At 45.1% G+C, this 72,089-nt stretch overlaps 1 protein-coding gene across 1 annotated transcript; it reads left to right on the forward strand.

The window, feature by feature from the left end:
• The first annotated feature begins 28,179 nt into the window (after window positions 1-28,179).
• On the forward strand, window positions 28,180-49,745 carry PPP1R3F (protein phosphatase 1 regulatory subunit 3F). The gene is made up of 4 exons (XM_029607531.1): window positions 28,180-29,055; window positions 29,359-29,405; window positions 29,828-29,892; window positions 45,282-49,745. Exons 1-4 carry the CDS (start codon window positions 28,286-28,288, stop codon window positions 45,516-45,518), a joined length of 1,119 nt encoding a protein of 372 aa, XP_029463391.1. The 5' UTR covers window positions 28,180-28,285; the 3' UTR covers window positions 45,519-49,745.
• Window positions 49,746-72,089: the final 22,344 nt, after the last annotated feature.

Consider the following 72,089-nt stretch of genomic DNA (forward strand, 5'->3'; position numbering starts at 1 on the left):
TAAAGACTTAGCTCCCCTGGCGCCCTGGGCCAGGTTGTCCTGGGTAAGCTTTTGCCCACCCTGGACCCTGCTAGAGCACTATCTCTGAGAGGAAGAAGGGCTTTTGTTCTGCCAAAATCTATTATCCCTAAAACGCAACTGAGCCAGAAAAAAATCTCTTTCCCCCTTTCGGCTTGCCCTCTGGCAATTTATGACTTTTGGATTCGCCTAGATGTTTTACCAGCTGCTCTAGCTCCTTCCCTAACAAGAACTTTTCCTTAAATGGCAGGGTCCCTAACTGAGACTTAAACCAAATATCCGCAGACCAGTTTCTCAACCATAGCAGCCATCTAGCTGAAACTGCAGATATCATAATCCTGGAAGATATGCTAATCAAGTCATATAATTCATCTGCCATATAGGCCATTGTCGCTTCCAAGCGCTCCGCCTGCTTAGTGGAGAATGCTAAGGTAGTCTTCTTCGCCTGCAAATGCTTGTTCTCTGCATAAAACTGCTACACATAGCCACCCAGATGCCCAAAGCTGAAAACTCAAATATTCAATGCTGTGGACCCTGCTACTAGAATGGTTGTCTTCTTGGTCACCACCGAGACCGACGGACGCATCCACCTTTGGAAGCATCAACGACTCAAGTGTCTCTTCTGGTAACGGATACAATTTAGCCATTGCCCTTCCGACCTTCAGATCAGTCTCTTGCGTGCCCACTCTCTGACCACCAATTTCTTCACCAACCTTTGGAAAGGAAAGGCTTTTGCCGGACCACTCAACCCATCCATGACAGAATCCATGTTCAGAATCCTGGTCAGATTCTTCCTGTGGCAATTTGATCCTCAACTCCTTGAGCACATGTGGAATCAAGGCCCACAATTCATCTTTGTGAAATAGCCAGACATGTTAGGATCATCCCCCTCGGCCACTGGCACCTCTTCTTGATCAGGCATCTCTGGAGTGGACTCTGCTCCCAGGGAATCAGCAGCCAGACCCTCCAAATCCTTGGAGTCCTCTGCCTCCTCCATGGGACTGAGTGGCTGGCCTGCCAAGCCAAGAACCTGCTTGATACTCCCATACCCTTTCCTCTCGGCTACCTTGAGCCTTTTTGTAAGCAGTGGGCAACCTTGTGGCTGACTCTGGGACCGAGGGCACTTCTCTTCCCCTGCCTTTCTGGTCATGTACGCCTTATGCGTAAGGAGGACAAAGTCCTCTGAAAAAGAGAGGGAACCCTCTGAATCCTCCTCCAGGAAAGGCTCCTCTTCTTGACAGGCTTCCTGCACACCCACAAGATTCTGAATGGCTGGAGATAAGGGCAAAGGGGAATTCCCCCCTCCTCAGGAGCCTCTCTCATTGCTGCCACCAAGGCCAAGATGGTCGCCATTCCCGCGCTGACAGAGAAAGAATCTGAGGCTCCCTCCAACACTTGCATCGATCTCCTTGCTGCTGACCCTGAGCATATGCTTAGGAATTGCCCTCTCTCCGTGTTGGAAATTATTTTAAGCAGTTAGCTAGCTTGCGTGAAGAATATTGTACCGCAATAGAAAGTAATGAAACAGAGAAGTAATTGGTATTATTAGTGTAATTATTTGATGTAAGACCTATAAGTTCTGAGAATAAATATGCCATTTTTCTTAGCTTACTTGCGACAAAAAACAAGTCATGATCAGATATATTAAAGAGCAGTTAATCAAAAGGCTAACTGCAGATATCAGAGGAAAACAGGACAGTAGCCACTTGGCCACACTTAACTGCTTGCTGATGTGATATGAACGGACAGTTGGGGCCTCAAGAACACATGGAAGTAGCCCAGAGAAGAAACTAGAGCAAGGTTCAGATGAATTAACTTAAAAAGAGCAACATGAGACAAGCTGTTTGAAATCAGATAAAGAACAGCTCAGAAGAATAGCTTTGGACATTAAGAGTGGTTAACGAAGTGCCTGATGAGCTGTTGCTGGTTTCCCGGCACGCCGTGTTCCTGTTCTTCCAAAGATATATCAGACTCACATTGGGGAACTGTGAGGGGAAATAATTTTGTGTATATATTCTTTAATGTAAACTCTAATCTTGTATGCTTTTGTTGCTTGTTCTCAGACTTATAAGTAAAACCTCTATTCTTATAAATAAGGGTGTTATGTAATCTATGTCAAAACAATCACCAATTTTCCTACCCACTATACCCTCGGGGATGCAGCAGGAGCATAATCAATCTTTATTGAGCCATGCATGTGGATCTCCACAAGCCTGGCAGCCTTTTGTGCGACTCTTCCCCAGCACCATTACTACACGCTGTCCTAGCCGACACACACTGCGGCAGCCTGCCTTGCCAGGATCCCCCCAGCTACTAGCTAATACCACCTTGCCTGCTGTATGGACCCCGCTCACAAAGAGATGCAGACAGAGCCCCAAACCCTTGCAGCCACTGGAAACCTCCATTTAACTTTTTCATTCTCTCTCTCTTTTTTTTTTTTTTTTTTTTTTTTTTTTAACAAACTTTACTGCTCAAATAAAGAAAATGAAAAATACTTCCCTGAAGGCTGCATAGATGACTGATGGGCTCTTGGGCTCTGGGGGGAAGGAGAGAATGGGACCACCAGCTGTCCTAATCCCCCTTACTTTCCGGGCATGAGCCTTCGCCAAGAGTAACCAACCCTTGCTCACCCGCCTCAACCCAGGGGATGGTCCCACCAAATATCTCCCCCTGGAAGGACTCCTAAATCTTCTCCTGGTGTTCTTTTTTTTTTTTATACTCCAGACTGCAGGTTTTACACCTCCACCATCTGCTGGAGACAGAGAAATACTGAGGGACGGCAGGTGGCACTCTAGATTAAGTAGCAGTGTCAGTAAAGCTTTTCTTCTCTGTCTCCATCTGCTGGCAGGGAGGCAAAACCCAGGAATCTGGACTGATCTGGGGTATGAACAGGAACTAGGAGTAATCACCTCAGATAACCTGGAGGTTGTCAATATACTAAAGAAGCAAGGAAGTCTCACAGATATGCTTGGGTGCATAATGTTTGACGGTGATTTCTAGGGGAGTCACTGTTGCAGTCAGACAGAGAGGGTACTCTGCAGCTGCTGTGACAAGTTGAATGGTGCATTCAGACCCTGGGAGAGTTCTGCTATGCTAGAAGAGTGGGACATTACCATGGAGATCTGCAATGGGAACTCGGCCTTGATAGAGGATCCAGAGCACAGCTGGAGGCCAGTTAGCTAGCAAAAGGAAATTATCTGACAACCTAAATCAATTTCCCTTGAGCGGTAAAGCGAAGGACTTTGGAAACTGTGTTCTTTTGTTTCCAGCTTATGCAGCTATCTTGATAGTCTCTGTAAATAAAATTCATTTTTGGAATGGGACGGAAACCTCTGAACAATGCTTATTTGGGATGTAGGTGCAACCCAAGAATCCTATGGGGTTGGTATGGCTGTAATCAATAACTAAAGTTAACTGGACAGCACTAAGTCAGACATAAATCAGATATTCATGATGTAGAGGCAGAGAAAAATGCTATCTTTGAAGTTTAAAAATATTACATTTGAAGTGAATGGCTCTAGCTAGTTTGCATCTTTGCTAGTTAGCCTACAATATCTGCCCTTGCAAATCTAATTTATGGTAATCTTTTTACTACAGAGACTCAACTGTGTTTTGTTCAAAACATTTGAACATTAACTACTGCTGAATAAATAGGGACCTTTGTTTTCAGTTTTTATTTTATCTTGGAAATTTCAATGTTTTGACAAAAAATCAGCAGAAAAATGATTTTGTTATAGCAAACAGGAGAAAAATCAATGGAAAAGTTATTTTTCCAATGATGTATTTTTTTGTTCTAACATTGAAATTCCCAGGGAAAATAAAATAAAAACTGAAAACAAGGATGCCTATGAATAAAGCAAGCACTAGGAAATAGCCAGCTACTGTATGAAAATATATTGAGTTTCATTAGTTACAGCTGACCTGTTCCTTCACCAGAGGTCTCAGAAAGAGCCAAACTTTGGTTCAGTGTATCAGGCCTCGAATTGGCCTTAGAGAGAGGCACTGCTACAGAGGTCAAATTGTCCTTGTACAGGTCAGTAGGGAGATCACATCAGAGAAGAGCCACTAAAACGATCCATGACCCTACAACAAAGAAAGGCTTAAAGAATTCAAAGCGTAATCACTAGAGGAAAGAAGAAAAAGGACAATTGAGATAGAAGTAGGCTTCAATAAAGTCCCAAAGTGAGTATTTTCCCCAGAAAAAGAAATTCAAGGGCAAAAGAACATAGTATGTAGTTGGAGGGAGGGAGGGAAACTTAAAGAGGAAATATGAGGAAACAAGTGTATACCCAGCTCATTTTCACTGAAAGCATTTCTTCCCTGGAGAGTTGGTAGTTTTCCTTGTTCATTTATGTGGTTAGTTGGAAATTTTCTAAGCTAACAAGGAGGTAATTTTGTAACTGCCCACTAACATGGGCATGGAGAAGAATATATATATATGTACACGTCTGAAAAAAGCAAAAGTTGTGTGCATTAACTGCAAACCCTGCTCACAAGAATCCCTCTTCACCAGGTGGGTAAAAGGACACGCATACAGGCCCTACTCATGCCCTTAATACTGGCATATCAGACAAGGCAGTTTTGTAAAAAGCTAAAGCATTGCTTCACCTATGGAAATGCTCTGAAAATTGCCCTCTGATAGTGCAGCATGTAGTGGGCCAGCGCTGAGAATTTCTACTCAGCAATACGCTCTCCAGATTAAGCCTGCCAACTGTCCAGTTTTCAACCAATCAGTATGGTTTTTTTGATAACTTTATAAAGTTATAAACGTCTTCTAAAGTAAATGTGACTAATCCCTTTTCTTGAAATTTACTGGCAGATAGGGCCACACTCGGGTGCTGTTGAGACCCAGAGAAACTCAGCCCAGCACCGATGGGCCTTCAGGCTGCTAGGAAGTAAGTGCTTCTAGACCCCTTAGGATCAGTAACAACAGCCAATAAAATAAAGCTCTTCACTGAACAAGTTGTTCCAGTTCAGTAGAAGTTTACTCATGCCAACTGAAAAAAGTAATTGAAAGAAAAATACTTGGCTCCAAAATAACAGTCCAGCACAACAGATAAAAATGCAAAGTCGTGAGGTCCCTTTGGTTTCACTTGCTTCCAAGGCTTTCCTAGTTAGACATATGGGATTTCTGTTGCTCCTACAGACTTTTTCCTGAACATGTGATCTTCGCAGCACCTAAGGATGACTCTCCTTTCCTCACATTAGGGAGGCAGAACTCCTTGAGTTACATTCTGTGCTAGACCCCCAACTGCATGATTCTGAGTCACTGGAATAAGGGGCCCTTTGTCCTTATCCTCAGAGTCAGAAAGCCATGCCTTCTACAGAGCTGCCTTGCTCTCTCTCACTTTTTTCTGAGACTCCTTCTTTCCATTCCCTTAAATCTCTAGGGATCCTACTTTAAATGCTAAGAGAACTTGTACAACACCTCCGAAGTGGGATGGCTTATGCAAATACCACTGACCTCCTACATACCATCTGGGGTAAGGAATAAGGCGATCCTTACAGAAATATCTAAAATTAAATTACTAAAAACCCTTAATAACTAACTATTTTATTTCCATGAATGATATTTTGGGAGCATGTGTTTTTTGTTTCTATGTTACCAGTTGCTTAAACCTGATAGAACATGTCTGGGCTGTACATATGTGGGAATGGTGTTTGTTTGTCCAGGAAGTGTTGTATATAAATTTATCAGTGTTTATTACAATAAGAACAAAAAAACCCAGGAAAAATCAGTATAAAAAATGGCTCAGTATTTTTATGGTAAATATATATTTTTTGCTCGTTGTAATAAAAATTGATAAAATTGCCAAGGAAAAATAAAAATTCAAAAGGTCTTTATGTATCCAACATATGCACCTTCTCTTTTATGTGGCATGGCTTTTCATCCACTAACAGATTTTAACGTGCACAATGGAACAGTGTGCATTAAAACCCATCTGTGTGCCTGAAACACAACTGATCGCAAATGTAAGGTAACTCCCCCCCCCTCAAAAAAAAAAAGAATGTACAACTATCAGATTTGACTATGCTGTCTCCCTATTAAATAAATATTTCAACAAAGTTGAAATGTTTGTATGGATTAAGAATCTTGATTACGTGACCAGCACCTACTATCAAAAGGATTTGTTCAATACTTTGGGGTTGATTTTAAAAGGTGCACGGGGTCCCCGGCACGTGCAAATGGCTGCGTCGATTTTATAACATGCGCACGTCTCTGCAAGCATGTTATAAAATACGATATCCACATGCACCTGTGCACGCCGATTATATAATCGGTGTGTGCATGCGCAAGCAGGTGTCAGTCATGCGCGCAACGGGGGGGTTTTAATAAATACGTGGAATGATACAAGTAGGACTTTCCCAGTTCCCTCCCAGTCTGCTTCAATTAAGCAGCAAACTGGGAGGGAACTTCCGTAACCCTAACCTTATCCTTCCTCCCTCTTCCCCTCTCCTCCCCGACCCCTAAACTATCATTAACTATCCCCTATTTTTTTTTTTTGCTACTTACTGCTCCTTTGGAGCAGAAGTAATCTCCGTCAGCATGCACCTCGGCATGTAACAGGGGTTACGCGTGTGGCCAGGCCCTTTGTAAAATGCACGCACGCACCCCTCCTTTTTTACGCGCGGGCGACCCTTTTAAAATCGGACCTTTTAATTCTACTCCTCACATTTTTGCTTTGATCAATTTGTATATCACTATCAGGTTGTGATATCCACTTGGGAACTCTGCTATAGAATTTATTAAATTATAATTTGAACTCATTTTATCTTCTTCAGAAAAATTAGTATTTGAGTTCACTGGTGGGATTTTGCCCCTTTAGAAAAGCTTATATATGTCTATAGATAGCTAAACAAAGAGAGGCCAATTTCTGGACTACACTTACAACAGTGGGCATCAAGAGATGATAGGGTTTGGCCAAGTTCCTGGAGGAAAAGTCCATAACCATTATTAAGGTCGAGTTGCAGAAATCCACTGCTTATTCTTGGGATCCTGCCAGGTACTTGTGACCTGGCTTGGCTACTGTTGGAAAAAGGATACTGGACTTGATGGACCTTTGGTTTGACCCAGTTTTACGTTCTTATGTTAGGACTGAAAAGATTTCCATAGAGGTTCTACCCGAGCTTATTCACTCCAATCAAATGGGGCTTATTAAAGGAAGGAGCTCTACGAAAAATATGAGGAGACTGTTTAAAATACTGCTCCGAGTGGGCCAGAAACAGGTGTTGGGGGCGGTGATCTCTATGGACACAGATAAAGCATTCGATAGTCTCATGGCCATATATGTTTCTGACCTTAGAACAGTTTGGACTTCTACAAGATTTTCTATTGTGGATATGTGCCTTATATACTAACCTCACTGTAAGAGTTGTGGCCAATGGAGTGATGTCAACTAGCTTTGATATAGGGAAGGAAACCAGGCAGGGGTGCCCTCTATGCCCCCTACTTTTTGACTTAGCAGTGGAGCCGCTGGCGCAGGCAATTAGGCGATCCCTGGAGATTGCGGGCGTGACCTGTCAGAGTGTGACACATAAAATGTTGTTATATGCGGATGATGCTTTGGTGTACGTGACTCATCTGACTCATTTCCTACCAGCGCTAATGGCGCTCATTGAAAGGTTTGGTGAACTCTCAGATTATCTAATAAATCTCCACAAATCTGAATTAATGTTATTAGGCCAGAATACAGGGCGGTCCCTGAGGTGGCTCTCTTTAAGAGAGCTGTGACAGGTTTCCAGTATTTAGGTATTTGGATATCGTTGAAGTATTCAAGCTATATAGGGATAATTATGCTCCCATTATCAAAAAAATAGAGGCAGATTTGCATCGGTGGTCTACGCTCTCGATTTTTTTTATTGGGGGGGGGGGTTAATTTGATTAAGATGGTGATACTTCCCAGGTTGATTTACCCTTTTATGTATCTCCCATGTGGGTGCTGCAGAATTTAAAAAGGGAGGTCTCTAGTTTCGTTTGGCAGGGGAAACTGCCAAGGTTGATGTATACTGGTTTGTTAAGCCCAGGGACTCGGGTGGCCCTGGGCTTCATAAGAACATAAGAAATTGCCATGCTGGGTCAGACTAAGGGTCCATCAAGCCCAGCATCCTGTTTCCAACAGAGGCCAAACCTGGCAATTACCCAAACACTAAGAAGAACCCATGCTACTGATGCAATTAATAGCAGTGGTTATTCTCTAAGTAAACTTGATTAATACCAGTTAATGGACTTCTCCTCCAAGAACTTATCCAAACCTTTTTTGAACCAAGCTACACTAACTGCACTAACCACATCCTCTGGCAATAAATTCCAGAGCTTAATTGTGCGTTGAGTGAAAAAGAATTTTGTCCGATTAGTCTTAAATGTGCTACTTGCTAACTTCATGGAATGTCCCCTAGTCCTTCTATTATTTGAAAGTGTAAATAACTGATTCACATTTACTCATTCAAGACCTCTCATGATCTTAAAGACCTCTATCATATCCCCCCTCAGCCGTCTCTTCTCCAAGCTGAACAGCCCTAACCTCTTCAGTCTTTCCTCATAGGGGAGCTGTTCCATCCCCTTTATCATTTTGGTTGCCCTTCTCTGTACCTTCTCCATCGCAACTATATCTTTTTTATGATACGGCGACCAGAATTGTACAAAGTATTCAAGGTGCGGTCTCACCATGGAGCGATATAGAGGCATTATGACATTTTCTGATTTATTAACCATTCCCTCCCTAATAATTCCTAACATTCTATTTGCTTTTTTGACTGCTGCAGCACACTGAGCTGACGATTTTAAAGCATTATCCACTATGATGCCTAGATCTTTTTCCTGGGTGGTAGCTCCTAATATGGAACCTAAAATCATGTTTCTACTGTTTCGGTTCTAGCCGTGAGCCCCGCAACCAGACCCTTACCTCCGAGTTCCTGGACCTGTTCCCGCTTTGGTGGCCTAGTTCGCGGCCTGTTCGGCGGCGTCCCCGTGAGGGCCGCGCCGCCGGGAAGCCTCTCATGGATGCCCTGCCTCTAGGCGCGCGTGCGCGCCACTTGGGCGCTTTTCTAGGCCGCTTCCCGCCACTGGTGACTCCGCCCAGTTCCTGATGTCAGACGCCGCGGCCTTGATAAGCCGGCTGCGGACACTCAGTCTTTGCCTTGCAACGGGCTTACCTACCGGATCCCTGTTGCTTCGTACCTCGGAGTGAGCTGCCTTGGAACTCGCTCCGTTCCTGCTTGCCTGCTACAGTTCCTGCTTGGTTCCTGCTGGCTTGCTACTGTTCCTGCCTGGTTCCAGAACCCGAGTCCTGCTACAGTTCCTGTCTACTGTTCTAGTCTGGTTCCATTTTCTAGTCCTGTTCATCAACCTGCCCATGCCAATCTCAAGATCATCAACCCGCCTAAGTCCCAGCGGCTGGGCTCCTACGGGCTCCTCCCGGGGGGGGGGGGGGGGGGCTCGGCTTCCAAGGGTAAAGCCACCTAAGTCCCAGCGGCTGGGCTCCTACGGGCTTCTCCCGGGGGAGTACCAGCTTCCAGGGTGAAGAGCACCTCTACGTCCAGCTTGAACATCTGCCTCCCGGCCTGCCCGGTATCAGAGACTTTGAATACCTTTCCCAGTCTCCTGCAGGTTGGCCCAAGGGTCCACTAAACTGAGACTCCATAACAGATTGCAAGGCCATGGACTCGGCGGATGCGCCTGGTCCCTCGGACCTGCCTGGGATGGCCCAGCAGATGCTACAGCACTAGAGCTGCATCGATACCCTGGCAGCCACGGTGAAATGGCTGTCCTCTCGCCTGGAGTCCTTGCCTCCTGCTGGCGTGGTCCCCGAGGGACACAGCTCTTCTGTGACTCAGCTACCAGCACTCTCTCATTACACTGGAGATTTAAGGACCTGCCGCGGCTTTCTGAACCAATGTTTCATATGGTTCTCCCTGTTGCCCCGGCAGTTCCCCTCGGATGCGGTGAAAGTAGCCTATATCCTGTCCCTGCTTGATGGGAAAGCCTTAATATGGGCCTCTCCCCTTTGTGAACTCAATGATCCTTCGCTAATGGACTTACAACAGTTCATCTCGAACTTCCGACAGGCTTTTGATGAGCCAGCCCGAGTAGCTACGGCTACATCTGAACTGCTACAGCTCTGTCAGGGGGTGCGCTCCTTGGCAGACTATGCTATGGGATTCCGGACTTTAGCCCAAGAAGTAGGTTGGCAGGATGGTAGTGTTAAGGCCATCTTCTTGGAGGGCCTTTCTGGCCGCATAAAGGATGAGATTGCAGCCCGAGATCTGCCAGAAGACCTCAACGCCTTGATAGAGATGGCTGCCCACATTGACCGCCGCCAACAATAACGGGCCAAGGAGCAGCACTCCTCCCGCCACAGTCCTGCCTCTGGGTTGGCAGGATCCACGTCTTCTCCGAAGACATCTCGTTCAGACGCTCCCACCTGCGAACCCATGCAGCTGGGACGGGCCCCGCTCTCTGCTGAAGAGAGGCAACGTCGCCGTTCATTGAAATTGTGCTTGTATTGTGGCCAGAAGAGCCATTTCTTGGCACGCTGCAGGAGCGTGCGGAAAACACCAAAGCCTAGGAGGTCGGGAGGAGCTCCTCCTAGGCTGTGCTACAGCTCCTCAATGTACCGTGCCTGTTACCCTGGAATACCCTGGAGGATCCGTTGAGACTATTGCGTTCCTGGATTCTGGAGCCGGGGGTAATTTCATCCTGCAGGACTTAGTCTCCCAGTTGCGAATTCCTACGCATAGACAGGAGGTCCCGTTACGAATTACCTCCATCCAGGGGACGCTTCTTCCAGGAACTATCGTGATGTCCACGGCACCCATTACTGTTCGCACCTGGGCGATCCATTCAGAGGAGATAACCTTCCTAGTGTTGGATAAGGCTGTCCACCCTGTGGTGCTAGGGTTGCCGTGGCTACAGAAGCACTCGCCCACGATTCAGTGGGATACTCTACAGATTGTCAAGTGGAGTCCCTTCTGCCTAGCCAACTGCATGAAGGTGCCTAAGGCTCCAGGACTTCCGTTGATGCACTCTGCCCTAGGTCTTCCGGCACCTTATGAGGACTTCACGGATGTTTTTTCCAAGTCCAAGGCGGAGATCCTTCCGCAGCATCGCCCGTATGACTGCGCTATAGACCTGCTACCTGGAACTATGCCCCCCCCCCCCCCCCCCCGAGGAAGGGTATATACCTTATCGTTACCTGAGACCCGGGCCATGTCTGACTATATTTCAGAGAATCTGGCCAAGGGGTTTATTCGCCCGTCCAAGTCACCTGCAGGGGCAGGCTTCTTCTTTGTCAGCAAGAAGGACGGCTCGCTGAGGCCGTGTATAGACTATCGAGGCCTAAACTCTATTACCAAGTGGGATCGTTACCCGCTCCCGCTAATTCCGGAGCTCCTCGATAGGCTCCAGGGAGCGAAGATTTTCACAAAGTTGGACCTACGAGGTGCTTACAACTTAGTCAGAATTCGTCCCGGAGACGAGTGGAAAACCACTTTTAATACCAGAGACGGGCATTACGAGTATCTTGTGATGCCTTTCGGCTTATGTAATGCTCTGGTGGTGTTCCAGCACCTTATGAATGAGGTGTTACGGGATCTTCTGAACACCTGCGTAATTGTCTATCTCGACGATGTGCTAGTCTACTCCCAGGACCTGCCTTCACACCGTCAGCATGTCCGTCAAGTGCTCCAAATACTCAGGGAGTATAGTCTGTACGTGAAACTTGAAAAATGTAGTTTCGAGAAGACGTCCCTGCCGTTCCTGGGCTACATAATCTCTGCAACAGGCTTCCAAATGGATCCAGAGAAAGTGGCGGCAATTAAGAATTGGCCCAGGCCGAGGGGTCTCAAAGCGTTGCAACGCTTCCTCGGCTTTTCCAATTTCTACTGTCACTTTATTCCTAACTACTCCAGTATAGTGGCCCCGTTGACTGCCCTCACCTGAAAGGGAGCCAACGTGGTGGATTGGCCTGTTCCCACTTGCCAAGCCTTCGAGGACCTCAAGGAAACGTTCTTTGTCATCCTGACCCCAGCCGGCCCTTTGTGGTGGAAGTCGATGCCTCCAATGTGGCCGTGGGGGCCGTGCTGAGCTAGTACTCCGATTCTGGGCAATTGATACCCTGCTCATATTTCTCAAAGAAATTCTCGCCGGCAGAAAGCAACTACTGTGTTGGTGATAAAGAGTTGCTAGCCGTGAAACTTGCCCTGGAGGAATGGAGACAGTGGTTGGAGGGGGCCAACCATCCGGTTACGATTTACACCGACCACAAAAACTTAACATTTTTGAAGCAAGCCCAACGCCTGAACCCAAGGCAAGCCCGGTGGTTGCTGTTTTTTGATCAGTTTGACTTTACTCTATGCTACCGACCCGGCTCTAAGAATATTCGAGCCGATGCGCTCTCGCGCTGCACTGAGGTCGAAGAGACTTCTGACACTCCCCAGAACATCTTGGATCCCGTGAAAGTGAGCCTCGCAGCAACCTCGGTGTCCGCTCAAGGAAAGACCGTTGTTCCACGTCGCTCCCGGAGAACAGTCCTCACTTGGGCCCATGACTCCCTCACTGGGGGCCATTCTGGCTGAAAAGTGACCTTAGACTGGTACTTGGGCGCTTTTCTAGGCCGCTTCCCGCCATTGGTGACTCTGCGCAGTTCCTGACGTCAGACGTCGCGGCCTTGATAAGCTGGCCGCGGACACTCAAGTCTTTGCCTTGCAATGGGCTTACCTAGCGGATCCCTGTTGCTTCGTACCCCGGAGTGAGCTGCCTTGGAACTCGCTCCATTCCTGCTTGCCTGCTACAGTACCTGCTTGGTTTCTGCTGGCTTGCTACTGTTCCTGCCTGCTTCCAGTACCCGAGTCTTGCTACAGTTCCTGCCTGCTTCCAGAACCCGAGTCCTGCTACAGTTCCTGTCTACTGTTCTAGTCTGGTTCCAGTTTCCAGTCCTGTTCATCAACCTGCCCGCACCAGTCTCAAGATCATCAACCCGCCTAAGTCCCAGCGGCCGGGCTCCTAGGGGCTCCTCCCGGGGGGGGGGGGGGGGGGCTTGGCTTCCAAGGGTGAAGCCACCTAAGTCCCAGCAGTTGGGCTCCTACGGGCTTCTCCTGGGGGAGTACCAGCTTCCAGGGTGAAGAGCTCCTCTACGTCCAGCCTGAACATCTGCCTCCCGGCCTGCCCGGTATCAGAGACTTTAAATACCTTTCCCAGTCTCCTGCAGGTCGGCCCAAGGGTCCACTAAATTGAGACTCCATAACAACTACAGCAAGAGAGGTACTTCTGGGCATGCAGACTTTCTTGTCTTAGGGTATGGCTGGGGACCGATGCAATACAGGCCTGGCTTTTGTTGGAAGAAGAGGGGGCGAGGGGGTGTAGCCTGGCATCTTTGTAACATGTGCTGAACACATCCAGCTCTTATAGATGGGCAGTTTGGGGGAATCCCATAATTGTACACACACTCAGAATATGGAGAGCAGTCACTTGTGCACTCTATCCACAGAGATTCAAACGATCATTCCTCACCTCTTTGATCCGTAACCCACATTTATCCCTACATACATTTTCCCCTGACATTGATGTGTGGATGTCTGGGGATGAGGGAATATGCTTTCTGGGACAACTGGCCAAGAAGGGCAGTGTTCAATCATTTACAGACTTGGAAGATTAATATGGCATTCCATCCACTACTAGGTGGTTATTATTTTGTTTGCACAAAGTGGTATCCGGCATTATTAGGGTTAGGGGATCCCTTGATGTTGAGGAAACAAAGAGAGTGAAAGGGCCTCTGAGCTGTAGTCAGAAACCAGAACATTTTATAGCTACATTGTATAAGTCCATTTGGGCTACATTGTGTGTAAAAGGTACTATACCAGGACTTATTTAGCTATGGAATAATGATCTGGGGGTAGAGTGGGATGATAGGGAATGGAAGTCTAACTGGAAGAGATCTAGACAAACTACTATTTGTTATAAAGGGTAGGAGTTGCAATATAAATTGTTAAATAGATTGTATCGAGGGGACCTTTCCGCTCCTTTACCGGGACTTGGAGGCTTCTAAAATCTAGCCACAGACATCTGCCTGGACACCCTGTCCATTCTAGGACCCGAGGACCTTAAATCATGGCATGCTGCGGTGAGAGAAGGGGACCTTTCCGCTGCTTCACGGGGACCTGGAAGCTTCTAAAATCTAGCCACGGGAATCTGCCTGGACACCCTACCCATACTAGGACCCGAGGACCTTAAATTGTGGCATGCTGCGGCATGCTGCCACCGGCGTGCCTAAGCTGAGAGCCAAAGGGGTGCGCCCCTTTTACCGTTTTTTTCTTCCACTTCTGCTATGAGAAAAAGGAAAGGGAAAACTTTTTTCAGCAGTCACCACTCCTACTTCAGTCCAGGGGCCCATGGACTTGCATGTACTTAAGGCTAATTCACCACTGCGAGACTCGAGTACAGAATTAGCAGGGATATCTTTATCCCCAGAAGTGTGTTCTCCTCCTCCTAAACCTCAATCTTCACCAGCTATGCCCACTGAATGACTTTAATATTTCTTTAAATACCTCTCATCGTCTTAATGATATGACCACTTCGGAAGCTCAAGGGGACTTGGGCCCTAGGCCTAACTCCAGTAAATTAATGACTGAGATTGTAGAAAATCTGGATAATTCACCCTCTGAAGCTATATCACCTTTACCAACAGCTATCTTGCCTGTTCCTGAGCCAATTTTTAAAAAATTTGTCAAAGGAAGGGTCAGCTCTTACTACTCATGAGTAACTAGTAGAAGTCTCTTTTAGAGATATTTGGAGAGTGATTTCTAGGATTGATAATTGTTTAACAAATTCTGTAAATCAACTCTTCTCTTTATACTGAAAAGGCATCTCTTAAGCTTTTAGAGTTGGAAAGAAGATCCTCTAAATTAGAATCTGAAGTTAAATTACCATCTGGAGCTATATTTAATCTGCAATCAACTTCAATTACAGGCATTAAAGATAATTTAATTATCCATCAGAAATATGAAATTTTGGAGAACCATTTGTGTTCAAAAAATTTACGCTTATTGAATTTCCCTATAACTCGCCTCCTTTCTGGGGCTGTTATTAAAAAATATGCAAATGAGGGGGGCGCTCTTCTGCTGGCGACGGGAATGGCCGCATGAGAATGGAGCTCTCCCTCCCGGAACTTTAATAAGCTGAAAATTGTTGCTTGCCGAAACATCTAAGAGCCGCTATTACAGTCGAGATGGCGTCGAAGAGGAAAACTGCAGATTTAAAGCAGTTTTTGTTTAGCAAACTGCCGCCGGAGCTGGCTGATGAAGGTGCAGACAGGCCTGAGCAGGCCGCAATGGGCTGCGCCGTGGAAAATTTACAAGACGGCGCCAGCGATCCCTTACCAGATGGAACCGAAACTCCGCTGGTCACCCCACAACTAAGAGACGAGATATGGGGTTGGTTTCTGGAAATCAGGTCAGACCTTAAATTGCACAAAAAAGAACTATTAGCTTCTATAACTGAATTGAGGGAAGATCTTATAACGCTGGGTCACCGAGTCGACAATATCGATGTGTGCACTGATAACCACGCGGCAGCGTTGAATAAATTAAATGCACAACACAGCTCGATGGAAAATTAAGTTTCCAACCTTCAAGATAAACTTGAAGACCTAGAAAATAGGTCTTGAAGGTGTAATATCCGAATCAGGGGAGTACCTGATTCTACCGATTATCCAAATGCGCAGGAGGTGGCTGAGAAGGTCTGTAAAGCTATACTCAGGAAGGAAACTCTCCAAATGGAGATGTGACTGCATCATCAAGGGACATTAAAATAGAAAGGGCATATCGAGCTCTGGGTCCAAGGACGGACGCCAGACCATGGGACATTATTATCTGTTTCCATAGCTATGTGCAAAAGGTGCAAATACTGGAAGCCGCTGAAAAGAAAAACACTTGGTCATGGGAGGGCCACGCCTTATGCACTGAATTCAAAACATCATATTCAATTCAATAAAGAATAGCTGTTACTGTGCAGTCTTATATCCTATATGCAGATGGCGGGCTTTACTTCGTTAGCCCTAATTGCCAATCATGTAAATGTGCAGTCACATATACAGTTGTTTATTGTATCAGGGCCACGCCTTAAGCATCTACCACAATTTGGCATCCTCCATGCTGAGGCGGCGGTTTGAATTACATGAGGCAACATCCTTCATGAGAGCTGAGAACATTCGCTATAGATGGAGCTTCCCATTTGGCCTCCAATTCATGGTAAATGGAATGACTCACCGAGTAAAAACACTGTCTGAGGCAGCAGAGGCCCTGGACAAGGCTGGATTTAGGCCAAACATTGCTACTGTTAAGCCACTGACTAAACCCACAGAGAATTGATGATCATCCACGCTGGCAAAGAGTTGGCAAAGAAGGGAGGCGTTTGAGGAGACACTCTGAGGACTCAAGATCCGCCCTGTCAGAATAGGGCTGAAGGATGGAGGACTACTCCTGACGCTTTCATGTGAGCTATCCCTCAAGGACTTATTTGAACATATCGGGAGACAGGGTTGGGTTCCTACTGCTATCTTATTTCAATAGCTAAGTTGTTTTTGAAAACTCTGCTTGTTCCGGGGCAAAAGGCCCAGATGAACTGTTCCCGATGGGAATTGAAAGATGTATGGAGGCAAAGATATCCTAAATCCCATAGCTACTCCTACTACTCTCATTAATTGGAGTAGGGAACACTTTTCCTGGTTAGGCCGTATAGCGGTTATAAAGATTAATGTTTTGCCCCGCTTATTATATTTTTTCTCCATACAACCGCTTCACATCTCCGCCATGTTGAAGGCATGGCAGAAAAAATGTTTTGGTTACATTTGGAAAAAAAGGCCACCTTGCATTGCGAGGGCAGTTTTATATCTTCTCTTTTCAAACTCTACTCAAATTTATTTAATATGTCATCGCCTCATATTGGATATGTATATACTGTTATAATATTATTTTATTTTATATATATTAGTAAAGCTTATTCTTAACATTTAACATTCAATGTTACTTTCCCTCCTTATATCCCCCCACTTACCCCCCCCCCCTCAATTGTTCTCTTGTTAATTTGTTATAAATTGTCGATATAACTCTGTTCGATGTAAAACGCCTCCCCAGGCGTCTGTTTGCGTTACAATGTGAACCGATGTGATATCCCTGATGAATGTCGGTCTATAAAAATTTTAAATAAATAAATATCTTCCCAAAAAAAATGGGGGAAGGGGCATCCCTAATTTGTTATGGTATTTTGGGGCAGCAGAACTTCGGGCCCTAGTGGATGCTTAGCATCAGACAGATATTAAACAATGGGTCCTTCTGGAACAAGCAATGGTTGGTGTGATGCCATTGCTGGCACTCCTGTGGCAGCCCAAACAGACCTGGAGCCCAGTGAATTATTTGCCGCTGGTGTTAGAGAATACACTCAAAGTTTGGAAGCAATGGAAGGCAAAACTGGTGGGCCCTTTTAAATACTTTCAGCTCTCTTATCTTTTTCATAATACTTGTTTTCCGGCAGGCATAGATTCACGAGCCTTCTCCACATGGGCTGACCAGGGTATTGCCTACATAGGACCTCTGGAAGGAGGGTGCAATGATGACTTTAGCTGATTTCCAGGGAAAATATAAGGACTGTGAGCAGCATTTTTTGAGCTTTGCCCAGGTTCGCCATGTCTTAAAAGTGATACAGGAGAACCAGACTTTACGTGTATCTAGGTCTTTGTTTGAAACATATTGGGGTAGATTTTCAAACCGCGCGATTTGGCGTACTTTTGCTGGCGCATCAGGCGCCAGCAAAAGTACGCGGGATTTTAGTAGATACGCGCGTAGCCGCTAAAATCCTGGATCGGCGCGCGCAAGGCTATCAATTCCGTATAGCCGGCGTGCGCCGAGCCGTGCAGCCTACCCCCGTTCCCTCCGAGGCCACTCCGAAATCGGAGCGGCCTCGATTTCCCGCCCGGCCCTGTCTAAACCCCCCCCTTACCTTTGTCGGGGGATTTACGCCTCCCGGAGGGAGGCGTAAATCCCCGCGCGCCAGCGGGCCGCTAGCGCGCCGGGACGCAACCTGGGGGCGGGTCCGGAGGGTGCGGCCACGCCCCCGGACTGCCCCGGGCCGTAGCCACGCCCCCGGGCCGCCCCGAAAACGCCGCACGGTTCGGGCCCGCCCCCGACACGCCCCCCTCAGAAAACCCCGGGACTTACGCGAGTCCCGGGGCTCTGCGCGCGCCGGTAGGCCTATGTAAAATAGGCTTACCGGCAAGCAGGGCTCTTAAAATCCGCCCCATTGTGAACATGCTGGCAAAATTAAAGGGGTAATATCAAAGATATTTACCATTCTCAATGTGCACTCACCCTATACTTTTTCACACATTGCAGCATGGTCTCAGGATTTAGGAGACACTCTCAGCAAGGATGAATGGTATGTAGTGTTTTTTAGGGTAGCGAAAAGCTCTATCTCTGCTGCAATATAGGAGCACTGCTTTAAATTACTATATCGCTGGCACTTGACACCGGTTAAATTGCATGCCATGTTTCCTCACACACCTGATAAATGTTGACGGAACTGCGGTCAGGTAGGCTCTTATGCTCATATTTGATGGTATTGCCCAAAGTTGGTAACATTCTGGGACCAGATTTGTAGATGGCTGGATACTCTAATGGGGGGGGGGGGGGGGGGCGGAGTGATACTGAATCCCAAACATGCACTGTTAAACCTACCGGTAGAGAGAGTTGACAAAGTCAATCCAAACATTTTACACACAAGTATGTATAGCTGCTAGATGCGAACTAGCAAGAGCTTGGAAGCTACCTAACCCTCTCTCTTTATCAGCGGTGATCTATAGGCTACATTCTCATTACCGCATGGCCCATCTTACTGCATTGAGACAGGATAGACTATGTGCGTTTAATGCAGTATGGGAACCCTTGAGCAGATGGTTACAAGAGCAGAGCTCAACAGGCTGAGTAGACTATCCCCTTACATTTATTTGGAAGCAGACACCAGGCTATAGAATTGTGTAGTACTTGATTCTCTTTATTTTATATTGCACAAGTAATGTCAGCTGGAGAGATGGGGAGGGTGGGTAGAGAGGGTTACATGTTGTTATTTGAACATGGCAATTATTGTTATGCTCAGGCTTGTGAATCCTTGGATCGATGGGAGGATGGTATACCTTAGGAAGTGGATCCGTAGGTTCTCCCATCGGATGGCGAGGAAGAACAGAAGAAGTGACCAGCTGACCCTTGGCACTGGAGACTGAGGTGACTGTGGAGGCAGATGAAGAGTCATGATGTCAAGAAGAGGAACGGTGTCTTCGCCACTGGAAGCCCGCGGTCCCCCCAGGAGGAGCCCGTAGGGACCCGGGCCGCTGGGACTTAGGTGGACCTTTGAGAGGTCAAGGAGTCGTGGGGTCAGTGCAAGGGCTAACTGGAGCTTCACCCCTGGAAGCCTGCGGTCCCCCCCGGAGGAGCTCATAGGGACCCGGGCCGCTGGGACTTAGGTGGGCCCTTGGAGACGATAGTGCAGAAGTCCAAGGTCAAGTGCCAGAGGGTCGTCGCTTACCAGTCCGAGGTCACACACCAAGGGATCGCCGCTTGCCAGTCCGAAGTCACACACCAGGAATCACCGCTTGCCAATCCGAAGTCAGGAACCAGGAACACCAAGACGAGACAGGAACCAGGAACAAGGATCCAAAGCACCAGAAGACTCACCGAAGCAAGCAGACTTAAACAGCACTACACGAGACGTTGCCAAGTCAAGGAATGAGCAGAGGAAGCCTCCCTTTATACTTCCTCTACTCTGGCTCATTGGAAACAGCTGTAAGTAGTTAAAGGGGCTGGGCCCCTTTAAATCTAGAGAGGAGGCACGGCCTCGTGCCTAAAGATGGTGGCGGCCATCTTGGATTTCCTCCGTGGAGGAAAGACTGCCTGACACCGCGAGGGAGGAGCAGGGACGGCTCCCCACCCGGCGTCCATCCCGGAGACCCACGCCGGAGCGACGGGCATAGACTCAGCAGCTTCCCTAGAAGCTGCCGCGGTGGGTTGCCGTGGCAGGTAAGGTAGGGGGGCCGCGCCCGGAACACAACAGTACCCCCCTCTTTAGGGCGCCTCCCCGGAGGCCTGGGCTTAGACAGATGGTCTCTGTGGAATTGCTCAAGCAAGCCCCGGTCTAGTATGTTGGCCAATGGCTCCCAGGTGTTTTCTTCAAAGCCGAACCCCTCCCAGGCTAACAGGTACGCCCATTTCTTTCTATGCTTCTGTACGTCCAATACCTCTTGGACTTGATAGGTGAGGTTGTCCTCGGAGGCAAAGGGTTTGGGAGTTGCTGGCGTACTGGAAGGCCAAGATAACACCAGGGGCTTCAAGAGGGAAACATGGAACGTGTTGTGTATCTTGAGTGAAGGCGGTAGATGGAGCTGATATGATACCGCACCAACTTGTCAAATGATGGAAAATGGCCCAATAAATCGGGGGACCAATCGCACTGATGGCAGCTTCAGGCGGATGAACTGGGTGCTCAGCCATACCTTTTGGCCCGGCCTTAGAGGCGGGTATGGTCTTCGTTGCTGATTGGCATACCTTTTTGCCACCTGACTGGCTTTGATCAATGCGCGTCGTGTGGAAATCCACAGGCGGTGCAGCTCGTCTGCAGAGAGTTGGGCTACCGGAGACGTGACTGAAATGGGAACTGGCAGCAGTGGGCGCGGCTGCTTCCCATAGACTATCTGGAATGGCGAGGATCCGGTAGCCGTGGAAAGGTGAGAATTGAGTGCAAATTCTGCCCATGGCAGCAGACTTGCCCAGTCGTCCTGTTTTTCATTTACATAGATACGGAGAAACTGCTTCAAAGTTTGGTTTGTTCTCTCCGCCAAACCGTTAGCCTACAAGTGGTAAGCCGAAGTATAATCCAGAGTGACGTCGAACTTTTGGCAGAGGGCCCTCCAGAATCTGGCAGTGAATTGAGGGTCTCGGTCCGAGAGGATACTCCTTGGTAGGCCACACAGCCTAAAAATATGCTGGATGAACAGCTGGGCCAACTGTGGTGTGGACGGCAACCCTGGGAGAGGCACAAAGTGTGCCATTTTACTAAACCGATCAATGACCACCCATATGACAGAGTTCCCAGTGGACGACTGCAGGTCGACCACGAAGTCCATTGCAAGATGGGTCCATGGTTCCGAGGGAGCTGGTAAAGGCTGAAGCAAGCCTGGGGTCGCACCTGGAATCCTCTTGTGATGAGCACATGACTGGCAGGACTCTACATAGGACCGGACATCCCTGTTGACCTTAGGCCACCAGTAGTATCGGTGAAGGATCTGTAACGTCCGGTATTGTCCTGGATGACCGGAGCAATGGGAGTCATGAGCCCACGCCAGGACTTGGTTCCGCAGGTGAGGCGGAACCAGAGTTTTCCCAGGAGGGATGGTCGTGGTGGTGGCCAGTAGGACCCGTGATGGCTCGATGATGAACTGAGGGTCATCCGGGTTCTCGGTAGTCTCGAAGACTTGTGACAAGGCGTCTGCCTTGAGATTCTTCCTGGCAGGTCAATAGCGTAGGACAAAATTGAAACGGGTGAAAAATAACGCCCAACGTGCCTGTCGAGGGTTGAGTCACTGCGCCCGATGCAGGTACTCAAGGTTTTTATGGTCCATGTAGACTGTAAACTGTGCTGTGCCCCCTCTAGCCAAGGACACCATTCTTCTAGAGCTACTTTAATGGCTAAGAGCTCCTTGTCACCAATGGCGTAGTTCCATTTTGCCGGAGAGAACTGACGAGAGAGGAAGGCACACGGGCGTAGTTTGTGGTTCTTTGAAGTCTGGCTCAGAACGGCACCTATGCCTTCTGAGGATGCATCCACTTCGATGACGAACGGCTGTTGCGGGTCCGGATGGCGTAAGCACGGCTGCTGCAGAAACGCCTCCTTAAGATGGAGGAAGACGGCCTCCGCTCCTGGAGGCCAGTTCTTGGGGTCCGCGCCCTTCCGGGTCAAGGCTGTCATCGGGGCAACGATGGACGCATAGTGGGGAATAAAAGTCCGGTAATAATTGGCGAAACCCAAAAACCGTTGGAGTGCCTTCAATCCGGACGGTTGCGGCCATTCCCGAATGGCCTTTAGCTTCTGGGGGTCCATACGGAATCCCTCACTGGAGACGATGTAACCCAGAAAGGGAAGGGACTCCCGCTCAAACAGGCACTTCTCAAGTTTCGCATACAGTCTATTGTCTCTTACGTTGTAATACTTGGACGACGTGCTGACGGTGAGTGGTCAGAGGTCCGAGAATATCAAAATGTCGTCCAGGTACACGACCACACACCGATACAGGAGATCACAGAGAATCTCATTCATGGTGTTCTGGAACACCGCTGGAGCATTACAGAGCCCGAACGGCATCACCAAATACTCATAGTGGCCGTCTCGGGTGTTGAAGGCCATCTTCCATTCGTCCCCTTCTTTGATGCGAATCAGGTTATAGGCCCCTCGGAGATCCAGCTTGGTGAAGACCCTCGCACATTGCAGACGGTCGAAGAGCTCAGAGATGAGGGGCAAGGGGTACCGGTCCTTGAGCGTTATAGCATTCAGGCCCCAGTAGTTGATGCAAGGGCGAAGGGTCCCGTCCTTCTTTCCAACGAAGAACCCAGCCCCCGCAGGGGATGTTGACTTCCGAATGAAGCCCCTTTCCAGATTTTCTTGGATGTACTGGGTCATAGCTTGCGTCTCCGTATGTGACAGGGCATAGGTGCGCCCCCGAGGAGGCTCCATGCCAGGGAGGAGGTTGATGGCACAATCGAATGACTGATGGGCGGAAGAATCTCAGCCTTTTGCTTGGAGAAGACATCCGTGTATGAGGCGTAGGAGGCCAGCAGGCCTTGAGGACTGGTGAGGGTGGTGGCGCATGAGACCGAAATCACTGATTGGAGGCAATTGCCGTGACAATTCGGCCCCCAGTGGGATAGCTGCAAGGATTTCCAGTCGAACTGAGGACCGTGTTCCTGGAGCCAGGAGAGGTCCAGGACGACAGGATGTATAGAATACTCCAAGATATAGAATGGCATCCGCTCTTGATGAAGGAGTCCAACCCTCAACTGAACGGGAACCGTGATGTGTGTCATGCGTTCCGGGAGGGGTTTACCTTGGATTGAAGAGATGACCAAAGGAGTGGGAACACGGGTCTGTGGAATCTTCAGATGCTCCACCAGGCTCTTCATAATGAAATTGCTGCCGGCGCCGGAGTCTACCAGAGCTAACGTGTGGAGCTCCCCGTTCGCAGATGTTAGCGCCACTGGTAGAGCTAGTGGAGGTGCAGGTGAGGTTAGGCCCAGGAAGAGACCTCCTTCAGGTCCTAGGCCCGAGAGTTTTCTGGTCACGCCGGGCATGCGGCTATTTGATGGCCCGCTGTGCCGCAATAGAAACAAAGTCCTTCCTTAAATCACCACTGGCGCTCTTGTGGAGACACTCTCCCATGGCCCAATTCCATGGGCTCTTCGGTCGGTGTTCAAGGGCTCCCGATGCATCCTTGGGAGAAGACGAGGGCCTCCTTCCTGCCTTCACTTCCGGGAGGCAAAACCGCATGCGACGATCCACTCGATTGGCCAAATCTATCATGCCACTAAGATTGTCCGGGAGTTCCCTCGCTGCTAGTTCATTCTGAAGGCGCGGGGCTAGCCCTTCCAAGAAGATCCCGTGGAGGCAATCCTCTCTCCAGTTTAACTCGGCGGCCAAGGTGCGGAACTCTCTCACGTACTCAGCCACTGTCTGAGTCCCCTGTCGCAACCGGAGTAGTTCTGAGACAGCAGTAGGTTTCCGGATAGGCTCATCAAAAATGTCGAAAGGCGGACAGAAACTGGTCCAAGTTTCCAAACACCGGGTCTCTTCTCTCCCAAAGGTGAGAGGCCCAGATCAAAGGCTTCCTGTCAAGCAGGGTCATAATGTAACTAGTTTTGACCAGGTTGTTAGGAAATTGAGCGGGCAACAAGGAAAAACAGACCTGGCACTGGCTAAGGAATCCCCGACACAACTTCGCATCTCCGGCGTATCGGGAGGGCGCCGGGAGTTGCGTGGGAATTACCTGCCCAAGATTGCCCACAGTGGCCTGCACGGGGCCCTGATGAGTAGAGCGGCCCCCCAGAGCCACAGGCGGGGATGGCAGAGTGGGGTTCATGGGCCCCAACGCCTCGAAGCGTTGGTTTAGGCCCTCCACTGCAGAGACAAGGGCATCCAGGATCTTTTGCTGATCCTTCAGGCGCTGGGCCATTCCAGGAATGGCCTGGCGGGCAGATGCCTCCGCCGGGTCCATGGACTTGGCAATCTGTTATGCTCAGGCTTGTGAACCCTTGGACAGACGGGAGGATGGTATACCTTAGGAAGTGGATCCGTAGGTTCTCCCATCGGGTGGCGAGGCAGAACAGAAGAATTGACCAGCTGACCCTCGGCACTTGAGACTGAGGCGACTGTGGAGGCAGACGAAGAGTCGTGATGTCAAGGAGAGGAACTGTGTCTTCGCCACTGGAAGCTCGCGGTCCCCCCAGGAGGAGCCTGTAGGGACCCGGGCCGCTGGGACTTAGGTGGACATTTGAGAGGTCAAGGAGTCGTGAGGTCGGTGCAAGGGCTAACTGGAGCTTCACCCGTGGAAGCCTGCGGTTCCCCTGGGAGGAGCCCGTAAGGACCCGGGCCGCTGGGACTTAGGTGGGCCCTTGAAGACGAGAGTCTAGAAGTCCAAGGTCAAGGTCAAGGTCCAAGTCCAAGGTCCAAGTCCAAGGTCAAGGTCCAAGGTCAAGACGCTTACCAGTCCGAGGTCACACACCAAGGGATCGCCACTTGCAGTCCGAAGTCACACACCAGGAATCACCGCTTGCCAGCCCGAAGTCACACACCAGGAATCACCGCTTGCCAATCCGAAGTCAGGAACCAGGAACACCAAGAGGAGACAGGAACCAGGATCCAAAGCACCAGAAGACTCACCGAAGCAAGCAGACTTAAACAGCGCTACAAGACAAGGAATGAGCAGAGGAAGCCTTCCTTTATACTTCCTCTACTCTGGCTCATTGGAAACAGCTGTAAGTAGTTAAAGGGGATGGGCCCCTTTAAATCTAGAGAGGAGGCGCGGCCTCGTGCCTAAAGATGGCGGCAGCCATCTTGGATTTCCTCCGTGGAGGAAAGACTGCCTGACACCGCGAGGGAGGAGCAGGGACGGCTCCCACCCGGCGTCCATCCCAGGGACCCGTGCCAGAGCGACGGGCATAGACTCAGCAGCTTTCCTAGAAGCTGCCGCTGCAGGTCTCCACTGCGGGTAAGGTATGGGGCTGCGCCCGTGGCCATCCACGGGCGCGGAACTCAATTATATCATTACAAAATGTCTTGACCATTGTTGACATTGTGAATTGTACAGCTTGCGAGACAATATGTGACATGTTTATATGATCAATAAAAGTTTATATTTAAAAAAAAAAAATGCAAACGAGGTTCTTCAATTTCCAAATGATAGGATATTTTTATTATCTAATTCTTATTATTTACCTGTTAAAATGAGGGGGGCAAAAATGGCTGATGGGTCTTTTGATGTTTTAACACCAATAGTAAGCTCCGATATCACATCATTTCTTGAATCTGATGGCATAAATACAAGAGCTACTTTTGTTGTTATCTTTGTATTAGATACAGATAAAGATCTGTTTTTTCGTCAATATTTTAAGTTTAAGGAAAGTACCTTTTGTGGACAAAAGATTCAGATTCTTCCAGATGTTTCAAGGAAAACTCAGTCAAGAAGGAAGCAATTTCTTCAATTGAAGCCTAGGATGTTAGAATTAGGGGCATCCTTTTATTTGAAATTTCCCTATAAGTGTGTCATTTCCCTTCAAGGTAATATGTTTATTTTTCTAGATCCTGCAGACCTTGATAGGTTTTTACTTGATAAGAGCAACCCTGATTGAAGATATAGGTGTGTGATTTCCCAGTACATTAAATTTCTCTTCTTTTAATTTTTTGTTTTTCCTTATTGTCCCCCTTGAAAATGTGGGCTTATGCATGAGTATTGCCTTATTATTCTAAATTTTTTCCCTGTTTTCTTGTTATTTTGATAAGATGTTTTTCTTGTTATTTTATTTCGTAAATTAAAAAAAAGATTGTAACGTACTCCAGTCTTTTAGGAAAATTATGGAATCTTACCCCTAGATTCAACAAAATGCTATGAGAGAGAGAGAGACTATAAGGCCTTCATAGTAGTGAACTATCTATATCACTATAGGAGGGCCAGCTAGAACCCTGGTAGAGGGTCCATCAAGCTAGGGTGAGAGAACATTGTAGAAATCTCATCTTTGTGTGATTTTCCTCACTCCAAATGATGTCAAATCTTTTCTGAGGTCTACTGTGCTGTTCATATGTCTCACTCTGTATGTAAAACTGTCCCCAAAACCTTACACCAGTACCAAAACCTCATCTCGAGTTACTAGCTGGCCCTTCTATAGCAGTATAAATAGGTGACTACGTGTGTCACCTCAAAAGCTAGCTCTCTCTCAGCCCAAAATGCAATTTGCAATCTTTAACACAAATTGCATTACGGACATTTTGCACAGCTTAATGCCAGGAAAAAAGGTGTAGATATTTCCTGAGTTGATAGCGTGCATTACACTATCGCATCGTGTAATAATGCCCCTCATTTTCATTAATCCTACCCCTTTGAAAAATTTGCATTTGCGCCACATGCTACCATAACTATTGTGTGCATTATGGTGTTAATGCATGCGTTATGGCGTTATCACGGGTGCTAACATATAGAGAAGGTATAGAATAATATACATCTCCACTACACAATGCAAAGTCCCCCACACTACCCAATTCTCTCGATACTATGTACACAGTTATTCCCTGCCCGACCTAATCAGTTTTAATCTTATTACCAGTTGTTAACCCCCTCTCAACTCCCCTACCTTTATTGTCATAATGTAATTATGATATTTTAATTGATTTTATATAGAAACATAGAAATGACGGCAGAAGAAGACCAAACGGCCCATCCAGTCTGCCCAGCAAGCTTCACACATTTTTTTTTCTCATACTTATCTGTTTATATAATATATATATATAATATATATATATTATATAAACTTATCTGTTTATATAATACTTATCTGTTTATAACATACTTATCTGTTTATATAATATATATATATAATATATATATAATTGAATTATCCTCTGTTCAATATAGAACTTGTATTCCCTCTCAGCACCGTTATGGTATTATATACTCTATGGTTGTAGTGTTGGTTCGTAAATGATTTTTAGTTACTTCAATTTCATTTTTGTATGTTAAACATTCTACTAATGGATGGTCTACGGTCTGTACAGCCTGTTTTCCGTCAATCCTGTTATTTGTAATTAATACTAATTAATACTTATTAATACTGTCATTTGTAAAGCCTGTTGCTAATTTATTGTTAATTGTAAACCGCGGTGATGTATATCCTTACGTACTGCGGTATATAAAAATCTCTAAATAAATAAATAAAATAAATAATCAGTTAATATGCTCTGTTTAATTCCAGTTGTTAGAACCCCCTCTAACTCGCTACCTTGCTTCTGGTTATAATGTAATCAGTTAATATGCTCTGTTTAATATATTCTGTTGTTATCACTGTAAACCGTGGGGAAGGCTTGCTCCAAACTACGGTATATAAAAACCGTCAAAAAAATAAAAAATAAATAATGCATTTTGATGAATGACCCTGTTACTTCGGAATGTTGGCGGGGTTGTGGCTTTCCAGGCACCTTTTATCATATGTGGTGTGAAAGCCCGGAGGTCCAATTTTTTTTGGAGACGGGTGACTGATTCCATCTCTGATATATGTGGCCAGGTGGTGGGGGTGGTCCCGGTTGTGTTTTTGCGGGGGAAATGGGCTAACTGTTGGGACATGAGAGGTCGCAGAAAATAGAAGGGAGAGACGCACGAGAAGTTACAGAAGACAAGGGGGGCAGAGACGGCAGGTGAAACACCGCAAGCACCTCTGCCGTAGCTCATCCTTTGGTGCTCTATACGACCCGCCCCTTTTCCCATGTGCTGTCCTATGCGTACACCTCTACTGGCACCGCCTTCTCCATGAACATGACGTCACATGGGCACACACCAAGCCTCTCTCCTGTCCGGCAAGCTGATAGGTCCGTTTTTATCCAGTAAGAGAAGGTGATGTTGTGCGCGGCGCGTACCTGAAAGCGAGGCTTGGAACGCAACCGACAAGGGCCCGGCGCAGCCCCGCTATAAGCTCGGCCATGGCCGGCGCGGCCTCCCCGCTTCTGCTGCGGCTTCTGCGCCCGGGGGAGCCGGAAGACGACGAAGAGGAGGAGGCCGCGGCGGTGGTGCCCGGGCGGCGGCGGCGGTTGCTGCCTCGCTGCTCTCCGACGCCGCGGCCGCGGAGCCCGCAGGAGGAGGCGGCGGCCTTGCCGGAGGCTGCGGCCGGGCCAGGGCGGCGCAGGGTGCGCTTCGCAGACGCGCTAGGATTACCGCTGCTGGAGCTGCGCAGCTTTTCTCCGGAGATGGAGCCGGAACCGGGCCCTCCCGCCGTGCCTGTCCCGTGCCTGGAGTTCTCGCTGCCCGCCTCGGAGCAGCAGCTGCTGGAGCGGCTGGAGCGTGGAGCGGCGCTGGAGTTGGAGAGCCTGGGGCTCTGCGCCCCTGGGGAGGAGGATGTCGAGCCGCCGGCCCTGCGCGGCCTGGTCCGCGTCCGTAACCTCTCCTACAGCAAGGCAGTGGTGGTGCGCGCCTCCTGGGACGGCTGGTCCTCCTTCCGCGACCACCCGGCGCGCTACGTGCCCGGCTCCTCGGACGGCGTCACCGACCGCTTCGCCTTTTGCCTGCCCTGCGCCGGCCGCCGGCTGGAGTTCGTGCTTCGCTACCAGACTCCCAGCGAGGTCTTCTGGGCCAACAACCAAGGCCACAACTACGGGGTCCTGCTGCTGCCTGGCACGGGGGAGGGGATCCTACCACCGCCTCCCTCCTCTGCGATCCCTCTACTCAAGAGCTGTTTGAAGCCCCCACGGAGCAGGTGAGAGGCGCCGGTGATCCCCGCCCCCCTGTGTTCCCTGGCCTGGACATGGTAGGGGTCTGGGTCAGGCTTAACAGCGCTCACGGTGACCCGTTTTTGCCCCTTTTAACCAATTTATGTATTACTTTGGTAAAGTAAAAATTGTCATGCTAATAAATATCAGAATCTGGTAAACCGAGGTTCATGCCCTGTCGTTTGTGGCCCCTTTCCTTTCGGCAGTTTTGCTTTAGTGTGTGTGTGTGTATGTAAACATAGTGTTGATTACGTTTAATCTGAAGCCTAAACCTTTTTTCATTTTTCCAGGCTTGATGAGGAGTCTCCTGGGATCGAGAGTGGGGAAGATACTAACGGTAAGCTTCGTGGGTCCTTGAGAGCGCTGTTATCCCCTTAGAGAGTGTTCTGGGACGTTTTAGGGGCACTACCACTCCTGGGACGTGCTGCTAGGGGCACTACCTCTGCATGCCGCTGTCCATGGTACTAGCCGTGGCTCCCTTTTGTCTAGAACCTGTATATCTTTCCACACTGCATGCATCTGTCACTAAAGTGAAGCTGAATTGTCCTTAAATATCAGAGTACAAGCAAGTTGATTTTGACACTTATTGTTTGACTTCGTCTCTGCACCTCACTTTGCATGTTATCCAACTGTCAAACTATCATGCGTAACCTTGTGTCAAAGAGGTAATAGCATGATTGTTTCTGAAGAGCATGGGGGATCTAGGAAAGTACCTTTTGTAATTGTTCTGTGTGTGACAGAAGCCTGCCTTTCTTGCAGAATGGGATGATAATTTGAGGAAGCTCCTGAAGCCCAATCCATTGAAAGCAGAGCACCTGATGCAGGTCAGAGCACATTGACTCCCAGGGCACAAGTATTTGTAGGATATATGTATTTATAAACATTTTATATTTTGTTTTTTCCTAAGAGTCTCAAGGTGGATTACAATAAAAAATCATAACTACAATTATAAATGCATCAAATTACAAATATACAGAATTATTGACCAGATATGACTGTTAATCTATATCTACTCATTAGGAATGTAGCAGAGCATGTACTAAATTACTAGTCTGCTTGATAAGAGAGGTAAGGGTTGATATAGTATGGGTGTAATTGCATAGGCAAGCACCAAGTGTTAATTGAGAAGTCATTAAATCATTCTGGGTTTGATAAGTGAGCACATGATTGCTGTGTAGGCAGTGTTTCAGTTGAGCAGGTGCAAGTAGCATCTACCTTCTTGATTTTGCAAAGCATTACATATAGCTACATAATTGGTTAGATTAAGGACATAAGGTTTTCCATACCAGGTTAGTCCAAAGGTCTAGGTCCGGTATCATAGTTCCAGTAGTGGCCAATCCAGGTCACAAGTGCCTGGCAGGATCCCAAAAGGTTGATAGACTCCATGTTTATCTCAGAGAAAAGCTGTAGATTTCTCCAACTCCACCTTAATGATTTGTGGACTTTTCTTCCAGGAACTTGTTAGATCCTTTTTTAAACCCTGCTGCACTAACAGCTTTTACTATATCCTTTAGCAATGAATTCCTGAGTTTGTGTTGAGTAAAAAAAATTCTCCTATTTTGTCTTAAATGTATTACCTAGTAATTTCATTGCATGTCACCTAGTTTTTGTACTTTTTGAAAAAGTAAACTAATTGGGGTTTACCCATTCTACTCTACTCATTTTATAGACCTCTATCATATTTCCCTTCAGCTGTCTCTTCTCTAGCTGAAAGTTGAAAGAAGGCGAGATCTTCATAGAAGCCAACATTTTTCTGACTGCTCAATTCCTAGTCTATAGAAGCATGTCAGAAAAACTATACAGCCTACCTAGTCTGCAATTCATGCCAACTGCTCAGCTCTACAATCTCTACCACTCCTTCAGAGATTCCCTGTGCTTGTCTCATGCTTTCTTGAATTCAGATATGGTCTCCACCTCCTCCATTGAGAGGCTGTTTCATGCATTCACTATTCTTTATAAAGAAATACTTCCTTAGATTAATCCTGGTTCTACCCCCTTTTTGTATCCTCATTCCATTATTAAGGTAGAGTTGCAGAAATCCATTGCTTATGTCTGGGATAAGCAACTTGGAATCTATCTCCCCCTTGGGATCCTGCCAGATACTTGTGACCTGGATTGCTACTATTGGAAACAGAATCCTGGGTTTGAAGGACTTTTAGTCTGACCCAGTATGGAAAGTCTTATATTCAGAGCCTCCTGTGCCTTGATACCTTGGAAGTACTTAAATGTCTCATATCTCTCCTATCCTACCTTTATTCTAGGGTGCATGTGTTTAGCTCTTTAAGTCTTTCTCTCATGTTCTTTACAATGAAGACCACTGACCACTTTAGTAGTCATCCTCTGGACTGACACCATTGGGTTTATATCCTTTTTGAAGGTGTGGTCTCTATGAAATCCAGGGAAAGGGAACTTCCACCACCACAGTGGTGAGTGCTTCCTAATTGCCTTGAGCTACCAATGAAAAGGCATGAGCTAAATCTAAATAAAATAATTGATAGCTTGATATTGTTGGATTAGTACTTTTTTTCTACTGTATAGTAATCATATCCATCAGTATCTTTATTTCCTATAGAAACTTGTTTAATTTACCTTTTGAAAAAATTTATTATAGCCACAACTACCTCTAATGGCAACATGGCCAATTTGTTTCACCACAGTTTGAATACCACATCCCTTCATTTTGAAAGGAGATGGATTTTCTTACTGCTTATTCTTTGACAAGCAGCTACACTGAGCAACATAGATTCTCCCAGAGGTTTCGAAGAATAGCCTTTGGGCCTACGTGGGAGTTGTGTACCACTAGATCTGCTGCTCCTTGGTTTTAAGTTTTGTCATCAAATGCCCCACTGAACTACTGTTGCTGTTACAGGGTCACCATTTTGATTTGGTTTTGGCTATTTCTGCTCTTGCTTGTTGGTTGAGCACACTTTTAGTCAGTTTTATTTTCATTTGTCTCATTGGTTGGACCTTTCAGCCTTTTCTAGGTTCTTTCATTAGTATTGATTCTTGAGTTTATCTTCAGCTCTGCAGCATTTGATGCTGGTGGTCCATTTTGTTTCTATTTTGGCATGTCTACCTCTTTGAAAATTGCTCTTTGACGCTTTTCCAGACCATGGCTAAGAAGCAAGCCAACTTTCAAAAGATCCCAAAATGTTTGTTTGCAAATGTCTGTGACAGTTTGTCATGCTGAATGCTTCAAGTGCATGGACAAAGACCAAAGTATTTCTTTGTGTGGCTTCTGCATCAAGATGTTGCTGAGTAGCTCTAGCAGGAGAAACTCTGCACCTACTTGTTGGGAAAGACTGAACCCAGGTCAAAGCTGGCCTCAGCTCAAGCAGAAGGCCCAGGGAGCCTACCATAGTGGGTGTGACTCATTAGTGGTCCTAAAATGTGACTTCCAGTCTGATTGGCCTAAGAGCGGGGCAAAGCTATAAGAGACTAACACAAAGATTCTTAGACTTCAACTTGCATGTTAAAGCAAGCAAGTGCTAATCCTCAGCAAAGGCTCTGACCTTTGGGTGTTCCTGGTCTCTGCTTGGCTCTGATGAGGTAGTCTCACCCTAGTTTCTGAAGCAGGGATACCAAAGGACTATTTGGTCTTCTATAACTAGGGTAAGTTGTTCTAGTCTCTCAAATGTCAATCACCAGCTTCGGGCAGTACCTTTGTGTACCACCTTCGGACATTCTCACTTATGGGGCCTACACCATAAAATGTGGATGCAAAGCAGAAAAGGACCCCTACCCATTTGACTGCTTACTGTGGTGTCAGGTTATACTCAATGTATAGTATTATCCCTCCCTTTCAGGTCGATACAGTAACGTGCAGTTAAAGATTCCCCGTCTGTAACATGCTGGGAGCGCACAATACAGACGAGTAAGGCGGTCCAGCAGTACAGTCTCCAGTTTCACGCGTCCTTAGCGCTTCCTAAAATAGACACATAACCCTTTCCGCACCCAGCATGTAAATGAACGAAAAAGCTGTATAATGAAGGAATTAGCTATTCCCCTCCGATACTGTAACGGGCGCTGATACTATCTCCTCAGTAACCCGCTGTTTTGCCGCGGCCTTAACGTGTTAGTTTACCGCCTCCCCCTAGTAGGTGTTAGTGTAGTGTAAAAAACATTGCTTACCCGCCCTGGTCCCGTCCGGTCTCCAGTCCAGCCCGTCCAGTCTCCGGTGTAGCCCCAGTCCGGTCCCCTCCTCCCGAAGCAAAAAAAAAAATCTAAACGAAAAAGTAGCAAGGCTTGGGCCTGCTACGGCAGTCCCTTCTCCCTTCCTCCCGATTTCGCACGTGCATCCATCCAGGCAGAGGGAGCCGACGGCGAAACGACCTCCGGCTCTCTGCCTGGATGAACGCACGGCCCCCGCCGGAATGAATGCCCGTGCGATTTTGGCGCTCATGCCATGAGCGCCAAAATCGCACGGCCATTCATCCAGGCAGAGGGAACCGGCGGTGAAAACGGCCCACGGTTCCCTCTGCCTGGATGAATGCGCGCCTGTGCGACCCGGCCCGCGGCCTACCCGCCTACCCGCCCGATCGAACACGCGCCTACCCGCCCACGGCCTCGAACACCCGGCTCCGGCCGCCTGGACCGGCCAGTATCGCCTGGACCCACGCGGCCCTCCGGCTCCCGCCGCTGCCTGGATGACCGCACGAAAGTGACAGGTATTTAAAAAAAATTTTTTTTTTTAACACTCAGGTTTTTACATCTTTTTGGTTTTTTGTTTGTTTTTTACACTTCCTGGTGCCTGTCATTTCAAATGTCATTTGAAATGACAGGTACCAGCGCACCCAGGTTACTGTATAGGCGCTGTATTAAGCGCCTATACAGTAAAATGGGTTGCGCGGGCATAACCCTTCCTTAACGCTTCACAGCCGCGGCATGCATTTGCATGCAATTAGAAGAGAGTATCAGGCGCTAGGTCAAGAGAACTGTGCGTGCGGGGAGGAAAGGTGCGCCTGACACTGCCTCACTGTTTCTACCGCGGCCTTACAGTATCGAGCCATTTGTCCCTTAAGATCCCTTTGTGTCATTTTCATGCTTGCTTGAATTCTGCCATCCTTTTGACTTCTGCTAAAAGTCTGTCTCAGATGTTCACCACCCTCCAAGACAAAGCATCACTTTTTTTTATTCTTATCTTCCTTTGTCTTCCTGTAAATACCTCTTGTTCTTGAGCTTTTCATTGAATGGATATGTTACCTTTGGTACTTCATTGAAACTTGCTAGATATTTGAATGCTTGTATCATATTTCCCAGTTCCTTTCTTCTAGACAGTACATGTTTGTTTACTTCAGTCTCTCTACGTATGGCTTAGGGTGCAGGCATGCACCATTTTGGTGGCCCTCCTTTGAATTGCCTTTAGCTTGTTAGAGCCAATTTTTTAGGTATCTCCAGAACTAAAAATAGTATTGAAGCTGGGGGTCTTGTCTCAAAACATTTAGAACAGAAGTAGATAAGATAGTTATGGAAGCATTTGATTTACTGACAGACTTCTTATGAGTTTGGAGACCAATACTTTTTGTTCCCTACAGGTTTTCAGCCTTTAAGTGTGTGGGTTTTTTTTTGTTTATTTTTAAACATTCTGGTAAATCAAACTCCCCCCGCCCAACCTGCCCAGATTTTCAGTAGGAAATGGGGTGTTAAGTAGGCCTCAGTTCAGGTTTTATTTTCTTCGTGACTCAGTCTTTTCACTCTGTTAGAGAAGCAGGCTAATGGCTTCAAATTCTGTCCCAAGAGTGTATGGATGATATCAATCATGGACTATCACAGATCACGCTGAAGAGGACTATGATGCTGATGTCCGTGAAATCTTCTAAGACTAAACTGTTCTGGGTGACATCTTAGAGCAGGGACAGATTTTATTCCTTGCCAGTGAATTTAAGCACAGGTCCAAGAAACTGATATCAAAGGCTCAACACAGGGCCTAATAATCCAACCACTGTTGCAGTGGTGGCCTGAGCTCACCAAAGCATTTCTTAGGCTCTTTTCAGCTCTGAGGATAGGTCTAAGAATCAAGCTGAGTTTGTCTCCTCACCCAAAGTCTGAGGAATGGAGCTAAAGGCAGCAAGTGCCAAGTCTTGACTGTGGTTTCAATATGTCTGCCCAGCTCTTCGACACATGTTGTGAGATAGTGGTCATTCTGGAGATTCCATTTGATTCAAAACCAGTGTACCTGGAGATTAGTTTGGCCTCCTACACAGAGGCTGCTCAGCATCCATTTCCCCAGGGCCATTATGATGCCTTTCAGTTGTCCTTTGTTAGGGCCATCTGGGTGTAGTCTCACATCATATCTACCCCATTGTCATCTTCACTGTTGGCTCTCCTGCATGAGCTGTACTCAAGTAGATTATTGGCAGGAAGGTGAATCAAGTTGCTGATACTCTGCATGTAGGTGCTTACTCTCTGTGATGCTCTATTCTCCCCTTCCCTGCAGTGTTTTAGGTTTAGGCCAAAAGTTGAGGGCCCTTGGGGTAGCATAGAACCATAGAGGGGTTGAAGGGCCAAGAGTGGGGAATGAACAGAGGATTGGAGGTAGGGAGATGAGCCAAGCTACTTGAAAAACAGGACCTCACCCATGTATATAGAATAGATGTTAGATGCTTGGGGATTAAATTATAAGATGTTATTGGGACCTCTTAAATCTTTAAAGATTTTGTGTGCTGGTCTACATACTTTCTTGGTTTGAAAAAATACTCATGTTGAAAATGATAGTACTATTTCAATTGTTTTTCAATCACCAACAATCGAGATTTCTAGGGAAATGATTAAAAAATTGCTAATTTCCTAGCATGTAGCCAAATGGACTCGGGACAAGGGGTTATGCTCCCCTGCCAGCAGATGGAGACAGGTTGCAAAGCTGACGTCACCCTATATATAACCCTGCAGAAACCTCTGCTCTCCAGTATTCTCCATCTCCAGCAGATGGTGAACTTACCTCTCCCTATGGGGATTGCTGTATTTTTAGGAAGGAGAAATTCTAAATTGAATAAAAATGAGCCCCGCTCCCCTGCGGTGATACCAAAAGGTCTCTTCCCCCAATTGAGAACCCCTGAGGTGATTTCCAAGATCCCTTAGAAGTGTGTCTCGATCCGGTAGCAGTTTCCTGGCGTGACCTTAGCTGCTTAGGCAGCTGAAAGGCAGCAGATGCAGGAAGCCAAGCTTGGCAGTGACGGCCAAAGCCCTCTCCCCCTGTATCTGGAGACTTTCTCTGTATTCAGCCGGTAAGTGCTGAGTCCAGATAACTTTAAAAAAAAAAAAAAGTACCTCCTGGTTCAGAGTCTCTGTGCTTGGTGCGCTGTGCCGACGTCATTACTGCTTCCGTTAGGGGTAAAGAGAATTGGGCTTCCAAGCAGGTTGAGCAGCCCCCGGTGGGCTAGGCCCTATTGTAGACTTGATTGGCATACCATGTGTTAGGCCATGGCGGCACCATCTTGCATGTGTTTGTGTGTGCGCCATATTGCCCTCCATAGGATGTCAGTACGCGCAGTGTGCCCGTAATGTCAGATGTGTACCTACGCGCGCATCTTTTAAAGCGCACGATATGTGAAGACCTGTGCATAAGGGCTGTGTGGTGCAGTCTACCAAGAAACCTAAGTGTCTTGCTGTCTGCAATGCCTGCCATATTAGAGCCTCACAGTCAGACCTGGACTCCATGTCAGCACTGTGAGGAAGCCCAAGGAGAATTGGCCTCCTTGGACTTTGCTAAGCCAGGCTCCTCCCATTCGGATGATGGGTTTGTCAATGCCTTAACTTTATTGCTTTTTAAAAAATTGTACACGATATGATTTTTTTGGAATACCGGTATATAAAAGTGAAATAAATAAAATAACTGGAAGTACGCCGGACCTCAGTAAGTATCCCCTTGACTGTGCCATCCATGGGAGAGGGAAATTCAGCTGGTCCCACCCTAGTGCCTCCTGGATTAGGCATGGAGCCGGCTGCCTCTTCCTGGATGGAGTTTTTTTCCAGGGGCTACAAGCCTTCGTAGGTGCAGTCTACTGCCTCATTTGCCCCTGTCTGGATGGAACCTCAGCTGGTGTACCCACCCTCTCCCTTTCCTACTGGCAGACCCTTACCAAGGGTATCCCTGGCAGGGACTCAGATGGCACAGACAAAGAGGGAGTATCCTGATTCCTTGTAAGATGGAGAACCCCCCCCCCGGGGTTGGAACCATATCGGACCATGTTCTTTCATAGAGGCGAATTGCTGGCCCTGGTTTCCTAGACCTGAAGACACTGGGAGTTCCTGGGGCGGACTCTTGACAGAACCAAAGAATCCCATTCTGATTTCCCTGTGGAAAGCCTGCTGCTGCTATCCAGTGATGGACACCATCCAGGAGTTGATTGATCTGGAATAGGATGCCCCAGAAGCAAGTTTTAAAGAGGGCAGTGCATTGAAAGTTTTTTATACCCTCTGGACCCAGCGGTAAGAGAACGTTTGTGTTTTCCTAAAGTGGATGCACTGGTCTGTGCTGTCTTAAGATGCGCATGATAGAAAAATCGAGTCTCTCTTTAAACAAGCTTTTCACGCTGTAGCAATGTACTTACAGATTGCTTCTTGTTGCGCTCTGGTGACTCATTCATGTCTACTTCTCTCTCAGGAGGTTGGTGATTTGGGGGTGAATCCCAGAGCGGTTTTGGAACCCGCTGCTGCCTTTTTAGCAGATACAGGCTTGGATTTAGTCCATTCTTCGGCCAGAGGAGTGGCCTGAATGGTAGTGGCCTGATGTCAGCTATGGCTGTGGAACTGGTCAGCTGACGCAATCTTACAAAGATGCCCTTTAAAGGCTCGCTCCTATTCGGAAGCGAGTTGGAAAAGCTGGCCAGTAAATGGGGCAACTCTCTAGTTCCCCGGTTACCGAAAATAAGAGGAAGCAACTGCAGCGTGTTTTTACCCCCTATAGAAATTTGACGTTTCAGTGGTCTTGACCCCTTGGGAGGTCCCAGCCATTTTGTGCCCAGGAGAGGGGCAGCTTTAGGTTTAGGCTCATCCTGAACCCCCCCCCCCCCCAATTAGACTTTTCCGATCCACCTTCAGGACGAGGAGATAGGAGGTTGTCTGTGTCTCTTTTACCAACGGTGGGTGGAGATTACTTCGGAGAAATGGGTACCGGAAGTCATATGAGAGGGATATGCACTTGGAATTCCACAGCATTCCTTTGGACGTATTCATGGTGTCTCCTTGCCACTCCAGCACAAGAAGCAGGCAGTGGAGATTACACTTCTAAGGCTCCTCAGGATAAGAGCTATGACATCAGTACCAGGAAAATACAGGGCGATATTTCATCGTACTGAAGAAGGAAGTTGCAATATCTTAATACCATTAGTACCTACGAAGTAGGTTCACCAACTTCTGTATGTCATTAGTGTATTTTAAATTTTTACAATACATTTTGATATATAACCCGTATTCTAAACACTGTTAATGCCTACAATGTAGGTTCATTGACTCCTGCATAGAATATTCTTACAGTATATTACAAATCATCATTACAGTACATTTCAATAAAAAACCCTGTTATTCTAAGCTGTGGTATTTCAATATTTTTTTTCAAGTTGTGTAATTACATCATTGAAATGACACAGCTTGAAATAAAAAAAAAAAAACAGCGTGGGAATGGCGGCCATTTTGAGTCCTCTCGACTCCAATGCAGATCAGTTTGTGGGGGGAGAGGACTTCCCACCACAACTTTCTCTGTCAAATCAGAGCCCTGAGAGTCCTCGGCGCTCGGTGCCTGTCTTCCTCCGTGGTTTGAGGTCATCCCGGGGGGAGGAGGGTCTTAAAGAGACAGCACCCTTTATCTTCTCAGTTTGTGCTTTTAATGCACAAGGCATATCTGGAGGCAGAGCCCCCGCCAGCAAAGGTCCCCAGGCTTGCATATGTGCAGGAGACCACTAGAATTAGGACGGTCCAAGGGATTTCGGATGTATCGGGGACTCCACTCACTGAGCAGCCGGACCTTTCAATGCAAGACACCCCCCGCGCAGACATGGGCGAGGAACCTGTAAAATCCGTCCCGGTTGAGGGAGATGATCCACGGATGCTGCAATTGTTTCGGAGGGATGAGCTTGATCCCATGATTCCACATGTCCTTGTTGAGCTGGGGATTCCAGCTCCACAACCCGTTTTGAGGCCTTACACGGTGGATCGTGTCCTGTCAGGTCTTCGGACCCCACCTAAGCCTTTTCCTTTCCACCTGATGCTATTACAGCTCATGTTCTGGGAGTGGGACACTCCGGAGGCGAGTCTGCGAGTAGCAAGAGCTATGGAAAATCTCTATCTGCTACCTGAGGAGTCGCTGGAGCTTCTCAAGGTCCCTAACGTGGATGCAGCTGTATCGGCTGTCACCAAACGGACAACTATTCCGGTGGCAGAAGCGGCTGCGCTTAAAGACCTCCAAGAGAGGAAGCTTGAAGTCCTCCTTAAGCGGATTTTTGAGGTATCGGTGCTTGGCGTCCGAGCAGCGGTCTGCAGTAGTTTGATGCAGCGGGCAACCCTGAGATGGGTACAACAGCTCCTTACTGCCCAGGATCTTCCCCCTGCAGAGGCGGATCAGGCAGAGTGTGTGGAGTCAGCAGTAGTGTATAGCACAGATGCCTTGTATGATCTTCGTACTTCGTCACACACAATGGTCTCCGCAGTCTCGGCCAGGAGATTTTTATGGCTCCGCAACTGGTCGGCTGATGTCTCTTCCAAGTCTCAGTTGGGGGTGCTACCGTTCAAGGAAAATTTTTGTTTGGAAACTTATCTCGAGCAACTCATTAAGTCCCTAGGAGACAATAAAGTGTACAAGCTTCCAGAGGACAAGCCTAGGATTTCTAGAGCCTTTGGTCCACCCCGTTCTCGATTTCGGGGTCGGCGCCGTTTTCGTCAGGGCAAAATTCCTCTCTTCACTCAGCAGCAGCCTTCAGTGAGATCCCAAACTTGGGCTTATTCCTTTCGTGGCCATAGGCCTTCCTGCTACGAAGTCTGTCAGGGCTCTTCAGGACCAAGTCTTCCCAATGAAGGAGCACTGGCCCACTCCTCCATATTGGTGATAGGGGGTCGACTCTCCCTGTTATTCGAGAAGTGGGTCAAAATTACTTTGGACCAGTGGGTTCTAAGCATCATAGAACACGGCTACGCTTTAGATTTCGCTCGCCCATTGCAAGACATGTTTCTGGTGTCTTCCTGCGGGTCCCGGGAAAAGCAACGTGTTGCGAGCCAAACTCTGTCAGTTGAAAGACCTTGGAGCTATTGTCCCGGTTCCCCCAACTGAACACAGGACCGGCAGGTACTCAATATAATTCATGGTTCCCAAGAAGGAAAGCTCCTTCCGTCCGATATTGGACCTGAAGAAAGTGAACAGAGCGCTTCGGGTACCCCACTTTCCAATGGAAACTCTGCGGTCAGTCATTGTGGCCGTCCGCACAGGAGAGTTTTTAGCCTCACTGGATTTGACGGCAGCTTACCTGCATTTAGGAATCCGCGAAAATCATTGAAGGTTCCTGCGGTTTATGGTCTTAGGCGAACATTCACTTCCAGGTGATTCCATTCGGATTGGCGACCGCACCTTCACCAAGGTGATGGTGGTGGCAGCAGCTCTCAGATGGGAAGGGATCTTGGTTCACCCATACTTGGACGATTGGCTCATTCGGACAAAGTCTGAAGAACTTTGCAAGATAGTGGTTCACATGGTTTTGCATCGTCTTCACTCTCTCGGGTGGGTCATCAATTTTTCCAAAAGCCATTTGATCCCTTCCCAGGTGCTGGACTTCTTGGGAGCCCAGATAACGAAGATGACCAAAGGGTACTCCTTACATGTGTATAGTTTTGAAGTTTGAATTGTACTGTTTTTTGATCTAGTCATTGGTTCTGAAATATTGTTCATTCTGCAATGGTATTGATTATACTGAAGGATCGCAGGTGGCACACCGTACCAAGAGGGGGTGCCCTTCAAGTTTTTCTCTGTCTCCATCAGCTGGAAGGGAGGCATAACCCAGCAGTCTGGACTGATCCGTGGTACTACAGGAATGAAAATTAGCAAGTAAGAACCAATTTTCCTTTGCCTCAGTTATTTAGTAAAGGATTCCCAACAGCAGACCCTGACAATAACCAGTGTGCCTAGATCCTATTAAGTACAGGAAGGGGCACAAAAACCAAACCAAGACTGGATGGATGAAGACCACATAGTTTTTCTTCAGAAGTCCAAGACAATCTAAATCCAATTTGGACTTAGAAAGATCTCCAGAAAGAAAAATTGCAGTGCACTACCATTTGGTAGAGGAAGAACAGAATGCATTTGCATACTGACACCTGAAAATTGGCCATAGGGCACTGAGCAGGAAGAGAGCAGAGCTTGGAAGAATAGTTGGCAAAACATCAGGATCTGTGGCAAACCCTGCCTGCCGACAAAAGACATTTTGATCTCCCCCCCCCCCCCCCCCCCCCCAAGTCAAATAGTATGGAACCAAGAGTGCCAAGGAATGGAAGGGCTACCTGTCTAATGGAATCAACATTTCAAGATCCTGAGCATGGAAGGTGAGCTTTGACTGTAGTGCATCCCATCCTAGCAGTTTTATCGCTAGGTCTATCCTCCCACTTGGCAGGATAAGCTCAGGTGAAAAGGAAAGAAAAACACCTTGGCCAGTCAACTGAAGTACACAAGTCAAAGGCAGTACTATCCAGAACATGGCCAAAAAACAGGGAAAAGGATATGTTAGATCTCTCCCTAAATGCATATAGCAAGATATTGCAATTTGTGCCACAGCTTCTCCTTTTGACATCCCAACTGGAAGGTTGAAGAAGCAATGAATACAAGAAGGCAGACTCCAGGCTGCAGTAAATAAGAAGTGGCTAGGCTGTATATTCATTTTGCAACACTCCAACAATATTTCCTGTGCTGATTCCAGCTGGAAGTTGCCACCGAGGCTGACCTCAGTAGACAGGAACGATGTAAACTGAGAGCAAACTTCCCAAGGAAGAAGTCCAGAACCTCTCCACCGAGAGAGAAAAAAAAAAGGGATGGTGCATGAGCCAGCTCCTATAGAAAGAGGATTTCCTCACCACCCTGGAAACCCAGAGGGTACTGAGTTCCAGGTCAGTCTGATCAGTAGAACAGACTGCTCACCAATCATGTATAGGTCGGAACCATAATAATTCTTACTTCCACCTCTTAACCTTGTGCCCATGAAGTGGAACGTCTGCGTGGACAGGATTACACCGGAAAGGGGTAAAGAGAACTCTTGAGGGACTGCAACAAAGTGAGTCCACTTTTGCGGTGCTCTCAGTCTCGTAACGCATGCAACCATGGATAAAACGAGGCATCAGCTGGCTTACTTACCAGACAGGACCCTGATGGACTAGAACCCTCCTCACAGAGATAGGACCCATACACAAGGCATATTGGCAGGAGTGGCCACCAAGTGAAATTATGCATGTTGGGCCCAGCAGATAAAAGAATCATTACTCCCATACAGGAGAAATTGCATATGACTTTGGAGAGCAGCCAAGAGAGGGAACTGGAACTTGAAACAGCCCTGCTCTACAGCAGTACAATGGTGGAATGAGCACTCCTGCCCAACGGTCTCTCGGATCCAGCAGAGAACGGAGAACAACTGCTAATCAGACCAAGTGGAACATCCCATAAGGTCGCTCTGGAAAACCAACAGCCATATCCCCATTCCCTGAAGGGATGGAAAGTGCAATACAACACAAGCTGCAGCATTATTAAGAAAAGAAAACACTCTGCCAGGCTGCATAGCAAAATGCCTGCCATGTGGCCAGCAGTGAGCCTGAATAGGAGAAATGAAGGGGAAAACCAAATACTGCAGGGTAAACAAATGGTTTTATACAAAAAAAAAAACAGCTGCAACTCTAGAAAATCATAGCAATAGCTGTGAGGGAGAGAGGAAAACTGAATACCATGACCACATAGCTCTGCAGAAAAAAGACGGATGGGCTTTGCCTAGGGGGCAGGGAAATAATTACAACTGCACATGCTGCTTAGACCATGCTGAAATCTCTAGATTCTTTATCAAAGTTCAGTGGCAGGCTCCATCAGATGTCACCCATGTGAGGACTGCCTTCCTGCTTGTCCTCCTGAGAATGGTTAATTCATCCTGCTATCTTTGGAGAACCCTCTTTACAAGTAAGCAAACTTGCTTTCCTGATTTGAAAGAAATGTAGTAAGGACAATTTTTTTTATTTTTTTTTTAACAATTTAATTTTATCCAGAAAAATAAACCAAAGGAAGTAGATTGCTTACTGGTTGGGCTTCGAAAATGTTCTGTCTGTTTATTAAATGTAGTAAAAGGTGCCTAACAGTTGCCTTCACATTTGATCTTATACAGTGCCTTGTAAGTCTTCATATCACTGTACATTCTTCACCTGCTGTCTATAAAAAAAAAAAATACAAATCAGAATATATTAAAGTAGAAGTTTGTTTCATTGATTTACACTAGGGGTGGCCAGCTCAGGTCCTCAAGAGCCACAAATAAGTTTGGTTTTCAGGCTATCTAATGAATATGCATGAGCAACTTGCATGTATTGCCTTCATTATATGCAAATATTTCATGCATGTTCATTATGAGTGTTCTGAAAACCAGACCGATTTGTGTGCCTCTGAGTGGGAGCATTTGTGTGTATGGGAGCCATAGGGCTTTGCAGACAGAGCATATTATCAAAGTACCTAGCATTGCTTGGGTTGTCTGATGTACAACTGATGTATGTTTTTTTCAATACCAAACAAAAGTGGAAAAGATAAATATTCATTTAGTGTATTAACAAATGAACAAAAGAGCCCTGAGTATGTGAGTCTGTCTGTCTGTGTGACAGTGCTTTGCAGACAGAGCATATTGTCTTTGCACAATGCACCTTCCAAAGTTCAGGGTGCCACCTGGTGGCCACAGATAGACTGGTGTTAGATCAATGTATCAATAGATACAGATAGATTTGTAAACTGCACTCTTGCTTTCTATCTCTTGTCCTAGGTGGCTAACATTTAAAATATACATAATAAACAGCCCAAAGTTGAATTTAGGTAACAAAGATGATAGTGCTAAATCAAAAACATTTGTCAAAGCATAACTTTATCATCTTTCTATAGCTGTTGTATGGATCCATTGCTAGTCTGCATGCTTGTTATATCTCAACTGAAAAATCTTTGGGCTAGATAGATGAAATCTACATATCTACCTTTTTTGTGTATGAAAACTTTTGATTTTAACTTTGAAAAGTAGAGGTGTATTCTTCCTATTGTCTTGTCTGTTAGTATATTTGTGAACAATTTAATAAGAATAGATATAGCACCTTGATAGCATGTACATGAGCATAGCACATTCACTTTTGTTTTCGTTTTTCAGTGCTCAGTATGTCTATTTAATGCATACTAAAATAAACAATTTGAAAAACAATATAAACAATTTAAAAAAACAAAAAAGAAAGCAAATATGTCTGCACATCCCTTGCACATATAAGATAGATGCCCTGATGTGCAGCGTATGTATACAGAAAATGTTGGCAATTCATGGAGGTGAACATTCTTAAAATAACCCCTACATGGATATAGAGGGCAATATAGGAGCCCTGCAGAACCTGAGCCTGTTGCTTCCATGTTCCTTCCAGAGCCTGACAGTGATTAGCTGAACAGCACAGATCCAGGGATCAGTCGCATGAAAGCCCCCAGTATCCCAAGTGATGTTGCAGGCCTGGGCTCATATGGCAGCATATTTATTAGTTGAATCATCCTTCATGTACAGCTACTCCTTCCATCTATTTGTGCCAGCTAAGCCCTTATTCTTTGCATAGTTATATTAATTTGTCCCTTGCCAATTGCCCAGACTCCAAACTGCACTTGCTGTGTGCCTCCCAGAATCTAAAAGGCTGCTCGCATCATATCCCTCTTGTTTATATTTGCTTATTCCTTGATGGCATTTGTCAAGGTGTACATTCACACATTTCACCTGCCCTCCCATGCAGCCAGAGGGTCACAGGGGTAGGAAGCTGTTTAGCATGGCAATGGGGTGGGTCTTGTGGAGACTCGAGACACTGAACACTTACAAGGTGAGGGGATCTGTGACCATATGTCACTGTTTTCTAAACAGGGTTTGGAACTGCCTGCCGTTCTAGGAATCTTGAATTAGTATAAGCACAACACAGGTTGTACATTTGCTCTGTGCTTGAAGGTCTTACAGGTCCATGATATATATTTTTTTTCTGTACTTGTCTCTAGGTTCCTGAGTTGATGGTGACTGGCACCTTTCTGGATAGGAAAGACTCTGACAGTGACCAGTCTGTGGCCTTTCCTGAGCCTAATCTGCCAGCGGATACAGAGAGAAAATCTCGTGCTGAAGACCATGGCAAACTACCCAACGCTGTAGAGAGAGAGCAGGAAGCTGGAGAAGCAGCATTTGAGCATGGTACAATAAAAGAAATAGATGTGGAGAAAAGAGGAGCAAGCGTGCCATAAGGACCTATCTGTGAACAGGGAAATGCATGCAGACCTCACCCCACGGACACACTCCCATGATGGGCTTATGCAGGAACAGCCTGAGCCCAACTACCTGGACATCCGTTACATGCTGCCTCTGCCTGGGGAGTATGACAGTGAGGACATGGTGGTAGAGGAGGAGATGGAGCAGCTATACCTCTCCCATCTGAACCGGTTACGTGCGGAGGAAGAGCTGAAGTCCTGTGGTGCAAGAGCAGGGGCTGAGCAGAAAGGTGTCCTGCTACTGGGGACCTCGCTTCATTGTGCTCACATGGGCCCTGTCAGGCCCCGAAACAGTCTTTTGGTGGAAGAGATTTCACAACATTACACTAATGGGGAGGGTGACTTATCTGATGATGCAGAAGAACCTGAGGAAAGCATGGCAGTGCCACCTAGTAGTGTCCAGTTACCATGCTGGCCAGGGGAAGAGCAGGGAGAGAAGGCTGTGCCAGGCCGTGACCCCTCACCCCATCCTGTGGAAGACATGTCTACAGGTAAAGACTGGATTGCTGTAGCTGATGGAAACTGTGCTGAAATTCTGGAGAGTGTCCCTTTGACATTACTAGAAAAGGAGTTTAAAAGGGATAACCTGGGAGGAGAGATTTTGCCAGGGAGTTCTTGTGAAGAGACAAGGTGGCACTTGCTCAAAGAGGAAGACACTAGGGACATTGCATTGCTAAAGACAGAGTCCAGTGCTGCATTACTTATCTTTCCGTTGGATGTTGCTAATGAGGGGGCAGATGTAACAAGTTCACTGGAAACCAGCCAGAACATCTGTGAGACAGAGCTGGTCAGACTGGGTGTTGAAACTCAGGAGCATGCTGTGGATATGTCAGCAGGAACTGCTGCTGCTTGGGAGCCATGTGCATCAGTACACCAGAAGACACAAACAGCCAAGATGTCCCAAATCCTCTTCAGGGAGAGGCGTCCCTGGTCTTACAAGCCCCTCACCTGCACTGGCAACAAGCCCTGTCCAAGTCCTTTTCGTTTCTCTGTATCCTGGTCTTCCTGCCAGCTCTACTGGACGCTTCACATCGTGGGTGGCTGTTGTGCTTCATCTGATGTCAGCTTGGTTTCTGTAGGATCGATCTATCTTCCATCTCCCCTCCCTTATCTGTCCTGAATTGCCAGGTAGAGCATAGAATGCACTTTCCTATCTGCAAGGCAGGCTGGGTGGAGGGATCCTACCCTACAGTGAAGACTGCAAGCTGCTTCTCCAGGTGGGCAGCCAACACCCTGTCCTTCCTCCACAGAAGGACTCAAGAGTTGTTGCTGCTGCTTGCAGGCATAGCCAAGGGCTGGGCAGCAGGAGGTATTGCAGGAGGATTGTAGATGCTAGCATAGGATGCAGATAGTTGCTGCTTTAATTTTGTATATTCCCTTGCTGCCGGCGGCAGGAGTTGATGGGACTTGAGCTGGTCTTGTGCCGTCATTCTAGAGTGCTTGCATTTATTGACTGCCTGCTCCCCGAGAGCTTATTTATTGAACGTATGAGCCAAAGGACTTGTGCAATAATGACCCTGCTGTTGGGACTGAGTGGTTTGGAGTCCTTTGCAGGAGGGCCATAGGTTTCTTTGCTTTTGCACTTTCTGCTCCACTGGACTTTTTTTTTTTTTTTGTCCAAGTTCTTCAGATATATAGCAAGATGGAGCTGTCCTCTGCTGCAGTTGTACATGCATAGATGCTAGGTGTGTCTTTCATCTCTGGCAAAGCTGTTGCAAATATGTGGTGAGTGGTGGCTATTGTTTAGGGAGTGAAGTGCATGCTAAGATCAGTGAGTTAGAACCTACCTCCTTTTGTCCAGGATTCTCCTTTGTTTTGCCTCCCTTGGCTGGGCCAGAAGGGAATCTTTCATTGTATTCAACTTGTGTGTGTGTGTGTGTGTGTGTGTGTAATGAGTTCTGACCTATATGTTATTGTCTGACTTCTACTCATTGTAGATAACAAGCACAGCAGCTTTCTACACTCCTTGTTTATAGTGCGACAGAGCACCGATAAGCTTACAACTGTTTCTCACAACCCATTTCATCTTTTTTGGTCAAGCAGTTTCGTCTCTGCTCAGAATTGTAGCTCAGTCTGAACCAGACTCTTCTGGACTGCCATACTATGAGTTTTTTGGGGTTTTTTTTTTGTTTTGTTTTGCAACTATCCTGGGTTTTTCTTCTATTTTATATTGCTCTTCCAGTTCTACCCAGCCTCACTCCTTGGCTCTTAGGGATCACAAATCATGGTTCCCTCCAGAAACTGCTTAAGATGGGCTCTGTCTGGCTGGCTGCTACATGTTGTCCCCCCCATGTCCTGGCCCCCTTCCTCAAGGGCCTGTGAACATTTCCTCCACAGCAACCTCTGCTGGGCCTGGGAATCAAGCCCAGGACCACTTAATGGCAGTACACAACTTTAGCCACCAGGCTGGCCCTGTAAGCTCTCCTTAGAAACCTCGACTCCAGCATGAAGTATTCTTGTATTCCCAGAGCTGCAGCACTGTGGTATTTGTTTAATGCTCTGTGATATGGCCTGACCCATATACCTCAAGATGACTGAAAGGCCTGTGACTCTCTTGTTCATTCTCTTCCTCCAAAGCACATGTGGAAGAAACACTGATGGAGATGCTGGGGTGCTTGTGTGATTTTTATATAACAGTAGCACAAGCAGAGATACTTGTGTAAGTAAAGTCTATACGCACACACTGAGGTAGTACTTTCCCAAACATGTCCAGGGCACGCTACAACCCGTTGAGGTTTCCAGGATATCTACGATGAATATGCATATGTTCATAGTCATCGTGGATATGCTGGAAACTTCAACTGGTTGTGGAGTCTCCCTTACAGGTTAGGGAAAGCTTTGCACATGAGCAGAGTCAGGCTATAGCCCTCTTATAGACACGTATAATATTTATTCACTTGTGCAGAGATGCAGTTATTCAGAGGCATTCATACATATGGAACTCTGTATTAACAAATCATGTTTGTGCATGGCAAAGCCTAGAGTGTTTGGTGACTGACGTACACAGGATCACTAATAACAGGTGGTCACCCAAATGAGTGTCAAAGCTTGATGGAACTACCACTGCACCCCCATCATCCTGTGACATGGGCACACACTACCCTTACCTCTTCTCTATCACCAATCAGCAATTTCACAATATCCTCTCTAAAAAGTAATTTCAGAATATTAGTTTATAAACTGGCTTTTTCTTTCTTTTTGGGGGAAGTTTAGAAAATATGATCCAGGCTTAGAGCATTTATGTAAATGACAGATTGGTCTTACAACTCCCTTGGTGCAGATGGTCCTAGTTAGTACACTGATAGTGAACTCTGTAAATACCTCTCAGGTCTTCACTGCTGTTGATTATATGCTCTGAGGGTTGCATTCATTGGGTGATGGCCATTGTCAGGTCTTGGTTTTCCCATGTTTGTATTTAGGCCATTGTCAGCTCTGAGGGAGGGGGTGTTGCCTCAGGTGCACTGCTTGGATTTTTGTTTTTCTGCAGCCTATGTTAGTAACTGAGGTGGCAGCATCCCTAATATTGTAGCTCTCTTCTGTCTTGTGTCTGAACAGGTTTACACACACTGATCTTGTGTGCCATCTGCAGAAGGATGCCTAGCAGATCTTGGGCATCCCCCCGGGGAAGGCCTTGTCTTATATATGAACTGTGCTTTGTTTTCGTAGGAATACCTATCCCTCTGCTATCCTCGTTTTACAGCTCTGCGTAGTGATGCCATGGCTGCTCCCTAGCAGTATGAATGAGGAAGAGCATTCCTGTGCTGCTTCAGTATAGTATTGCTCTGTTTTGTGGTGTTCTCTGCTGCGATATTTGCAATAGTTGTAATGCAGAGTTTTGTGTATAGAGGACCTGAACTTCAACTTAGGAATTGGCCTTCCTTCCAGGGCTGGGCAAAGTGTGACTCTAGATATGTGCCTCCCATTTCTTGTTCTCAAGTGAGCTGCAATCTCTGCTCTAGTCCATTTTATAGATATATATATGCGTGTGTGTGTGTGTCTGGAAAGCAGTGGCAGAGAGGAGACAGCTGCCGTGGTCCTGCTGGAACTTCCTCAGCAGCAAGTTTATACACCATCATCTGCCTCTCTAGAAACCTCTACTTGTCTGTCATTTTGTGTATGAACAGCTGCTCCTTCTGGGCAAACTGTTTCACATCAACACTGTAATAACCTTGATGCACTAATAAATCTAAATCTGTATCTGCATGTAGTTGTCTGTTTTCTCTCTCTGCTTGTCTTCTGATCCTTCTCTGACAACTGTTTCTTACAGTGGCCATTGGGTTGCAAGGCATGTCCCTTTAGTGAGTAAATATAGGGCCTCATTTACTAAGCATTTCCATAGGCACAGAATAGGGGGAAAGCCTTAGTAAATCAGGCCCATAGTGAATCACGTGGTGCAGTGAAGCCAGCAGACGTCTGCTTGCTGTGCTTCAGGTGCTGTTCCAGTTTTACTTTCAAATAATGCTGCATCGACGGACTTTCCTAGTGAAATGAGTATATATAGCCTTCAGAGAATTATTTCAGTGGAAAAGTGTAAGTGCAATGACAACTTAGCCGCAGAAAAGAGAGAAACTCAACTCGCAGACAAGATGGCGAATGCGTGGGAAGAACAAAGATGTAAGTGGCTTGACTGAACAAACAGTGTTGGTGCTGACAAATTCGGTGGTTCTAGCCTTAGATCAGAAATTTGAACGAATATTGGGGCAAATTCCAAGACTGAATGATTTGATCGATTCATTTAATAAGCATATAGGTACTGGAAGCGTGAATTAGCCACAATGAGGATGAAGTATTAGCGCTGCAAGGCCAAGTATGCGCACTTAAGAAATCACTGAAAGGTAAAGATTCTAAACTTAAAGACCTTGAAAACCAGGTGTAGGAGGAGTAAATTAAGGTTTGTAGGACTTCCTGAGGATTTACTAGAAATAGACCTGGCTGTGATAATAGAGAAATGGCTGCCAGAGGCATTAGAGCTTGATTCACTGTATGGTGCTTTGATAGTGGAGTGAGCACACTGGCTGCGAGCACGAACAGACAGATTAAAAACTGAGGGTTGTCATTGCAAAGACTTTAAATTATGCCCACAAAATGGAAATTCTGCACAAATTTAACAGAGGAAATTGTAATATCAGTCATCTAATATTCTAATTTTTCAAGATTATGCAGCAGCTGTCACTCAAACGCCAGGAATTCTCCACTGCATGCAGCTCCTTGGTAAAGCATAAAATTAAGTTTGCCCCTCCATATCCAGCTAACTTAATGATATGGCATGAAGAAACAATGTATGTATTTGTAACTGCAGAGGAGGCTCAGAAACTTCTGAAAAACTGGGAGAAGCTGGATGGCCAGCAACAGTAGACTCATGGTGCCGATCAGTGAAGCATGCCTTGGGAGGCAGTGTGAATTGTCAAAATTCTCGCTTGCAGCTTAACCATAGAAGATATGATGTTGGGATCTGTTACTGGTACATGCACATACATCCTTGAGCGTTGTTGCTATTTTGTTCCTAAAACATTTTGAATATCTAATTGAAATTTTAATTTGAAAGTTAGATATATGGAACAGGCTTGATTGCTGGACGAATAGCAAGGTTAATCATTTTAATTAATGTCAATTACAGGGAATGGTTCTGTAAGAGGCCTATAGATAGGTTCAGGTGATGTCCCCATCTATATGGATTCTCATCACTCCAGATTAGGAGCATATGTGACTTTTTTCAAGCAACCAAGGGGAGGAGAAGGAGGGAGAGAATTAAGAGGAGGGTGAGAAGGTCACACAGGATAAGAGATTTGATATACATGACTTATGGGGGACATAGAGACTGGTATAACAGTCATAGCTGCAAGAACTGGGCTGGATAATATTTTGAGATTTGGGAAAGTTGGGGTTTAGAATGCTGATATGTTTAAGTATGATCCTCAGACAAAATGGCTTTGCCTATTAAATTGATCACATGGAAAGTGGCTGGGTTGGGCATGCCCATAAAACAAGAGAAAGTGTTGGCACATTTACAGAGCCTGAAAGGTACAATAGTTTTCCTCAAAGAAACACATGTGCAGCCAAAACCTGGGTGGGCCAGGTTTTGGCCCACCCAGGTTTTGGCTGCACATGTCGCACAGAGTCGCAATTTTATTACACAGTTCTGTAGCCTTTGTAGAGGGCAAAAAACTGATAGCAATGGGTGTTATGTAATAGTGTTGGGTAAACATACTATTCTGATATCTGTATACGGTCCTAATGTTTATGGCAACACATTTCTAAGTAATAGGGTCATTCATCAAAATGTGTTATGGCATTAACTCACACGTTAATGTCACAACACATACGATAATTGTTACCGCATGGTGCAAATGTGGGATCAATTAAAATGAGGGCCAATATCGCAATATGCGATAACAATGCATACTATTGCATGTTTTTAACGCCGGAAATAACCACTTTTTTTCCTGGCATTAAGCTGTGTGATATGCTCGAAATGGCCGTAATGCAAATTGTTGAAGATTGCAAATTGTATTTCAGCCATTTCTGGTCTTGGAGAGGGGAGAGCCTCTGGGGAGGCCTTCACAGTATTCAACTATTTATATCACTATAGGAGGGCCAGCTATTAGCTCAAGGTGAGGTGTTGGTTTAGGGGCCAGTGTTACATGCAGCACAGTACACCTCGGTGAAGATTTGATGTCCTGTGAGGAAAGTCTCACAAAGTTGAGATTTCTAGTATGTTTTCTCGCCCTAGTGTACCTTGTTATAGAGTTCATCAAGCTAAGGTGAAAATACTGTAGAAATATCATTTTTGTGAGAGATTTCTCATTCCAAATGATATCTTCACTGAGGTGTACTGTGCTGTTTGTCCGTCTCACTCTCATGTAACACTGACCCCTAAACTACCACCAACACTGCACCTCGAGCTATTACCTGGCCCTCCTATAGCGATATAAATAGTTGACTACTCTGAAGGCCTTATAAATAGGCTCGTGCTCTCTCTCCTCCCCCTCCATCCCCCCATAGTTTTCCATGCATTATAGCATTTTGATGAATCTAGGGGTAAGTTATTAACTATTTCAAATCTAGGATCAGCGTAATTAATTATAAGAGAAGATATGAATTGTGTAATGGATCCAGTTATGGACTGTTTACAAGGAACCCCTCTGCTTCTATGAAAGCAGTATGAGGATTGAATTTTTTCTGATACCTTACAGATAAGAGATATGGTGCATATTAAATCCAAACACTAGAACTTACACTCGCATTTCCAAAGCACACCCATCTAAATCCACACCCATCTAAATCTTGATTAGATTATCTGTTTCTAAAACTTTATTTTCTAGCTGTTCTAAAGCTGATATAGAGGTGTTGACAATATCTGATCATTGCTCAGTTTCCTGTGTAATGGGGGTGATCACCTCTAGCACTTCTTATAACAACTAAAAAAAAATGCCTGTCTGGTTATTGCTAGATAAACATTTAAAACAATTTTTACTAGACAAATGGCAAGACTTTACCCAAAATAATAGTCAACAGAAGAGTCAACCCATACTATTCGGGGAAACGGCGAAGGTGGTTTTACAAGGTGACATCCCAGGATCCTCTATTAGATGGAAAAAAGAATCGGACAAAGACATACTAGACTTAAGCAACAAAGTAAAATGGGCAAAAAGACAATGTTATATGCATCACAGAGAGAGAGAGGGAATATCAAACTTTCCTTAATATAAAACTACACCAAAGGGCTCTCTCCTCAAGGGCAGCCCTCAAGCATAAACTATATACCCAGGGAGACTAAGTACATTAATGGCACAATTAGTTGCAAATGAAGCTCCTTTCTAGGGTTTAATGAATATGAAAGTAACACTGGTGAAAAGGTGTCTTCAGTTAAGGAGATTCGTGAAAATTTTAAGAAGTACTATGAACTGCAGAGACTGAGGTGAGGAGGAGATTTATGGAAAAGGTTTCCTTACCCAAGTTCTTAGAAAAGATTAAGCACTTAAACGAGCCATTTCAGGCATCTGAAATTAGTACAGCAATAGCTGAACTTCCACATTTAAAGGCCCCTGGGCCAGATGGCCTGACAGCCCATTCTTTACAAAACTTGAAATTCTCACATGACAGAACCAATGCAAAAATTGTTCACTGAAATGGTTAACGTAGGTAAAGTGCCTGACTCTTTGAAGTTAGCACATATTGTTTTGCTGAAACCCGGAAAGGACTGCAATTAACGTCCTCATATAAATCTATTTCTCTGCTCAACTTAGATATTAAACTATTTGCGAACTGTTTAAAGCCAATTTTGCCCTGTCTGAAATCAGGAGGACAAGCTGATTTTGTCATTGGTAGAAGGCCCAGTATTTATTTATTTATTTATTTAAAAGTATTTGTATACTGTCTTTACAAACAAATCAAAACGGTTTACATAAGTAAATAAAATATACATAAACAAAAGAAATTAAACATAAAATTATAAAAAAGCATAAATTACAAAAATGATCAATTGAAAATAAAAAATATCTAAAAATAATAATTAGTTAATATAAGACAAATCAATATATAATAATGTCGCACCATTTTATTTGTAAGCATGGGAAAAGAGAGATTGTTATTTAGTAAGTGATATATGGAATGCAGTTTGAAACAGATGAAACAGTGATGGTTTTGCAAACTATGTGTAAGGAATGGAATATAAAAGACTAGGTATTTAGCATTTTTGTATACCGATATTCATGTAAAAATTACACATCACTTTGGTTTACATTAGAACGTGAACTAGCATGTAAGAATGCATTACATTACAACAAGGGATACATTAACTGGGATAACCGGGCAAATAAAATGATGGGCTCTTATCTAGGGCCGGAGAATAAGGAGGAGAACAAATTAACTGTACCTAGTGTACCTGAACACTGTGCAGAGTCTTGGGTCTAGGGAGACCTCATCAACTGAAAGGGACTTGTAAATAGGGTATCTAATGTGGGCTAGTCTTCTGTAGCCCACATGTTTGTATGTGGAAGGGACACTCTTACAGTGAATTTCTAAGGAAATTCTGCTCAAAATATTTAAAATTCTGCAACTTTTTCTGCAATTTTTTTCTATAATAATTTAAAATGTAATTACTTAAAGACTGTCATGTAAATTGTTATTTTGACCAATATACAGTTTACAGAATTTTTCAGAATTTTCAGTTTTTGTGTGCAGAATTTTAAATTTTTTGTGCAGAATTCCCCAGGAGTAAATTTGGTAGCTGTTAAGAAATCAAACATTTAAACAGTGAAAATCTTGTTGACAGAATACATTCAAAATGACATTGATAAAATTATAATTTATAAAAAAAAAAACCCAAACTGCAGTATTTAAGAATGTACAAAACTGATAATACAGTACATAGCATCCTTAATATGGAAACTGATTGTTGTCTTCAGCAACAGACACAGGAGCTCCAGCGATCTGATTTCCAAATGGGATGGCAGACAAAGCCCAAACACTCAAACAGCATGAAGACCAACACTCGGTAACACTACCGTGTATTGCAAAAAAAAAAAAAAAAGTCCTCATGTTTTTACTGTACCAGCATCAGGGCAGGGTGGGGCTTTGTGTCTATGCTGAAAAAGTCTTCAACAGAGTGGAGTGGTGTTTTTTTGCAAAATGTATTGGATAAATTGGGATTACAAGGGTTCATTAAGGAGGAAATAGTCTTCTACTCAAATGTAAGTGTCAGTATTTGTGTAAATGGTATTAAGTCACAAGAATTTGGGCTTGCTAGAGGAACGAGACAAGGCTGCCCCTTGTCTCCCCTGTTCTTTATCTCCTCAGAGCCATTAATATGTACTGTAGAACAGTATATGCAAACTATACAAATCATAAAAGAGAAAGTTACCTTCTATTTTTTTGTTTGTAGATGATATACTGTTTTTACCAGATGCTAGACTGTACAAAGTGGAGGTATTGAAGATCTTCAAAACATATGGAAACTTTTCTGGTTTCAAAATTAACAAAGACAAATCAAAAGTATTAGATCTGTCTGGACAGCTAGAGCATAATGGGAGGCCCTTCCAGTTCATCAAAAAATGAAATACCTAGGACCCATTCATAGAGATTTAAATGAATGGTATAGATGCAACATCGATCCTACTATACAGATTTTTAAATCTAAATTGCAAACTTGGGTAAAACTTACATTGTATTAAGGAGAATAGCTATGGTAAAGATGCTATTGCTGAAGGTCTTGTATATATATCAACTGGTGCTGATAGTGATGATAAAATAGGATCTAATTCAAATTAAAAAAAAAAATCTCGTTCATGTAGGGGGGGAAATGAGCTCTCATGAGCATAGGGAAAATGGTGGCTTCGATGGGGGATGGAGTTTTCCGAACAGGTTATATAACATGGGTTGTTTAGACACTAGGTGATTGGATTTGTATATCTAATAATTATTCAGATATCCAGTTGGAATAGCTGATGCTAAAACCTATTGATATCTGATATATTCTCCTAGCACATGCAGGATGGTAGTCCTCACAGATGGGGGACGACAGATGGAGCCCGGCACGGAAAACGTTTGTCAAAGATTCTAAAAGCTTTGATTGACTGGCACACTGAGCATGCCCAGCATGCCACTATCCATGTGTCCACGCAAGGTCCCCCTACAGTTTTTTTCCACAGTGCAGGTGCCTCGCAATTTTTTGGAGTTCTGCTTCATCTTTTCTTTCGTGTTTTAAAATAGCATTTTTCTTCCGTTCCAATGTTGGGTCCCCCTTCTCCGGTCGCTGTATCTCCTTGGCGTGGTAGGTGAGAATTTTTCTCCCTTCACGGTCGATTCCCAGCGTCCACTTCTCAATGGCCCCCAGTCATCGACTGCGCACTGGTTATTTTTCATGGCATTTTCCGGCTTTTGGCGATGCCCCCAGTGCCCGTGGACCATGTCCATCATGTATCCGCATGAGGCTTGCATCCTTTGGGGGCATCGCACGATGTCAGAGGGTGTGAGCTGTGTGATCAGATGACCCCCCCCCCCCCGAGGGCCGTCGTGCTCAGCTTGATAAAATGGAGAAACTTTTTGGTTCCAAAAAGTCTGCTCCATCTACACCCGTGTTGGAGTCTTCAACACCCAGGGGTCGAGGGGAACTGCTTGATACGCTACCCCTCTCTACACCTCCAGAATTCTCCAAGGACCAAGGAGATGGTAACCAGCCCTCCAAGGTCTAGCCGCTTTCAAGGATGTCAGGATCCTCAGCCTCCTCTGTGCCAGGGAAAGACCAGGCCGAGCACCATGGGAGATCCTGGAAGCATAGACGCTGGTTGCCGTTGATGCATGGCTACAGTTCCGGTATGGTACCGATGGCTGCTGTACCACCACCGAAGCGACCCCATGGAACGGAGGCCCCATCCGATGATTGATAGATCCGGGAGTCCCAGGTGTTCCCCCATTGATATCTGGACCGGGCACCAGTGATACCTCGTCCCCCTTTCTCAGTCCTGTCCTCACTGGGCTTTCAAGGGGAGTAGGATCGCAGGGTTCAGTGCAGTGCTCGAGTCCTCCAGCGTGTTGGGCTGGCCCCCTTACTGGTGCCGGAGCCCATGCCATCTATTGTGGTGCCCCTGCTCGAGGGGCACCACATAGAGGGGATGTCCTACTTGGCACCCTCCCAATGCAGCTGGTGCCCGAGGGACCTTCAGTTCCCCCAGCAGCCACCGATGCCCCCCTCCGGCACTCTCCCCATCATTGGTCCTCTGAAGAGGAAGACTCATCTGGCACCATAGTCCCCAGATCTTGGTTCTCCGAGCCTTTGCCCGACCCTCCAGCCTGCCGTGGCCTCCAGGACCCCACTGCTGCCGGGACTGTTGATTCCCTCAGTACCTGCGGTGCCCTCAAGACCCTCTAAGATCAGGGTCTTACACAGGCCTCACCTGTGTAGGTCCCACAACGACCTCAGCGAGGAAGAAGGTCCTTACGATCCGTTGGGGGATGATTCTTCAGAGTCTTCCTCTGAGATCTCCGACCCTTTATCGGAGCCTTCACCACTGGAGGAAAGGCGTCTTTCTCTTCCAGAGGACCTCTCCTTTGTGGATTTTGTCAAGACCATGGCCGATGCTATCCCCTTCCAGCTTCTCACAGAGGAGGATGCATGACATAAAATGTTGGAGGTCCTCCAATGTGTCGATGCTCCTAAAAGAGATAGTGGCTTTTCCCATTCATGACATCTTTAAGGATCTTCTCCTTTGAATATGGGAACACGTGAATAGAAATGTGGACACCACCTATCTAGTACAACAGGCCTTGGGTTTTGAGAGATGCCAATTCCTTCACCAGTCTGTAGTAGTGGAATCTGCTCTCAAAAAAAGCCAAGCATTCCTGCACCCATGCCTCTGCCCCTCTGGGGTGGGAAAATAGGGAGCTGGATCCTTTGTGTAGGAAGGCTTCTCAGGATGCTATACTCATCATCCCTATCACTTCTTATTAGTTGTGCGTGATGCAGTACAACCCAAACCTGTGGAAACAGGTTCAGGTCTAGTGGAATGACTGCCACAGCAGCAACAGGAATCGTTCTCTGCCATTGTACAGCAGGGTCTTGAAGCCAGGACACACAAAGTAAGGTCCACCTACGATGTTTTTGAAACTGCGGCCAGGCTAGCTGCCATGGGCATCTGCGCCTATAGGATGGCCTGGCTCCATGCTTCTGACCTCCCTCCGGAGGTTCTGGAGAACTTGGCTGACCACCCATCTACAGGTGAAAATCTTTTTGGGGATTAGGTCAGAGATGCGGTAGCTCAGTTGAAGGATGACCATGAAACCCTTCAACAATTCTCCGCTAGTGCTTCAGACGCTCCATCCACTGTCAGGAAATTTTCCAGACCGAGTTCCAGGAAGTTCTTTTATTGGCAGCGGAAATATTACAATTTTACTTCCCAACTAAGCACCACTGGAATTCAACTGTAAAATTTCTTGAATTCTGCAGTTAAAAGATGGCTATCTTACACCAAACTTAAATCTTGTAAAAACTGACATAATTATCTTAGGATACCAACAATTTGAAAACATTCCCAATTCCATTCTTGTTGACAGCATATCCATTAATATTTCCAAATAGGTACATAATCTTGGTATTATATTGGACCCAAAACTGAATTGGTCTACTCACATCAAATCCATAATCAAATATTTATTCTATAAACTTTGATTACCTAAACATTCTCTTCTGTACAGTACTTCAATATCTGATTCTTACTGGGATAGACTATTGCAACTCTTTATTTAGGTTTATCTCAATCTGCCATATGCTTACTTCAACTCCTACAAAATGCTACAGCATGGCTACTTTCTAACTGCAGACTACATGATCACATGTCACCAGTTTTCTTTCAATTACATTGGTTACCAATTAAATGGTGTATTCAATACAAAACTCTAACCATTATACATAACCTCATTTGCAATAACAATTCCTGTCTGTCTGCTAGTTTACATGTCTTTTTTTTGGGTTTAGTTTTTATTGTCAATCAAGGAATAAATTAAACATAGTAAGAACATGATAATTAGAACCGTAGAGTTACATCGGAAACATAATCATAAACTTAAATCCAATATAATTGACCATTTGAAATTAGTCTGATCAGTACCCCAATACTCCCTCCCACCCACGCAACCAGGATCATATCGTAAAAAGTATGATATACAAGTATACATATATACATACAAGCAGGAAGTATAAATTATATATATATAGATATTACATGAGATAAGCAAATATTATATCACGTCTTACAAAAGAAGCTGGTCATTCAGGCATCTGGCAAATAGTGAGAGGTAAATGTTAGGTGAGTTTTCAGATGGTAAGTTTCACTGTGGGCTTCCCGTGAACCGGGAGTGTCAGCTGAGAACATACAAGTGGAGAATAAACCATCAAGGAAAAGGAAGACTAAAAATCTGTGCACACCTAGAAAACAGAAATAAAAATGACAAAGCAGAAATGAATGGTGATACCCCTAATATTTATTTATTTTATTTATAACATTTCTATACCGTTTCACCATTACATGAATGACCGAAGCGGTTTACAAAATTATCTAAAAAAATAAACTATTTAAAAGCTAATTTGAATAAAAGAAAATATAAAATAAATGATAAAAAGCTAAAAAATACATTAACATCTTGATCAATATAAACAAAATATACTAAGAAAAACTTTAACCGTTATCTTATAAATAAGAGAAGAAACATATAAATTAATAAAATTTAAACTAGCTTTGTGTGACTACGAATGGCTAACCTTCATATCTAGGCCTGTCTGATTTTAAGTTGAGTCAGAGTTCCCGAAAAGCTTCCTTAAAGAAGTAAGTTTTTAGGGCTTTTTAAATTCTTTCCTGTTATGTATTTGTCTTAAGGGATCAGGCAAACTATTCCACATTATGGGTCCCGCTACTGAGAATGCCCTTTGTCTAGTTATATTTAATGTTGCTTTTTTCACTGCGGGAACTTCCAGCAAATTTATTTCCGCTGATCTAAGGTTCCTTAAAGGTTTATACATCCTTAGTTCAGAACAGAGCCAGATCGTATCAGTACTGTTTAATAAAGAATGAATGAGAATTTTGTATTTTATTTGATACTTGACTGGCAACCAATGTAAATTCTGTAGAACAGGTGTGATATGTTGTCTCATTGGTGTTGCTGTCAAAAGGCTAGCTGCTGAATTTTGAATTAACTGAAGGGGCTTGATAGAAGAATTGGGCAGACCTAAGTATAATCCGTTGCAATAGTCTATCCCTGAAAAGATCAAGGCTTGCAGCACTGATCTAAAATCATTGAAAAATAGTAGTGGTCTTAGTTGTTTTAATACGTGAAGTTTAAAGAGAGAATTTTTTACAATCTTAGAAATATGCTGGGAGAGAGATAGATTAGAATCAATCCAAACTCCCAGATTACGAGCGATTTTTGTAATATGAATAACGTCATTCCCCAGCGAAATATTATCTGGAGGAGCATGGATGGAATTTGAAATAAAGCTCAAAAACAGAATTTGTTTTCTTCTTAAGTTTTAAACGATTGTGGGCCATCCATTGATTGATAGTACTGAGATATAACTGAATCATGGATAATGTTTCTGACCAGGAGGATTTAAACGGAACAAGAAGTTGAATATCATCTGCATAGATTTTATACTGTACATTTAATGATGAGAGAATGTGACACAATGGAAGTAAGTATATATTAAATAATATGGGTGACAAAGAAGAGCCCTGAGGTATGCCCGTTGATTGAGAATAGTGATGAGAGGCGTACGATCCTATATTGATCTGACAGGACCGGTTTGAGAGAGAACTCTTAAACCAGTTTAGTACCATAGAATGAATTCCTATATGTTGAAGAATGGAAAGTATAAAAAAAAATCACCAAATAGTCCATGTAAGAATCAAAACCTCTTAAAAAGGTATTGAAAGAAGAGTTTCCGTGGAATGGCCTTTCTGAAAACCATGTTAGGATTTAGAATACTGTGTTCGTTAAGATAATCTTTTAACTGAAATAATACTATAGACTCCAGAGTTTTCGCTAAGGATGATAACGATGCAATTGTGCTTCCAGCCACCTAGTGTATGGACCCCATATATTTAGAAACATTCGCAGTCTATCTCGGTGCACGGCAGTGAGTCTGCTTAACTGATAATAAGTGTGAAGTCTATGTTGTATTTTTGCAAAGCTTGGTATGACTTTATTTTTCCAGTGTAATGCGACTTCTGATCTAGCTGCAATAAAAACTTGACGCATAAATTGCTGTTCCTCCTTCTTGTACCCCTTAATGGGGAGACCTAGGAGTATATGCCATGGCTTAACTTCCACCCGTACCAATAAAACTTGTGAAATCCATTCTGTTACGACTGGCCAAAGCAAAGCCATCCTGGGGCACTCCCACCAGATATGAAAATATGTGCCAATTTGTCAACACCCTCTACAACATTGCTCTGAAAGAGCGGGTTTAAATCTATGTAATGTTACTGGGGTATAATGCCAGTGGTATAATAACTTGTAATGGTTTTCTTGCAACCCAGTGGACATGGAGCATTTGTGAGCCATAAGATAAATAGCTTCCCAGTCCTCTTCTAGGGTAGTTTGAAAGTCTGCTTCCCATAAGATGCAGTGTTTGTATTTATCAGATTGTTTACTATTAAGGAGATTATATATTTTAGATATCACTCCCCTAAGTGTTGAGGCATGTTTATAGAAGTTTTCAAATAAGGTACCAGTCATTTTGAGAGTGCCCCTTCTTAATCCTCTGTGGATAAAATGATATAGTTTGGCATAATGCAGAAAATAAGCTTCCTCAAGTGAATACATGTCACAGAGTTGGGTACAAGACATGAGAGTACCCTGTTGCACATGCACTAACCTGGTAATGTACCCCTTAATGGGGAGACCTAGGAGTATATGCCATGGCTTAACTTCCACCCGTACCAATAAAACTTGTGAAATCCATTCTGTTACGACTGGCCAAAGCAAAGCCATCCTGGGGCACTCCCACCAGATATGAAAATATGTGCCAATTTGTCAACACCCTCTACAACATTGCTCTGAAAGAGCGGGTTTAAATCTATGTAATGTTACTGGGGTATAATGCCAGTGGTATAATAACTTGTAATGGTTTTCTTGCAACCCAGTGGACATGGAGCATTTGTGAGCCATAAGATAAATAGCTTCCCAGTCCTCTTCTAGGGTAGTTTGAAAGTCTGCTTCCCATAAGATGCAGTGTTTGTATTTATCAGATTGTTTACTATTAAGGAGATTATATATTTTAGATATCACTCCCCTAAGTGTTGAGGCATGTTTACAGAAGTTTTCAAATAAGGTACCAGTCATTTTGAGAGTGCCCCTTCTTAATCCTCTGTGGATAAAATGATATAGTTTGGCATAATGCAGAAAATAAGCTTCCTCAAGTGAATACATGTCACAGAGTTGGGTACAAGACATGAGAGTACCCTGTTGCACATGCACTAACCTGGTAATGCCAGCCTTAATCCACTGCCTCGAAGTCTTAGAAGGAGCAGAGGCTGGGTATAGTGTTGGAAAACAGGGTGGTCATGGAGGAGTAATGTTCCGTCCCCACTAGCACTGATTTCCACTGGTGCCAAATCTTAATGGGAGTATGTAAAGCATAAGGAAAATGTTGAATGTGGTCCCATGACGATTGGGGTTGCCAAGGTAGCGCTGCTATTGGGAAAGTCCCCAGCATTGCCTACTCCAACCGTACCCATTGCGATGTATCAACTGTTCAGTGAAGTACCACTAGTGCCCGAAGCTGTGCAGCACAGAAGTACCAGGTCAGATTAGGGAGTTGCAGACCACCCCTGTCCTTAGGTTGATACAGTGTGGTCCTAGCAACCCATGGAGGTCGTTTGTGCCAGATAAAAAATGGCAGCAAATCATATGTAGCTTTAAATAGGATTGTGGGTATACAGGTGGGAATGGTGGTAAAAAAAATAACGAAAGCGGGGTAGAACGTTCATTTTTACTATGGCCATTCTCCCCAGCCACGAGTGGGGTTGTTGATGCCATTTTGTTAAGTCTGCTTGTATAGAATTGATAAGTGGATTATAATTTAGGTCAAAAAGCTGATTAGTGTGGAACCCAACTGGACCCCCAAGTATTTCAGGGAAGATGTTGCCCTTTTAAATGGGAATTTCTGACTTAAAGATTGTACAATAGTTGGGGACAAGGTTAAATTAAGAAGCTCTGACTTGTCATAATTCACCTTCATACCAGAAACTGAAGTAAACCAAAGTAATTCAGACATAATTCCCTGGAGTGATATGTCTGGGTTCGTTAGGGTGAGCATAACATCGTCAGCAAACAGGGAGATCTTAAAATGATGATCACCCCTCCTTACCCCCTGTTTATGTGATGTCCCCCTTATTCTAGTGGTGAAAGGTTCCAAGAAGAGCGTGAACAACAGGGGAGATAATGGACACCCCTGTCTAGTCCCTCTGTTAATAGCAAAGGGGTCTCCATAGCTTCCATTTGCTTTGACTCTAGCGAAGGGTTCATACAACTTCCCCAGCCAAATCAGGAAGGGGTCCCCAAATGACATGCAACGGAGAGTCTTAAACAGGAAGGATCAATGTACAAGGTCAAATGCTTTTTCAGCATCTAATGAGAGAAGAACAGCAGGAGTTTTATCACAATGAACCCAAGTCTATGATGTTAACTATTCTCTGAACATTGTCCGCTGCCATCCGGCCTGGAACAAAGCTCACCTGGTCACTATGAACTAAGCCTGGCAATACCCCATTCAATCTGGCAGCCAGGACCCGGGCCAATATCTTCAAATCAATATTGATCAATGAAATTGGCCGATAAGAGCCGCATTTGGTTGGATCTCTGCCTGGTTTAGCCAAAACGGTGATGCCGGCTGTGTTAGAATCTCTGGATATAGAGGTTTCTCCCAGTAAGGAGTTGAACATAGCCGGTAAGGGGCCCACTACCATTTTAGCAAATCGGCAGTAGTAGGTGCCAGTAAAACAGTCTAACCCAGGTACTTTGCAGGGTTTAAGATTCTTTATAGCAGTAAGCACTTCAGTGGGCTCAATAGGCTTATCTAGAAACTCCCTTTGTGCGCTGGTGAGAGTGGGTAGTATGACAGAATGCAAATATTCATCAATAGCCACATCCAAAATAGAAGTGTCTTGGGAATAGAATTCAGTAAAAGATGTACGTATATCTTCAGATGTGGTCATTAACTGTCCCAGTGTGTTATGAATTTTGGTCACGACTGTATGTGCCCGGGCAGTATGCAACCTCTGAGCTAGATATCTCTCTGCTTTATTGCCTTCCTCAAAAAACTGTTTCAACATGGAGAGATGGTGGCTAATGGCGGTGTCCTCCAAAGATCACATTTGGTCTTTAATCTTCAACAGTTTCTGGTATGTAACCTCGGAGCGAGTAACGCTGTGCTGTTGCATTAAAGACGCCAGTTCCAGCATCAATGCGTTATGCTGTTTATCCCTTTCTCGATTGCAGTGTGTAGCTCGAGCAATGCACAAACCCCTAATGACTGCCTTCGAGCATTCCCAAATGATTAATGGGGACATGCCTTCTGTTTGATTCTCCCTAAAATAATTTGTCATGTGGTTTTCCAACTTGACAGCAAAATCAGAATCTTTTGAGATGCTATCATTGTTATTGTTTGTAAGGTTTTGGGTGGACCTTGGACACTGTGGCAGATGACCATGCCCATGGGAGGAAGTCCCGTAAGGGGCCACAGGTCAGGCTCAGCTTTAGGACATACAACACAGAATTAGTCATGCATGCAAAGCAGCTCATTGTAATAGGGGAGGCAATCTGGACAAGGCCATGCAAAATATCATGTATATTATGCAATATTGCAGATATAGAATACTATCGCGTGATATACGCTGTTTAACGCATATTAGAGCCCTACCGTAACAGGCTGATACTCTCAGTAACACACTAGGGCGTGTAATCGTCCCTAGCGCCTCCTTTTAGCGCAACCCCTCATATGCATTGTGTACCAAGAGCCCAGAAGAGGGGACTGTGTACATGTTCTGAGAGCGGGCACCGAAACGGACATGCTTTTTTTTAGCGTGTCCGTACTGTATCGGCTTGTTACTGAGAGTATACTGAGCAGATAGTATATCTGCTTCAGGGGGGGTTCTCCTTAGAATTTCAATCATGCTCTCAGTCTGTAATCACTCCATTTGCTTCCCGAAATATTCGACTCCCTTTCAAAACCACTTAACAAGACCTTTAAACATGGCGTCTGTCCACCTTACTTTTATACGCACAGCAACGTCATGATGTCTTAAATTAAATCAGAGAATACCAGTTAATGATTTCATTAAGTCCTTCTGGGTGCACCGCTTTCAAACTCAAAATCCAAAATTGTTCACGCCTGTTCAGAACCGATTGAGTATCACCTCCTCTAGGTGAAACATTAATTGCTTCCAAAATGGTCCAGCGAAAATCTCTGAATTGATGACTCTTTTCTATACAATGGGTTACCAATGGAGCTGTCAATTTCAGGGTTTTTATACAGCTTTTATGTTCGAGAAGCCGTGTTCGAATTTTGCGCTTAGTCTGTCCTACATAAATCAGGTTACATGGACATTGTAAAACGTATACTACATTTTTCGAATTACAATTTGTAGCCTTATTAAGAAAAACTCTGCATCTTGAACCTGGATGTTGCCATACAGGGTCCAGCATTGATAGCTCACACATCTCGCATGAGCCACAAGGAGAGTTCCCTTGAATTTGCCCTTGGATCTCTTCTTCCGGTCTAGATTTCAAACAGGCTGTCATTACTTTGTCCTGTAGATTCTGATTTCTAGCCAAGGCAACACGGGGAACTTTATCCAGTCCTTGATGGAGAGATAGCATACTCCAATGTTTATGCAGAATCCCAATAATTTCTTTGACTTGATTGCTATAGTGTAAGACACATGTCAAACCATCATTTTCACGAACAGCTTTATACCCCAAAAGCAAATCCCTGTTTGCGAACAAAGCATGTTTAAAGGCTTTTTTGATCACAGAACGAGGATAACCTTGTTCCAAAAACAGGCGTGAACAATTTTGGATTTTCAATTTGAAAGCGGTGCACCCAGAAGGACTTAATGAAATCATTAACTGGTATTCTCTGATTTAATTTATGACATCATGACGTTGCTGTGCATATAAAAGGTGGACAGACGCCATGTTTAAAGGTCTTGATAAGTGGTTTTGAAAGGGAGTCGAATATTTCGGGAAGCAAATGGAGTGATTACAGACTGAGAGCATGATTGAAATTCTAAGGAGAACCACCTGAAGCAGATATACTATCGAAACATGGCCATGTCGGGGTCGTGACCAAATTGGACACTGAAGATAAGTTGTGATAGTTGTTTGTTGCTCTCTTGATGATAAGTTGAAAGCGACCCGGGAAGGGACCTTCATGCGATGGGACTATTTTAAGAAACTAAAAAATAAAAAATGAAATAAGAATATAAATTAATAAAGTAAAAGTGGACCGTAGGGACACACAGCTTGTTCACTTTCTCACGTTGTACTCATGAAGGTCCAACAAATTTAACAAAAAATGTCACATAAAGTATTTAACATTATACTAGGGAATATTGTGGTGTTTTTTGGTATTCTTTGGGATTTCCTCAGATTTCTGAGTTAGTGGGACTTTTTTGATTATTTCTTAAAATGTTACACATCTTACAAATTCTGCCAGGGGTATGAAAACTTATGAACATAACTGTATATATACTTATTTACATACATACAGGCTGATACAAAACCGTGCGCTGACCACAGCGCACGACTCAACGCGCATCCATAACCCCCGATACAAAATAAGGGTTAGCCTCATCACATGTAAATTCATGTTGATGAGGCTATTACCTATTCCCCCCCCAGATTTAAAAAAAAAAAAAAATGTGCGCCTGACATGCACATTCTAACCTGCAAAAATTAACGCCTGTCCGGGAGCAGTCAGGTTAGGAAAAGGGACGCTAAATTAACAAGCATCCATTTTCCTTTTTGTTTTTTTAAATTTTTTATTTATGCATTATAATATAATTCAAGAAAATACACTTGAATTAGTAAGCAAAAATAAGGAATTATCCAACATTCAATTTGTACTAAATCACATCATATATATCATTCTGCATTTTAAGTCCTCACAAAAGGGGGAAGATATACACAACCAGAGGAAAAATTTTATCTTATCAATAGGAAAAACAAACAGATCTGTTACAGGAAGCCAATATTATATGATTGTGGTATAGCTAGACATTATGCACTCACTCCACAGCTGAAATAGAAGATGTGGAAAAGGCTGGCACTTTCTCTTCCAAGAAATCTCCCAACTGAGCTGGAGAGAAGAAAATATGTGTTATTACTAAATGTAATCACACATTACATGGATATTTCAACAGAAATAGGGCACCCAAAAATAACTCTTGAGGTTTTAATTGCAAAAATTGCCGCCTTCTCAAGTGAGTAGACCTTGCCAGATCAAGAAAGGCACTCACTTTGAAACCCAGAAAGGTCTCAGATCGACAACGAAAAAATTTCCAGATTATCCACTCTCTGTCTGATTCTAATAAAAAAGAAGCGATCAATGTAGCAGGTTTAACTTGATCTTTCTGTGTTGACTCTAAAATGTTTGTTGTTATATCAAGTTCAGCTGTTACAGGCATAAGAACTTGAAAACCCTTATTAACATCAGAATTCTTCTTAAAGGGTGGTATATATTTCCTTCAGATTTAGAAATTCTGGAAGACATCAAATTAACCTGGTTTTCTATATCTTGAAAGTTTCTCTGAAATTTAGTAGTGTAATGATCCGTTTTAATATTCAAAGTGTTAAGGTTAGTCCCAAAGCCAACCACAAGGTCCCACAGGGCCTCCAATGTTACAACTACAGGCCATGAAAAGATTTTAAATAACTCATCGCTGTCACCAACACCGTTGATAACTTGGGTAGAAATACCCCCTACTGCACCATCCAGACCAATCTTCCCGACTTCTAGGGGCTGGCCGTCAAGGTGTGCCCTGCTTTCACCTGCTTGGGAAAACACCGACAAAGTGCCCTGTTCCAGCGGCGAGAGTTGGAGAACCACTCCCTCAGCTTCAGCCCCGGAAGTGACATCATCCCCTGGAGCCCCAGAGGGGTTCTCAATGACTATTCTCTGCGCCGGCGGTTGTCTAAGGTCCGGACTCAGGGATGCCTCCTCTGCTGGCACGGACGACGCTCCTATGCTGCCCCACACATCAGGCTCCTCAGCCCCTGAGGAAAATGCTGGTGAGGACATAAAGCGGGTAATCTCCAGTTGTTGAATAGAAGAGGGGAGAGCTACTGAGGGGTAAACCCGGATATCCCCCTTTCGTTTTGGAGGCATATTTTTTTTTTTAATGTATAATGTGTTTATTGCATTTTCACAAACGTCATAGACATGGCAAGCAATACATAGAAGAATAATAAGGACAATCAGAACAGCGGGCGTTCCGCCACCGATGAGTGCCAGCAGTCATTTTCCCATGACAATAACAGATACCAAATAACATTAAATAACATTAATAACATTAAATAACATTAAACAACTTAATAACTTAATAATATACCGTTGCACTACATAATTAGGCTTAGTATAGCACATCAGTGGAAGAAAGAAAGGTATAAACATACCTCAACACTAGAATCACCTATCTGTCTACAAAAGGTTCCACCCACATGTCATCCCTACGCGTCACATACATAGGATTGTAAAGATGTTGAAGTATGGACGAAAGGACTACAAGGGGCTATCCGTTGCCATCCTATCCCCCCCCACCCTAAAGAAAAACCCCTATTTCCCCCCACCCCCACCCCCTTATGTGTCTGTGTAGCGCGACATCTATCTCACTCTCGGGTCCGCATATAATGAGCTACTACTCAGCCCTAGACGGGGTTATGTTCTTGGTCATGATAAGATGCTACGTAGAGGAACTTATTGTAGGCCTCAGATATGAATTTAAGGGCTTCCAAATTGTTTCAACGTCCAATCTACGTTTTGCCGAGGTTTGTCGGGCACTGCAAAATTCTAAGGTGTACAACTTAATAAGTAAAGTGAACCAATGATCATGTCTGGGTGCATCTTCCCCTATCCACCCCGTAAGAATTACCTTCTTGGCTATCAGCCCAGCCTTGCATATGAAGTTATGCTCAGCCATCTGTGACTTAGATAAGCGTGTTGGCGCCACCCCGAACAACCACCACATAGGATTCATCGGCAGGTCCCTCTGCAGTAGCTGACCACACGTTTGAATGACCTGCGACCAGAAAGCATATATCACTGGGCAAGACCAAAAACAATGAGGGTAGGAACCTTCTCCCCCTTTACACTTCAGGCAAGTAGGTGAAGTACTAACCCTAGCTAGAAAAGCCCGGGCTGGAGTCCAATAGTAATACCGTAGGAACTTATATTGCAGCTCCCTATACAGGATACTTTCCGACCAAGTGGGTATAGCCTTAAAACACTTTAAAAAAACTGAAAAAGGTAACGAGAACTGGGGCCATTTCTCCCATTTCTGATAGAGAGAGGCAAGATCCCCCGCATCAGCTGCTGCTTGCAGTGCCTGTCTGTAAGATGCTATAGTCGGTTTATTAAGCTTTTTAGCACCGACCAGTTTATGTAAGGCCCAAAAAGAAGCAGAAGGCTCTAAACGTCGCCCCTGAACGCCCAGGAAATGCCGCAATTGATAGTATGCAAACTGGTCTGTGTTGGGGAGATCATATGTCGCCTGCAGGTCCGGGAAGGTGTATAATAATCCGGTACTTTGGGAGTAACATTGGTACACCCACTTCAATCCCTTACTCTTCCATTTATGAAAGACAGAGATCGTTTGCGCTGGAGGGAATAAAGGATGGTCACATATGTCTAAAAAGGCCGTCACCCTAGAGGAGAGGTGAAGTTGCTTGCATAAGAAAACCCACGCTCGACGGCAGGATTGTATCCACGGTTGTGCCGCTACTAATGGGGAGAGGTGGGCTGTTGACATCTGAACCAACGCATTAAAGGAGCGGATCCCCAGCCAATGCTGAAGATCAATCAGCGGTGTATAATAAGTGGTATGTTCAAGCATATCCTTAAGATGCCGCAGCAAGGCCGCCAAATTATAAGCCCGAATATCTGGACAATTCAGGCCTCCTTTCTCAAACGAATTCATCAAGGAACTCAACGCGATACGCGCTCGTTCGCCAGCCCATAGGAATTTCCGCAAGATCGCATGGAGTTCCTTACAATGCTTCTGAGAAAGCCAGACTGGTAACATTTGAAAAATATAGATCCATTTGGGTAAAACCATCATTTTATATAAGTGTATTCTACTCGAGATTGATAGCGGAAGAGACTGCCACCTTTCCAGAGTACTTTTGGTATTGCGGAGAAGCGGGTCAACATTCTCCCTATAGAGGTCAGACAAGGTGGGGGGGATCCGAACACCCAGGTATTTCATGGCACCTTGAACCCATTTAAGCGGAAACGTTCCCACCCACGCACCTCTCACTTTCCCACCAACATCCAGAACCTCAGATTTATCTTGATTCACCCGAAGCCCTGCGAATGCACCATATGCCGTTTGAATATCTAAAAGCAACCGCAAGGAGTGGTGAGGGTTAGTAAGATAAACCAGGATATCATCAGCGAACGCTGCTATCTTGAATTCGTGTTCAAGAGAGCCCATCCCTCTAATGTCAGGGGATTGTGCTATTTTCCTAAGTAGCGGGTCGATTGCCAGAATGTACAGTAACGGTGAAAGGGGGCACCCCTGCCGGACCCCCCTCCCTATGTGCACTGCCTCTGATTTGTAACCATTGGCCACAATATGGGACTCGGGACTGCTGTAAAGAAGTGATTATATAGGTCAAAAAACTACCTTGCAGACCGTATCTCTGAAGACATGAAAACATATAAGGCCATGAGACCCTATCGAACGCCTTTTCGGAATCGAACCCTATGGCTAAAGCGGGGGTCTGGTTGTGGAGGGAGGTTGCCATAGCAGTTATCAGGCGAACGATATGAGTGCAGGCCGGCCTGTTCTTGACGAACCCCACTTGATGTTTTGATATAAGTGCAGGTAAAAAGTGCCCCAATCTATCCGTTAGAATTTTGGCCAAAATTTTTAAGTCGCAATTTAAAAGGGATATGGGACGATAAGAGGCTGGCTGCTGGGGATCCTTTCCCGGTTTGGGAAGAACTGTAATGTAGGCGGTATTGAAACGAGGTGGTAGAGATTCCTTTTTTACGGCATCATTAAAGAAAGTAGTAAGAGGGGTAACCACCTGTAACTGTAAGAGTTTGTAAAAATCGAACGAGAACCCATCCGGGCCAAGGGCCCTGCCTCTTTTACTAGTGGCTATGACATTAGATACTTCTAATGGTATAATTGATCTATTAAGAAATGCCAGTTGTGATGCCGAGAGTGATGGTAATTGAAGATCTTGGAAAAAATCCGCCTCCTCCCTGGCCCCCCCAGGCACATCATCAGTATAAAGGGATTCGTAAAATACTCTGAAGGCTTCACAGATAGCCCTACGAGAAGTAACCATCGTCCCAGCCTTCGTTTTCATTAAGGGAATAAAAGTCCTTCCCCTATGAGCCCGTACTAACGAGGCCAAATATTTACCCGCTTTATTACCAAATTTAAAAAAATTCTTTTCGGCCGTCTGGAACGCCTGTTGGGCCCTTTGATGCAATGCACAATTAAGATCCCTCAATGTATTGAAATACTCCTTATGTTGGGCCGGCGTTGGATGAGAGGACATCTGTTGTTTATGTTTACAGAGGAGTGTTTCTAACTGTAATATTTTATGATTCAGTCGTTTAGACCTAGAGGCCATATAAGAAATAATTTCGCCTCTAACTACGGCCTTGGCGGTCTCCCAATACAGGTGAGAGTTTTCTTTATGTGATTGATTATGGAGGTCAAATTCTCTCCACTTTTGGGAAAGGAACTCTTTAAACTCCACATCTTCGCGCAAAAAACTGGGGAACCGCCAAAATCGTTCATTGGGTTCCTTAGCCTGAAA

This window comes from Rhinatrema bivittatum, chromosome 1, assembly GCF_901001135.1.
Source record: "Rhinatrema bivittatum chromosome 1, aRhiBiv1.1, whole genome shotgun sequence".
Lineage (NCBI taxonomy): Eukaryota > Metazoa > Chordata > Amphibia > Gymnophiona > Rhinatrematidae > Rhinatrema > Rhinatrema bivittatum.

Excerpts from the sequence above, each read along its gene's own strand:
- PPP1R3F (XM_029607531.1), top strand. The coding sequence starts at position 28,286 with ATGGCCGGCGCGGCCTCCCCGCTTCTGCTGCGGCTTCTGCGCCCGGGG. Across the intron at positions 29,056-29,358 it reads TTGAAGCCCCCACGGAGCAG|GCTTGATGAGGAGTCTCCTG; the intron begins GTGAGAGGCGCC and ends TCATTTTTCCAG. Across the intron at positions 29,406-29,827 it reads GAGTGGGGAAGATACTAACG|AATGGGATGATAATTTGAGG; the intron begins GTAAGCTTCGTG and ends CCTTTCTTGCAG.